The sequence below is a fragment of the Homarus americanus genome, unplaced genomic scaffold (assembly GCF_018991925.1).
Source record: "Homarus americanus isolate GMGI-L3 unplaced genomic scaffold, GMGI_Hamer_2.0 scaffold32413, whole genome shotgun sequence".
NCBI lineage: Eukaryota > Metazoa > Arthropoda > Malacostraca > Decapoda > Nephropidae > Homarus > Homarus americanus.
Genome location: NW_024727110.1, coordinates 150,602 through 212,651, shown reverse-complemented (window position 1 = coordinate 212,651; position 62,050 = coordinate 150,602). Strand labels below are relative to the sequence as shown.

General features: G+C 39.8%; 4 protein-coding genes and 1 non-coding gene across 6 annotated transcripts; 3 read left to right on the top strand and 2 right to left on the bottom strand.

Moving 5' to 3' along the window:
• Nucleotides 1-1,564: 1,564 nt before the first annotated feature.
• Nucleotides 1,565-1,705, bottom strand: LOC121865788. The gene has a single exon (XR_006088821.1). It is a non-coding gene; the product is annotated as a U4 spliceosomal RNA (small nuclear RNA).
• A 6,278-nt stretch (nt 1,706-7,983) lies between these two features.
• Nucleotides 7,984-11,979, top strand: LOC121865785 (leukocyte elastase inhibitor-like; the record flags this gene model as incomplete). Its single annotated transcript, XM_042365346.1, is given in 5 exon segments — nt 7,984-8,310; nt 8,674-8,815; nt 9,815-10,058; nt 10,317-10,561; nt 11,228-11,979. Coding segments are annotated over 5 exon segments (1,246 nt in total), but the record flags the coding sequence as incomplete, so codon positions are not given.
• Nucleotides 11,980-18,427: 6,448 nt separating this feature from the next.
• On the top strand, nt 18,428-23,628 carry LOC121865786 (the record flags this gene model as incomplete). The annotated part of the gene is made up of 2 exons (XM_042365347.1): nt 18,428-18,575; nt 23,206-23,628. Coding segments are annotated over 2 exons (291 nt in total), but the record flags the coding sequence as incomplete, so codon positions are not given.
• Nucleotides 23,629-29,130: 5,502 nt separating this feature from the next.
• LOC121865784 (ATP-dependent RNA helicase eIF4A-like) lies at nt 29,131-31,021 on the bottom strand. The gene has a single exon (XM_042365345.1). The coding sequence runs from the start codon at nt 30,885-30,887 to the stop codon at nt 29,616-29,618; it is 1,272 nt and encodes a 423-aa protein (XP_042221279.1). The 5' UTR covers nt 30,888-31,021; the 3' UTR covers nt 29,131-29,615.
• A 902-nt stretch (nt 31,022-31,923) lies between these two features.
• Nucleotides 31,924-48,971, top strand: LOC121865783 (T-complex protein 1 subunit beta-like). 2 transcript variants are annotated; one of them, XM_042365343.1, is made up of 10 exons: nt 31,924-32,062; nt 35,421-35,592; nt 39,587-39,693; nt 40,826-41,026; nt 42,676-42,841; nt 44,165-44,304; nt 45,295-45,383; nt 46,228-46,402; nt 47,782-47,959; nt 48,459-48,971. In XM_042365343.1, exons 1-10 carry the CDS (start codon nt 32,060-32,062, stop codon nt 48,833-48,835), a joined length of 1,608 nt encoding a protein of 535 aa, XP_042221277.1. In that variant the 5' UTR covers nt 31,924-32,059; the 3' UTR covers nt 48,836-48,971. The 2 variants fall into 2 exon arrangements, with proteins under 2 accessions (XP_042221277.1, XP_042221278.1); XM_042365344.1 differs by lacking the exon at nt 31,924-32,062 and adding an exon at nt 32,096-32,222.
• Nucleotides 48,972-62,050: the final 13,079 nt, after the last annotated feature.

The window sequence follows — 62,050 nt, the reverse complement described above, 5'->3', positions numbered from 1 at the left end:
CATTGGGCGAAGTGGGCAGCTGCCCAGGGGCCTTCACACGTCTAAATCCGGCACTGCTTATAGCCCCTAACATTCTAGTAGAACTCCGTAAGAAGATTGATGAGCTCAAACAAGCAGTATTGGATATCAAGAAATGCATGGTGAATCTTGTGCCATATAGTGATGTTGCTCTTGTTAATAAAGATAGTTTAAATGAAAATGAAACATTAGTAGAGTTGGAATCCGATACGTAATGTTATTGTGGACAGCAATCTAGAGCAAAATGGTAATCATAGTCTGTTAGGAAATAGAGTTGGTTCGGTTTCTAAAGAGAATGTAGTAATCAAGGAAATGCTTGGTGACGTGACGACCATTCTTGACTCTGTTTTGGAATATATGGTTAAATCCAAGGGACGACGTCAAAAAGAATGTTCTTATTTCGGTGAAGAATATGAGGGGGAAAATTTATTCAAATGGATCAAAATGTCAGCTTAATTTCCTGGAATGTTAATAGATTGAAAAAAAAAGTTAACGGATCACTTCATGCATATGTTCATTCTAGTAGTATTGATGTTATAGTTTTGATCCACATCAATAATTTCCCTTTTATTCCTTTACTTACAAGATTTTCTAAGATCACTTCCTTATTTGCCTTTTGAGAGGCACTTTTAAGGTCTACAAACAGTCTACAGTTGACATAGCATTACAAAGATATTTAATCCAATATACTAAGTGCCGGTATAGAAATGATGGTAAGCATTAAGTTGATTTATGACCAAGGGGAGCTCAAGAAGGCTTGTAGAAGCAACAACCTTTGATTTGTATTAACCAAAATTAATCGTTGATGACCAGTTGAAAATGCTAATGAACCGTGAAATTTTCATTAATATCAAACCATCAGTCTGGATGCTCGAGTGAGAAACTCGTTAATCTTCGACCTTCGCCTGTGAACATGTTGCCATTGTTGACCTTGGTATTTGTTCAATGATAATCAAAACTGTTCAGGGCCGAGCTATTATCGAGCAGATCAAATTTCGGCCAATTGTAAGATTGAAACAGTTTATTGAGCCAGAAAAATACTGATAGAAAGTGGATAATAATAACAATGTTGTCATGGCTGAGCCAATTGAGAGCCTGAGCTCACTTTGTGGCACCTGATATATACTGTACATTTTTCTCAAGGAATTATTATATAAAATCTAGTGTCATCTGGATTAGTAAACGTAATATGGTGTTAGTAAATACATATGAGAATATTACTAATTATGGACTCGGGCGTGTGTGAACAAATTAAGAGACAAACTAATGAATCAAATTGATCAATATCTTTGATTTCGCCAGGTTAACAATTAATGGTTTTAATTAATTTCGAGCAACGAGATTATTAATTACATCCACGAAAATGAGCCGATTGGTGGTGGTTTGTTCTGGTTCCCTGAAATCGATTATTACTCAAATTAAGTTAAATAAATCTAGATATTCTCTTACCAGAATACTCTCTGAGAACTTGGCAATCACTCACATGAACCAAATAATACTGTAAGTTCAGTAACTGTGTTTTGTCTTCTAGATTCAGTATATTTAGCCCTGGAACGGGCCAACAAAAATTGTCGTTGCCGTCGGTATTTCACGACGACTAGACGGGGTATTGGGAAAAGTTTTCAAATAGCAATAATCGCACCTCGGATAAACCTCATTGGTTACGATACTACCACTGCGCAAAGCTAATAATATTCTCAATAAATGGGAAAGCTATCTACATTACCTGCAGTCAATTGGCACAGTCAGTTATTTTTATGAAAGTATGAATATTACTTAAAATTTTATGGATATTTATTGATATTTACTAATTTGTATAAATATTTTACAATTATAGCAAGAACTATTTATCATTGTATCTTAAACTAAAATAGTATTAATACAAATAGTTATAACTGTTTAACAGGGGTAGGGCATCTAAAGGTTTTGTAATTGGAAATTGCCAGTTCGTGTATATATTTGTTTTATTTTAAGGATTATAATAATAAATTAAAAACAAAATTGTCTATAATATATGTGAGATAGAGTGGAGAGTATTTCATGGTAATATCATCTCCCATGGTGAGACAGTGGTAACGGTGTATCTCATTAATATGTCATGGGTTCGAGCCTGGGTGGGACACAAAAGGTGTTATCCAGTGTGACTCTACCATATATCACAGGTTTCCTCCGGGTGCTCCGGTTTCCTCCTGTACTAACACTGGATAGATCTACCGCCCAAAGGCTAGTAAGCTGATAACTAGTGAAATGATAACCTCGCCCAGTTTGCCAGACAACTAAGAAATTTTACCAATAGTTTACCCTGAAAGTCATTTCACCATTTACATTTTCTTTAATTATTTATTGAAAAACCTAACAGAAGACAGTAGACTTAAGCAGCAAAGTACAGTATATTCCTTTATACACGGAAGTAAAACTACCAAGAAATAATTCTAATTAGGTCTGAAATATAGCATAAATAATTTTTTTTTCAACTATCAATATAATCACTAAAACTAAGACTGCGAGATAAAACCGAACTGACAATTTATAAAACAGTGTGGGTACGTAATATCTGGTTCACACTGAGGATAGAATGGAGAAAGGAAACTCACAATGTGCTCTCTGTATACATGTTGTATTGGATGTACAATGCAGCTTGGTACTGGGAAGGCAGCATGGTTACAAGCGTTGAGTGGAGAGAGCTGGTTGGTGAGGGTGCTCAGAGGAGGACCAGCTTGTGGGTCGCCATGGTCGCTGGCGGGAGCGAGGGCCGCCAGGCAGGAGGTGGAGGAGGTGTTGTTACTTGCTGGTTGGTGTAGGTAGAAAGAGAGAGCTAGGTCACCACGAGGTCAGGTCTTATATAGCGGAGGTAGGCGTGGCTTAATAGTTGACCTCCGTCATGTAAGGCGGCACTGGTTGACCTAGACCACGAGGCATACACTGGGGAATTCGCGGGGTCGGCTCCTCAGCGACAAGCGTTTGTAGGGGAGGAATCCACTACAATACTCCCCCTTCCCTCCAGGCGGTGTAGGAGACTTGTTGTCTGCAGGGTTGCATGGCACATGTGAGGCAGAACGGGCGGTGCATGCCACATGTGAGACATAATGGCGAGGGCGTGGATGAGCCGGCCGCTAGAGGAGACAACTGTCTAGATACACAATATCTGAATTGAATTGAATTGTAACAGTTTATCTGTGGGAGTAGAGAGGGAGAAAAAGGGTGTGTGGAGGCGATGAATGTTGTGCTTCTCTCACGGCAAGTACTGAGTCGTCAGATGTGCCTGCTGGGGTGTGTGGGCCTGGTTCAGGAGCAGGGCCTGCGTCAGCAGGAGCGGAGGAGAGTCCGTGACAGCAGCTGGGTCCACGACAGCAGCAGGGTGCAGGACAGTCGCAGGGGGTACCTGGGGGAGAAAAGAGGGGTGTGTGGGTCCGCGTCAGGAGCAGGGGCCGCGTCAGGAGGAGCGGCAGGGGGTACTGCTGGGCCGGGGCGGCGTCTGAGGCAGGACGGGTGTGTTGGGGTCGGTAGGACGTTGTGCTTGGGGCAGGAAGAGGAGCGGCTGTCTGCTTAGAGTCGCAGTGCTGCTCTAGGGTGTCTAACCTCCGGTGTAGAGACAGTAGTTGTAGAGGCGATGAGAGCTGTCCTCTGCGTGGGTAAGCCAGTCTTCCATGTTGCTTGAAGACTGGGAGAGTGATCGGGTTCTCCTCCATCCTGTGTGAGTGCGAATCTCCTGGAGTCACCATTTGTGGGGTATGGGTTGTTTAGGTTCACTCAGGATGGGATGGAGAAAGGAAACTCATAATGTGCTCTCTGTATACATGTTGTATTGGATGTACAATGCAGCTTGTTGCTGGGAAGGCAGCATGGTTACAAGCATGATGTAGAGAGAGCTGGTTGGTGAGGGTGCTCAGAGGAGGACCAGCTTGTGGGTCGCCATGCTCGCCGGCGGGAGCGAGGGCCGCCAGGCAGGAGGAGGAGGAGGTGTAGCTTGCTGGTTGGTGTAGGTCGAAAGAGAGTAGGTCACCACGAGGTCAGGTCCTATATAGCGGAGGTAGGCGTGGCTTAATAGTTGACCTCCGTCATGTAAGGCGGCGCTGGTTGACCTAGACCACGAGGCATACACTGGGGAATTCGCGGGGTCGGCTACTCAGCGACAAGCGTTTGTAGGGGAGGAATCCACTACAAGGGTTTCTTACTATAATATTATTATTTAATTTATCACCATTATGGTTAACTTTTACGCCTGTATTATTAAACAACGTTTTCCCTCGAAGAGGGTCGTCGTGTTTTAACCCGGTTGATTGATATATTTATTGAGATTAAAAACAAAGCCAAAAACCATCTCAAAGGGATAAGTGACATAAGTCATCCCCTCCCCAGTCCAGGAATGTCCCTCTCAGGACTCCCATAAATCCCTAATACAGATATATCTCATATAATCAGTTATAGTACAGAGTTATTTTCTAAAAGCAAAATTTCTACATTTCTTTAATATTTCATCTACTTTTCTATTTTTAAACATCCATGCTACTTGCTTGGATACATTATTTGTCTGAGTATTTCTATATACATTAAGCAATGGTCATTCCAGTATATAATGTGGCAGGGTATGGGATCTGGATGTTCTACAAACTCAACATTCTTTATCCTGTTCACTTCTCTCAGCTCCAAGTTCCCAATAATATTTATATCCTAATCTTAACCTCATATACACTCAATCTTTCCACCTGCTCCTATCTTTCCCATATGTAAAATTTGTGTTCATGAGAACATGATGGTAATGTTTCATTGTTTCACTTTTCTCATATATTTCATCTTTTTTAAATTATCTTCTATTGGTTGTATTTTCCGTAATTTGCTCCTTAATTGTTTCAAAGTTTTAATACATATTATGTCGATCTCGGCCTTTTTGCTATTATATCTACTGCTTCGTTAAGACCAATCCCCACATGTGAAGGGACCCATACAAATTGAACACTATGGCCTTTTTCCTTATTGTATTTACTAATTTTCTACATAAACCAATAATGTGTTCAAAGACTGGACTCCCTCTGTTCAAAGAATCCAAAGCTGCCTACTATCAACAAAAATATATGCATATTTATTCCTCATTACAACATTTTCCAATCCTACTAACATTGCATATAACTCAGCTTGTGTTGATGATATAAAATTACTCAGCCAGAGTCCAATTTTGGTGTCATCAGTACCTTGTTCTGTGTACTGTCTTATAAGGATGCCACACTGCCCGCAGTACTGTACTTAACGAGGTGGTGTGGCGGTAAAATTAACTATTTCCAATATTATAAAGTAGTTTTCTCCATTAGTTCTGTCTAGTTATTTCATTTCATAGTTACTTCATATCCTCTGGCCTTTGAAATCCCAAGGTATAAAAATCAACAACATCATTATTCCCTCACGCGACATCGAATTTGAATTCTTTGTCAGTGTTCACCAATGCTACAACTGCTACCATTTCGGACACAACACCAAGCAGTGCAAGAACACACAAACTTGCTCGAACTGCGCCAACAAAGGCCACTCACACCGAACCTACACGGCCACAGAGCGAAAATGATGCAACTGTGGAGGGCGACACCGCCATCAGCACCAAATTTAAAATCAGACCGAACTCTAGCACAACACCTCTACCCCACGCCAGTCGCCACTCCATACAACACCACCACCACCATCTCACCACGACTCACCCCACTACAACCACCCCCACATATAGGACCAACCACTAGACCACCCCATCACCCCCACCGACGATGACGCAAAAATCACAACTATCACACACCTTATGCAACGGAGACAGGATGCACTTCCTACCGCTCCCGAAATCCCACGTGAATCCTTTTATTCTCTACAAATCCCACCTCTCCAGGATCGCCCACTGGTCCCCAGGTAGGGTCGTCCTCTACACTGATGGTTCTGTTGACCCTGCTACAGGTCGGGCCGGGGCTGGTGTCTACATCTCTCGTCCTGATGCCCCTGAGCCTATCAAACTGTCTCTCAGAGTTTCTGACGGGGCATCCTCCACTCACGCTGAACTAATAGCCCTCCTTGCTGCCCTTCTCGCTGAGGAAGAAGCAGATGGTTTCTGCCCCTTGCTTGTCTGCTGCGATTCCAGTTCTGCTCTCGACGGGATCGCATTTGGATCAAGGGAAAATAAGGACCTCATCCTCCGAATACGAGGGTTAACATCCACACCTCAGGATGCAGGCCGTCTTGTGACATTCCTATGGATACCCAGTCATGTCGGTATCTTGGGGAATGAGGCAGCAGATGGCCTTGCCAAGACTGGCTGTAACAAGGCCACACCTGACTACGTTGTTCCTCGAACACTTTTACAGCTTAGGACCCAAATTCGCCGCAAACAGAGAGAAGCTCGGGAAGCAGCCATCCCCCTGGACTCCCCGCCCACCTGGTACGATGTCCTCCGTAAACTTCCTGACCTCTCGTATGTCTATGGGAAAGGGTCGCGGAAAAGGGACGTGATTGCTGCCCGTATCATCATTGGGTATGACTTTGCTCGGGAGATTGGTATCCCCGCATCCCCTGAGCAACGCTCTTGTGCATTATGCAGAAGACCCGACAACAGCACCCTTATCCACTACCTCCGAAGATGTCCCCACACACAACGCTTCCGTGACGCCTGCTGGACCACCACTCCACGACCCCCTGACGGAGACACGATGATCCTCCCCATACTGGCCAGATATTATGTAAATAACATTGATTATGTGTTAAAGGAATATCCTTCCTTCCTTAGGCTTTAGTAAGCCCCTTTATAATATTTACACTGTATATACTTGTCACACTTGCCAGATGCTTCTGGTGTCATTGTACAGGGGTACCTAGTGACAGCACTAGGATCCCGCTTCCTCTATCAAGGAATAAACAATTGAAATTGAAATTGACGCATTTCCTAAGCCTTGTGATTCAGGGACTAAATGCTAACGGCCTCCCGGATGTACACATACCGGAAATTTACAAAACCAAACCTGCCCTCAATTAACCCCACCACATCGGCCACGCCCCACACCTGCCCTCTCCCACACGACCGCCACCACCACACCCAACACCGCCCAGACCACCCATAAACCTGCCCTCGCACCACAGACACCCCAAAACAAAATGGCAGCTCATCCCCACACAAACCAAACATAGAGCCACAAAAAGGGAAAAATAGTTCGCCTTAGTCACTCCCCAACACACCCTCTCACACCCACTCCTACCACTCTTGTCTCACGCCCACTCTTACCACACACCCTCTCACACCCACTCCTACCACTCTTGTCTCACGCCCACTCTTACCACACACCCTCTCACACCCACCCCTACCACTCTTGTCTCACGCCCACTCTTACCACACACCCTCTCACACCCACCCCTACCACTCTTGTCTCACACCCAGTTTACGTCTGCATCGAGAGGGGAGGAAGGAATATGCTTACCATGCACTCACATAGACACTAGGGGTAAATATACTAGCTGTGTTGTTACTCACTGTATCTTATTTTACAACACAAACACATGATAATGATGATATTCTACTCAATGCACGGTTACTTAGTATTTATTAAGCACTTTCTATTAGAGGCTGATAATTATACTTCAAACTCCTAGCTAATCAAAAGAGGACCATGTACATACCGAATACAGACGCACCACCCAAGACTGTTAGGGACGCTACACGCTCACGTCTTCTAGGCTCTTGCTGTTGGCTCAAACCTAAGGCACTCACACTGTCACTGGTCAGCCCTCAACATAAATTCATTACACCAATTTACATTAATTGGGTTCTAATGAATAATAATTTTCTATAATTTTTCAACACTATTATCAGGATATGTTGTACTCCACATTAAACACTATAATTCTTTACGCGGATCATAGCAGGTTAATGCAAGTTTGACTCGTGTGTGTGATATTGGAATCTTCAGATTATTTCACAAAGTTGTTTTTTTAATTGTAAAACAGGAAGATTTGGTGGTTTAATGTGCTGATGGTGATGATGTTGGTGACGATGGTAGAGGGGGATTGCCTCGACGATGACGACGATGACCAGCCCTCATCCTTTGACCTCGACACTTCCTCCAGTCTGGAGTTCTCTGTGGCGCTCTTCAGGGAGGTGTACCGGAGGTCATCGCCTGAGGTTAACGTGGTGTTTTCACCAGCAAGCGTGGGGGGCGGCCTCCTGCTGGCCTACCTGGCCTCTTCAGGCAACACCAAACACCAGCTGGAGGAGGTCCTTGGCCTCGACGACAAACTGTCTGCCCTCAACACCTGGCGCCACCTGCAACTCCTGTGAGTGTTGCAACTTGTAACTCCTCAACACATATTGTATATGTCACTAGTGACGAACACACACATATGGTAAACGAAAATAAAGTCATTGCGATTGCAGTACAAACAAGGAACAGTTGTGCATGAATTGAATCACAACACACACACCCACACTTCATACACCCTCTCTTTGGCTAGCTATAAATATATCTCGATACAGCCAGCTACAGTACTTCATGTTGTCACAGATCTGAGATGTATGCGTAATTTTGTATACACCCATTTGTTCATGATCACTTACACTTACCAAACTTGTTAAAGCTTGCATGGACCAGTCAACTTACTATTATATATATATAATAACCCAATTTGTGTATACTACAGGTGGGGAGCGAGTGAGGGGAAGAAGAACGGAGGAAGTCTGGTGGTAGTAAATAAGGCCTATGTGGACCCCCGTGTACGCCTCAACCAGTGTGTGGCAGACCATCTTTCTCACCATGAGCTTCACCGCCTCAGCTTCCTTCAGGTGTGGTGCTCTTACACGTGTTGTTTACTCTAGTGTGATGGAGGTTTTGGATACAGTTAATCAGCCTACCCTAACTGACTGGTTCACCCATTGAAGAACTGGCAGGCTGCGTTAGTCAGACCACTACCCGAGAATATTGATGGACTTAATGGCAACATGAAAATAAAGGTTTTTTGGCACATGAGAGGTAACTCCTTTTTACACCTAACCATTACCAGCCATATATCTGTCCAACCTGTATGTGAAACTCCCGTAAATATTCTAATTAATGAAATTTGGTAATTTCTTTCACTCATTCACAATCTTATTTCACAACCAATGTTTACTTATTTCCTTCTTAAATTGATTTTGTCTTATCAAACTATATATATATTTTCGTTCCATATTTGGTAGTTAAGTATTGTACCTTATTTATATCACCTCTTGTTATGTACTGTGCCTCGATCATGTCGCCCCTCACTATGTCCCTCTCAAGAGAATGCAAATTCAGTCTTAATGTCGGGAAATAACTAGCGTCGTTTTGTGAATGTATTTAAGGGAATCTATAACACATCTGTACAGCAGCCATCTTGAATTCTGAGTTAAACACAGGGTGATATTTGGGGAGTTTTAGCATCCTGGAAATTTTTTATTTTTTTTTCATAAAATTTGCCTGCAATTTTTGACTTAGAGCGCCTCCCTTGGCCAAAATTAAGTGTGGTCGGTCTGTTCTTTGTTAGCCGGTATTTTGTTCCTTTATAGTCCAGTGTTAGTACAGTAAGAAACAAATGCACCCGGAGAAAACCTGTGACGTTTGGTTGGGTCACTCTGAATACATGATCACAACTTGCCAAGAGTGCGGAACAGAGACGTGACCGACCTCCCAAACCTGGGGCATAGTGATGAGAGACAACAACTGTATCAAGGTGTAAATGATTAAATCGAGTGTATTGAAGGTGTGTTGATGTGTAAGTTGGTGGTGATGACTATGGCTCGACCCTCCTCCCTCTCATCCCACAGCACCAGGACGCCGCCGCCAGGATCAACAGAGAAGTGTCAGAGAGTACGAGGGGACGCGTGGGTCACCTAGTGGACCCCCAGGACCTCATAGGTGCCCTGATGGTCCTTGTCAACGCCGCCGCCTTCAAGGGATCGTGGCTTTACCAGTTTCCACTCAGCAACACCTTCCCTGCCAGGTTCTACACCTCCCCTACCACTTACACCCAAGTGGCCATGATGAAACACTCCGCACAGCTCAGATATGGTAGGTGTGGTCAGCCCCTCAACCTGACACGAGTGAAACATTTATACTGTTTCTGCTTCAATTACTGTAATATATTGTATATATATAAACGGTTGAGCAAATGTAAACTGGTCTCCCCAAACGAGAAAACTGTGGGCCAGCTCAGCTACACAGAGAATAAGGGACAGCATTGTGTAATTAGTACAGTATCATATATTACTCGACTCTGAGTGACAGTGAAGAGAGAAAGCACACATTGTATCGTTAATGTTCCGTCAGGAGTGTCGCCAGCCCTGGGAGCGCGCCTACTGGAGTTACCATACTCTGGTGGCTCCTGGTCCATGTTCCTCCTGCTTCCTTCCCTCACCCACGATCCTAAACATGACCTGGGCCTCGATGACCTCACTACCCGCCTCACCGCCGACTCCCTCCGCTTATCCATTAATAACATGTGGTATCGCCAAGTCAAGGTCGAGATGCCCAAGTTTAAGCTGGATTATGCTATTAAGGATGACCTCAAGCAGGTGAGTGAGTATCACCATGTTGTCAACGGTGATACAAGAAAAATATATAAATAAAAATAATTGTATTTTATTTCTGCAATTTTATCACTGTACGTTACTGCAGCTAATGGTAGAATTCACTAATTAATGTAATAAAGTTCAACTTAATTTTCTTAAGGAAGAAACATTAGTGAAGGTACAAATCACAACAATAATAGTATATATACTGCCTAAGGTATCAATAAAGATTATCAGATCATTTTGCACAGTCAGGGAGTAACATTAGCTTCACTCTTATCAAGTAATTACAGGTAAAGTCTCCAGACAGTTCCTTAAGGTGTTGATTTACTATAACGTTATTACTTCTATTACACACACTATATGCTACCCTCAAGTATACACGATCAGAGACTGTTTACCTGCAGCTTGACCGAGGTTCATGTTTACCTGCAGCTTGACCGAGGTTCATGTTTACCTGCAGCTTGACCGAGGTTCATGTTTACCTGCAGCTTGACCGAGGTTCATGTTTACCTGCAACTTGACCGAGGTTCATGTTTACCTGCAGCTTGACCGAGGTTCATGTTTACCTGCAGCTTGACCGAGGTTCATGTTTACCTGCAGCTTGACTGAGGTTCATGTTTATCTGCAGCTTGACCGAGGTTCATGTCTTTTGTTTTATTACAATAGGCGCTGCATCAACTGGGGATAAGAGATCTGTTTAGCAAGAGAGCTGACCTGACGGCCCTGGCGCCCTTTGGAGGGTTGCTGGTGAGTCGCAGCCTCCACCAGGCCTCCCTGGAGGTTACGGAGGAGGGTACGGAGGCCGCAGCAGCCACAGCCTTCATATCCCACCCAAGGACCAAACTTCCGCCGCCTGTCACCTTCCAGTGTAACCGTCCCTTCCTCTTCTTCATCTACGATAACCTCTCCAACAGTATTATTTTTATCGGCATCTACAGTAAACCCGATAACTGACTCCAACACCCACAGTAGACCCCGGAACTGACCCCACCACCCACAGTAGACCCCCAAAACTAACCCCACCACCCACAGTAGACTCCGAAACTGACCCCACCACCCACAGTAGACCCCCAAAACTGACCCCACCACCCACAGTAGACCCCCAAACTGCGTATTCACCAGCAAGATCCTCCACAACATGATCTACAAGTATATAAAAGCATCTCACACACACACACGTTGAGGTGCTGATCGTCCTCAGAGTAGGAGGTTCACAAGAGAGGTAACTACAGCTGACTAGATTAATGAGGCTGTACATTTGTTTACTATTTGTCATTTTTAAAAATTTGTATTTGAAACGTCACGTATAGAACTCCTGTTAAGAATTATAATTTGTAGGATATTTTCTGCAAGAATTTATGTAAAAAAAAAGTGAATTAATTTAAGAAGAAAAAAATTAATAAAGATTTTGAAATTTACTGTATGTAATGATATGAGTTTACCAGTTGTGTGTGGCGTTATCAGTGCGTACGGGAAGCAGTAATGCAGGTTGGTAACTCGGTGCTACTATAGGTTAAGTTTGGTTAGGTTTAATGGACGCTATAGTGTAAATATCCCGGTAGACCACATACTGTAGTAGCACCAGGTAAGGTAAGGTAATGGCTCCGTAACACATACAGTACTTGGTTGGGTTGATGGTCCAAAAGCAGATTTTTTTAAATACGCTTTCTTACCGAGGGAAGCATACATAGCTCTTAAACCAGATGTAGTATGCAGTGATAAGAGTGCAGCCGTCGAGGGTATAAAGCACTCACCTCCTGGACAAGGGTCATTGGTTCATCTTCAGTTCACCCAGCTGTAAATGGATACCCAATTCTACTGTTAGAAAAAAGGTGGTGGATTACAATGCTGGCCACACTGCCTCCTTATGTACAGTACCAAAGGTTTAATTTATTATTATTTCACCACTTATATACCCATTTATAGTAACTACCGTAGTATTTAATGTGCTACATTACAGGTACAGTATGTTATTGTCATTTGTGGCTCTGCCTGGGTGGGTTGGTGGATGTCCTGTACTCACCAGAACATTTATTGTGTTCTCAGCATTGTCTTAACACTCATCTAAGAAAATAAAACACTTACTGAAAAGTTTACACTAAAACTTATGATGTTGAATATTATGCCACAAATCTAGTAGCGGTGTTATAAATAAACACAGAAGAAAGGTTATTCAAGACAACTTCCAATTTGACAGGAGAACAAGAAAGAAGACCCAAGAAAAATCCCTTAGCGGCCAACAGAACAAGGCAGAAGAAATAACTGCAATGCCTCCTCCCTCTTGGTGGTCTGATATCCAGCTACAATCTATAATTTGCTTGTCCTTCATATTCTTTGTAGGTAAGTTTAAATAATACTCTATACCGTAGTTGTTTTTTGAAATTCCATGAGTCGTGTATTTATTGACTATACAGGTCGATATCAAATATTCTAAATAATATGGCTATGTTGTGATAAGTCTTAATCAATAGTATTACCTTGTGGCCGGAAAGTGAGTTAAGTATCCAACCACATTTAGTTAAGCGACGTAAGTATGAGCGACCAGAGGTGTTTCGAGCACAAGATGAAACATAAGAACCATTAAATATTTCTCTAAATCGTTACATACTCTTAACGTTTCATTTTCCATATTAGTAAACGAAATAACGAGAAAGTTTATTGTGTTTTAAATGGTTTCATGATCGTAATTTAAATGTTAAGATATATTGAATAGTTTACTGTTATTTGTTAATCGTATTTTATTCGGTATAAATAATAAGCTGAATTATATATATATTGAATGTGTATATGTAAGCTAATGTTATTAATGTGATAAAATTATATTTAATTCTAAACATACTCAGTTTTGTAAATTAAACAAGGATATGATTTACTTCATAATTATTAAATGTCTCGAAAACTTGGACCTGATCCTGTTCGAACCCCGGCTACTGGTTCATCTTCCTCACTGTGGTGTGACTGGTGTCTGCAAATACAGTTCCTGTGGTTATCATCGGGCTATCATAAAGTTAATTATTATGGCGCAGGTACCACGATTTCTTCAGGCTCTTAAGGTACGGAAAAAATCAAATTTAGCTGTTTGAATAGAATATATTTTGATTAAGGACATTTTATTTTGTGGTCTAAGATTGGCCCTGGTGAAACCCGGAGTGGGAAGTAGTAGAAGATTCATTAAATTTGATTGATTGATGATTGTACTCATATTAGATAACTTTATCAGTTATTATTAACTCATCTCCCAGGAGGTCCGGTAATGGGTCTAGTGTTAGTATAGGAGGAAGCCTGCCTGGTCGTACCTCACTTCAGAATTAGTTATTTTATTGGTACTGTTGCTCTGGAACATGAACAAGGGTTAACCAGCAACTAGAACTAATTTCTATGGAAAAAAATAACTTTTTACTTTAGGACACAAGTCCCTAGGGGTTGACCAATATGTTTTTCCAGTGTATTTTGGTGTGTTTTAAACGAATCTGACCTTCATTTTGGCGGAACTTTCTCCCCCCCCTCCAATAATAATGGGGGAGATCCTGGGAAGTCGTGATTTTTGGGTGGGGGAGAAAACGAGAACGAGATATCAAACCTAACAAAACCTAACCTAACCTAACCTAACCTAACCCAACCCCTAGCGGACCCCCAGTAGGCCTAGTTTAAGCTAACCTACGGTAAATGTTTCAGTAGTTTAAAACTTTGTGGCACGCCATGTCCGAAAGTACATGGAATACGTAAGAATTGGATAGAATGATCGTCTTTCTCGTAAGACTCAGCAATATACTTAAAATAATCTTAGGAGCACAAATGACAACCAACCTCCACCACGACCATTGTGAGATTGGCCAATGAAATTAAAATCGTACCCAGGATGCTTCCTTTGAAAAAAATCAAATGCGATTGGTTAAAAAAAAATCACATGATGATATGGATACATAATTGGTCGCAACAGGATGATGTCAGTCAATATTGCACATGTGTGATGCGCCGATAACATCTCCTCACAGAGACGAAGACTGAAAACTACGTAAAATTAATCAAATTCAATTGTGTGGCTATTATCCATTTCCCCCTGGTATATATGTGGTTCAAATTGGTCAGAATAAGGAGACCTAAATGTTTCAGTCGTTTATAACTTTTGGGTGCTCTACCCCATAAAGTAAAATACCCCTAATATTCCTTCTTACCTGTAGAATATTCCAGAAGAAAGTAAAGTAAAAAGTTGGAGGAATTAGTTATGTCAATTTGTATGGTAATAATCTACATCATTGAGGAGTAACAAGTTTAGGAAAAATTCTAAAGAAGAAAAGTTTGGTGCTTCTAGAAGATATTTAGGTTAGGTTAGACTTAAGATATCTTTGGAAACTGCACTCTATAGTTGCACCAAGAGTTCTTTCTTACCTCTTGAATGTCAAAAATAAAAATAAAAAAAGGTTAAGATTTGGAAAAGATCGATCATGGAACTCTATATTGATTTGAATATAGATAGATAATGTAAATGAAAATAATGAGTAATGATGAAGATGGTTAACACCATAAAGTCCTTCTGGTGCTGATCGTCTCGTCCGCCATCGCCAAAATAGGAACACTGGCATTTTTGTCGGAAATTTACAGTATATTTTTCACGTTCTTCTGTTTCAATTTTAGGTTTGGTTCTTTAGGTTTCTTTGTTTCTTCTTTTGTCTTGTTGGGTTTGGTCTGGTCCTTCTGGGTACTCTGGTTAGGTTAGGTCAGATCTTTATACAGATACAGTATTTGAGTCATTAGGTTAGATCTCCTCCACCAATTTTGGAATGTTCATGATAAACTGAAGAACTTTTCTTTTATAGCGTAGACAAGTTTCTTAACTACACTCTGTAACCTGGGCACTTGTTCTTAAATATTACGCTTGAAGTTTTGTGTAATAGTTAGGTTACATTAGGCTCCGTTTGATTTGGTTTAGTCAGTTTTTTGTGTGATTTTACCCCACAATTTCCTTCTACTTCAAAGACTATTTTTTTCCTCAATCTCCCTATATACAACTCCATATAATGTAACTCCTTGATTGACCTTTAACTAATCTTTACTGAAAAATAATGGAGGAGTTGCAATTATTCTACCTTTTTCATGATTTTTCCTCCTGAACAGGAATCTATGTCGATGAGCAGCTCCAACCATAGCCATATTCAATTGTTCATGTGAGCACTAAAAGAAACATTTCATAAACATTAATACTTTTGTTTCATATGCATGAAAAAAAAAACAGCAATTTTTGAATATGGAGATAGAGAAGAAATACAGAACTGTACAGTACTTATAGCTTTTTTGCCAGAAATGTACAGTATATATGTACTTGTTTCCATTTAAAATTTGCAATTTTGATCACACAAAGTAGGCAGGGAGTTGAAGTAAAGGGAAATTGTTGGGTAAATGAATATTTGACAGTGAAATTGAGAACATAAAAACGTTAATTTGTGTTTCGTGAATTATAAAGACCCTACTACAGTACTGTACTACATTTGTAATGCAATACAAGATTATGTACAACATTGTCAACCAATATTATAAAAAAAGGTAAAGTACACACCATGCTCCCCAGCCTTTAAAATGAGCTTAACAGAAGAAAAAATATACTGAAATTTATCTGAGTACATTATTTGTCCTATAGCCAATGTTCAGTGTCATAAACTAGTACAGTACTGTAGTGTGCCTCAGATAAGATCATTCCAGAAAATAATTTGTGTCCTCATTACTCTACACAGAACAAATTATAATCAACCCAAAAGCTACACAAATATCAAGAATGTTTTCATTAATCATTTTACAAGGTTGGACCTACAGCCTGCAAGGAAAAATCTGTCAACTATGAGGGCAGAGGCCTAGAGTGCTCTGAACAATGTGGGGTTGGTTGAGTCATTGGTGTATCCTGTTTGAGTCTCTCCTGAGGGTCAGTGTCCTCCAGTTGTTCAGCCTCCTCAATTCTTGAAGGCTCTCTAGGGTTTTTAGTTGACCCTCGTGAAGCAACGTGCTCGAAATCAGTCACGTTTTGGTCTCTGTGTCCATTGGTTTTGTTCCCTTAAGGTGCAAGATGGCCTAGATATACAGTAGTCTCCCTTCCTTCTTGATGTCTACCTTTTGCATATTCTGGATTGACATCAATGAGCTCAACTTCATGTATGAATGATTCATATTAGCTGTTTCATAGTTGGCACTTGAGGAAGACGGAACCTGGGATGGTTAAACAGGAGGGTATGGCTCTCCCACAGGTGGATCTCTGCTGGTAACCAAACACCTATTCATGGTGATAGTGGCAGTTGATAGCACAGATTGAATACAGTGGAGAGCATCTGTGAGAGCTACTTCCCATTGTGTAGTTGGCAGATTTCTTGACTTGAGTTCTAAGGACACAGTTCTCCATGTGATTCCATTACACTAATGTTAATACAGTAATGGTCCAATAAAATCCATAACTCTTAAAATAATGCTATTTTAATCACAGCAAATCCTTGGAGACATCAGTACACACCTACGAATTGCGTAGACCCACCCATCCCCTAATTTTTATCATTATTATTTACAATATCATAATTTTTACGATAACAAACACCCATCATTAATCTCGCATCGTCTGGCAATTCATTATCACTCCGGTTATCATGAAAGGGAAGGGGGTGGTGTTTGGTCACCTGGCAATGACAAGGCCTGTAATGTTTGAAAATTTTGATACTTTATTCCAATTTATTGATATCAGAAGGTGTATAAACTTTCTTTAATAGTCAGACAGTTATTCGAGTTATATTTACAAGGCGGTGATCTTGAGCAAAAGTGTGTGGTGTAAGAGACATCTGTAAGCAGGTAAAAAGATGAGAAGAAATACCTAGGTAAGTCTTAGCAACAAAACTGAAAAAAATACCTTTGCCTGCCATAAGTAATGAACACTATAGAAATACAATATACATCTGATTGCCATTAACAGCAAACACTAAACTGCACTGTACTATGAAAAGAAAGTACCTGTACCTGTATTTGCCAGCCTTTAGAAGTGACCACTGACCATAAAAGAACATGGCATTATGCATTAGTTTGTTTCTCCATTAACCATACAGAGTTCAGTGATATATTATTATTATTACCCTCAAGTGCTAATAAGCACAGAGGTTAAAATGAGTGCTTATTATAATCTTCACTTACTGTAAATTGTAAAATATTCTCAATATAAATATAAATATATATATATATATAGCCTCCTGACTTATGACGGGTTGGGGACCCAAATCCAGGTTGTAAGCCTAAATGGTCATAATTCGAAAATGCTTAAATAATACATAGAAAATCTAAATTGGGTGTCTTTTCTTCTCAGCACCACAAAACTCTCACTTTTAAGCTTGCCAGCCATTTTAAAGTGAATTACAAACAAAAATTTTGTCTAGTACTGATCCTGGGACTCGAAAATACGTAATTTGACAATTTATTATTTTGTTTAAACTTTACATTTTCATCTACTTCTTAGCTTAACTCAGTAACTTGTTTAAAATAATATTCTAGAACATTGGAATAGGACACTAAATTCACTAAATTATGGACAGTGAGTACTGCTATGTGAATTTATAACGTGGTTACACCTAACTTATTTTTGAAGCAAGTTTTCATAATTCTAATTCAACCAAACTTAACACTGGGCCCATGTTGGATGGCCCTCACTGAACCTCTAGGGAGATGAGTTGGTCATAACTTTCATTAACTATCAATTATACTGGGTATATAGCGTAGCTTGTAGGTAGTGCTGACTTTTAGCGGGGGGACATTTTGTTGGCAGGAATATCACAATTTATTTGACTTTCCTCAACTATAAAATAGGATATCCAAACTCAGTCACTTTATTTTTAATTTACAGTTTGAGGCACCTCGGTTTCGTCCAGCTTTCTAGGATTTTGTCTTGAGGCCTCAAAGTCTCCAAAGGCAACAGAATCACCTGCAGTTACACCCGAAAGCACATCGGATATTCCTGAGTACCAGTCTGCAGCCACACCTACCAGTCCTAGTGAACGTAAGTACAGTGTAGAGGGTACAGTAGGTGCTGTGCTCCACATTACTAATCTACAAATTGGTGATGCAGGTCTAGTGTACAGTATGGAGGAGATATGAAATCCAATTTTGTTTTTGACTCAATCTCCTTTGCCTTTATTTCTCCTACTACCCCATCCATAAATATGATGGACCCTTTTTGGACATCAGACATCCTTGCTTCACTGTACTTACTTAAATAACCTCTTCACCTCTTGTCAGTTTACTAGCTGGTCGGGTGGGCAGTCATTTATCTGTTGTGGACTGTTTTTGTACGTATCGGTCTTGTACAGAACTGTATCTAAAAACGGTGCATACAGTTTTTGTTTATTCCAGTTTCTTTTTCTTCAAGCAGTTTTACAGAAAATATATGATATTAACAACCCCTTATTTCAAGAGGGATGTTCCTTTATGGTTGGAGCAATGCATCTGATGGTGTAAAGCATAGAGTTTCATAGAACTTTCTTTAAATTAGTGTTTTTATCTTAACCAGCCTGCATAAGAGTCCAGTGATTGGTGTTCAGTCCAAGAGGTTTAAAGTCCATGTACCTGGGTCTTCTGGCTGATAATGTACCTTAATGACCAGCATAGCTTGAAAGAGTTGCAAGGATCTTAACAAGGGGCTAGTGAAGCTGGTTTTCTTGTATCCCATAAAATATACAGTGAAAACTACAGTACCATGCAAGCTCCTACATCACATTTAGGTAAATAAGGGTACGGTAGTGGTCATATTATTTGGGACATAAGTTTTTCAATCATGGCAGTAGTGTGATGCAATGTGATTTACAATGGAGGCTCCTGAGGGAGTGAGAATAGTCACTCAGTGTTTGGTTTGGTTTAACTTCAAGAAAACTACAAAAATGCTATTTAAAGTTATACACATGTTGGCTTGTAGGAAATTAGATACGGAATTAAAACTTTGGGTAAACAAATGGGAATTAATTATTACAGTACAGTATTTAGATACTGTAGCTGCAAATGTCAGTAAGGAACCATTTTGTGGCCTCTGGTGACTTGATAGACACAGGGGCCTAAGCAAAAATGGCACCAGTTTAGTTTTATATAAATTGGAAAAATGTGGTATTTTTGCTTATTGACCTGTAAAATGTAAAATAAATAGGAGAATAAATACAGTACTGTAGATAACAAAGAATTCAGTATACATTATAACTACTACAAGTGTCAGTACTGTACTGTAATTTAATTTAATTGCTGCTGGCAATGTTTTCAATTTTGTCACATTTAAATCCCTCAGTGAATCAAGGACACTCATGTTTGCTTTCATTCCTCATCCAGGTGTACTAAGGTTATGAGCACATGGACTCTTACACAGACAATTTTACACATAAACGCTCCTAGTCACCCAAATACTTACATGCACACATGCCTCACATAGAAAAACCCACTCATGCTAGACTAACTTACTGTGGTACCTATCTCCCAATTTGGGGTTGATGGGTGTGATTTGGATGATTTTGTGCCCTGGGTTGAATAATTAGGGCTGTGTAAGGACATTGACTGCCCTCAATAGATGACCCGTGTTATGAGGAGCTGTGAGTCAGAAGGTTAGCCAGAAAATTAAGAAATCTTCATAAATTAGGGAATGAAAAATACAATATTTGGTATTCAACTCGGACGGGGGTAGGTAATGCCATGCCAGCTAATACTTGCAGTACTTCTTATACTGTACAGTTACCCATCTGTTGGCAATAGAAAGAGCACCTAGCCATAAAACTTACTTCAAATTTGCTTTATGCCAACCGTTACACCATGCCATCAGGTAATCACTGCTAACTCATGCAAGTGTGGAAAATTATCATAAAATGGTGATGATATTGATGGTATACCATAGCTCTTTTAGGATGAGGCATTCAAATTTGTTCAAATGAAGCTTCTGGAGAATTTTTTTGTAATATTTTATATCTACCAGAGATTGTGACGGCATTGAGAGTGAACTCATTAAAACCAGACTTGACTAACACTGGCACAGGTACAAATACATTCTTGAGCCAGTACATGCCCAATACTGTACAGTACTTGCCAACAGTGCATAACAGAGATGTGACCGACTGCCCAAGCAGCTAACAAGCTGATCAGTGGCGAAGAGGATCAAGTTATCAGAAAACACGGGGCCATTTTAAAAAATATGGCATTTTGCATCCTTGGGGGATATGTACAGTTACACAAATGAAGTCCCTAAGGTCATGTATGGCCTCACTGAGGGGACACAAAGGTTTACATTTGGTAGACACTTGTTGAGAAAAATGTTTTGCCAGATGAGTGATACAGACACTCTTAGTGTGAGATATCTGTCAGTAACATCCTGATTTTTTATTGAAGACTTTTGCTTTATTGTGATTCCCTTAACCCTTCAGTCATATTGATGAATCTTATACAAAGCAGACCAGAGTCCTATGGACATATGAGATAACTAAAGTATTGATTCTTCTGCCTTGTTTCAAATATGTTAAAGCAGCCATGAACCATATGGTGATGCCATGTGTTACCATCAGTAATAATTCAGCTGCTCATGTTGGAACCATGGATGATGTAGTATACTGTAGAGGTGTAAACTGTCTGGTAGCTGTATACTGTAGAGGTGTAAACTGTCTGGTAGCTGTATACTGTAGAGGTGTAAACTGTCTGGTAGCTGTATACTGTAGAGGTGTAAACTGTCTGGTAGCTGTATACTGTAGAGGTGTAAACTGTCTGGTAACTGTATACTGTAGAGGTGTAAACTGTCTGGTAGCTGTATACTGTAGAGGTGTAAACTGTCTGGTAGCTGTATACTGTAGAGGTGTAAACTGTCTGGTAGCTGTATACTGTAGAGGTGTAAACTGTCTGGTAGCTGTATACTGTAGAGGTAAAACTGTCTGGCTGTATACTGTAGAGGTGTAAACTGTCTGGTAGCTGTATACTGTAGAGGTGTAAACTGTCTGGTAGCTGTATACTGTAGAGGTGTAAACTGTCTGGTAGCTGTATACTGTAGAGGTGTAAACTGTCTGGTAACTGTATGCTGTAGAGGTGTAAACTGTCTGGTAGTTGTATACTGTAGAGGTGTAAACTGTCTGTAGCTGTATACTGTAGAGGTGTAAACTGTCTGGTAGCTGTATACTGTGAGGTGTAAACTGTCTGTAGCTGTATACTGTAGAGGTGTAAACTGTCTGGTAACTGTATGCTGTAGAGGTGTAAACTGTCTGGTAGTTGTATACTGTAGAGGTGTAAACTGTCTGGTAGATTCTGTAGATTCTGTTTTTATCTTGCCTTGTCTGTTTCTCCGTTATTCCCTCTGACTTTTGGTTAATTATGTAGGGGAAGTCAAACACTTTGTGTATAAAAATAAGACTCTCCTCTGGGAATTGGTTAAACAAGGTTACAAGCAGGAGAATCATGCTAATCGCCACCTGCTGTTCAAGTCCAATATACACCTTTTTTTAGTTCATGTGGACTTATGTTTAGAATAACGTGACCATCGACAAACATCATCATAGGGCTGGCAGTGGTGTTGTGTTGCCAGCTGGCACGAGAAGCGCATACATACACTTGGTGGGTATACAGTCCTCAATGCATGGATACAGTCTATAGTCACAGGTTACAGTATTTTGTGCTGCAGTATACTCTATATTGCACTTGTTTTGCCCTTTGCATAATGCCACTAAAGTTTCTTCTTAAGTTCTGTTACCAGTGTTGCTCAGAGGTATAATTTCACCATTGGGAATAAGATGGATGTACTCAAACGTTATGAGAGAGGTGAACAAACAGCTGACATTACACGTGTTCTTTAAACTTAGTGAATCTACTTTGCAGATTGCCAAGATTGGAACATTAATCAGTTTATCTAAGACCTCGTATTCTCAAAGTTTTATTATGGAGAGAATAGTATGGAGGTTGGGTACATACTAGATCAAACACCAAACTCATGATAAGGTTCCCATCAGCGTGCTTGTGATACAAATAAAGGCCTGGAGTATTTTATATTTCCTGGTACAGTATTGTTCATGTACTGTATACTGTACTGTAGTTTTTCACTGATATAACATTGGGTACTGTTTTATTAATAACAAAACCCCCTAATCTCCACTGTGTACACGTATTTACATTACTATTTGATTTCATGTTTTTATTTACACGGCCATTTTAAAGAACGGAATTATCGCGTAAATCGAGAGGTTCCTGTCATATTCTAACGGTTCTCTACAGGAAAGTGTTACCAGATAGTTTGACCCACAAGAATATAGGTGTGTATGAATACATGTGAGTGACTGTACCTCTACTGTATTGATATAGAGGAATATGATAAGGTTTAGCTTGAGTATATGACACATACCGTAATGTATAGTACAGTACTGTATTAACAACTTCAGAGCACATTGAGGTACCTGTATTGGGAAGACTTAAAGGTCAAATTGTCTTACTGAGGAAACAAATTGCAGCTACTAAGCTAGATATAAATTTTCTTTCATGACATTTTATGGTTTTTAACATTGTTTAATTAATTTATAAGGCCACTATTTTTCCCCTAAATCTTAGGCAGGGAGGGGAAACAAAAATAGATTGAGGTTAGGATTGAAAGGTTTATTGGCATATGTAACATTATAGTTTCTTTTGTATTGCTGTTGGTCCAGGAGCCTCAAAGAGTGGAGACTACCCAAACACAGAATACTTCTGTTATGATAAGATGAGCTATTTTGACTTGGAAGTGGAGATGGGAAATGACCGACTTGCACAACCATCAGCTGACAATGGAAATTTTTGATGTTGTTGCTAGAGGATTTTAATAAAGAATATTCTCTGAGGAATTGTTCCATTATATTGCTCTTTCTGTAAATAATATATACAGGTAATACACTTGTGGTGTATAAATTGTTTTAATTTATTCATATGAATAACACCTGGATTTAAATTATAAAAGGGATTGACCATCTTTAATGATGATAAGTATACAGTACTGTAAATTGATAGTGTATATGTATGGCACATGTATAGTGGTAATAAAATAATTAGTTTTAAATCACTAAAAGTGTTTTGAAATTATCATAGGCAAATTGTTTTAATTATTCTTGAAAATGGGACCATCATAAATTCTTGCTGTTGATATTAATGAAGTTGTCTGGGCATTAGTATATACTCAGTACAATACTCTACTGTATAGGCAGTCCTCACTGTATGCTCTCCTGCTGTATATGTTTTCACACATACAAAATTTATGAATTAGCTAGTGCATACTTTTCACTATGTGCAATCTTTTAACTGATACATATTTTTTCCTGTTGTTCGTATCTCAAATAAGCTACAGTACTTTCGACTGCACCACTCCACTATAATCTTTGCCACTTTACCCAATAGGGTTCATTGCAAAGTTGGTGCAGAACTATACTGCAGTATTTTGCCAATCCAGGGCATGAGTTCGGGGACCCATCCTTCATACCAAGTGACTTCAGTTGTTGGTAATTATTATCCTGTGCTTTGTTGTCATCATCATCAGAAATGTTTTTGAACCATTTTCCCTCTTTTTTTAATATAAGCAGAAGCTGAGGTGCTAACACACATGTAAGGTGTATCCATGTAAGTCAGTAAGAAGAGACATGGCTGTTATATGCACCATAATACTTCCCTCTGCTTGGAGAACCTACAAGTGTTGTAGGTAGTTTCTGCAATATCAATAATGTACTGTATTTACATTTTCGTATACAGTACATGGCCAGTATTCTTTTAAATTATAAATATAGTGATGTTCTGTACAAGTAGTACTGTATTGATGTAGTGAGATATTAGTATGTCTTTTGCATTTAGTTTGGTTAGTATTGGCTGCATAATATGTCTGACAATAGCTCCCAGGAATGCATTGTCCACTTATGACAATTTTATGGAAAATTTCTTAACCCTTCACTATGGGGCTGCCACTTTTAATATTTTCTTTGGCTTACACCAGATGAATTTATTCAGAACAGATGGGATCCTGTACACAAGTAGTTAAATTAAAAATAAATTTGCATAACATCTGCAGATTGCATCCAACTTTCACATAGTGAGGACTGCCTGTAAAAACTTTATTTTTGGCCTGGGTGGGTTGGGTGATACTGGACACTGATATGCCAAAGGAATACTGTTGACAGGTACAGTGTTCGCCAATCAAGTAGTAATAGGAGTGTAGTACAGGTGCTCTTGGTTCGTGAAGCTATTGTACAGTATAGTATCGTGAAGCCTCTATATAACGGACTACATCGAGAGGAAAATCCGTTATATCGAAGGTCAGTTAGATGTGAAACTTCCATCTAACGAACTACTGTACAGAGATGAAGTCCATTATATCAAGGGTCTGTTAGATATGAAACTCCCTATTTAACGGATTATATGAAGAGAGAAGTCCGTCCGTTATATAGAGGTTTCACTACAGTACAGTATCCACAAACAATATTGACTCCTGTAGCCTTTTTACATGACATATCTAAAATATAAGTTAAGGGTAAATAAAACTGTAAAATGCATACAAACGTTTTCATATATTATTTAGTATTTTAAAATTTTTCCCAGTTTGTAAATAATCACGAACCATCTCCAATGTCCAGGTCCTTGATCTCTTGCAGGTGAGGTAATCATGATGTGTTCCATACTGACAACTTGCCTTTCATTTGACTCCATGCATACTGTATTGGATCCAGTGAATTCCCAGGCCATTCCAGCACTAGAATATTCTTATAGCTTCACAAGGAGTCTTTCTTGTAGTTGTTCTTGATTCATTTGTTCTAAAATATTTTGAAGGAGGTTGTGGTGGTGGTTTTTCATTTTTCCTGTAGAGATTGTAGGATTCTTCATCACTTCTCTCATAAGTATGACAATGGCCTCCCAGGAGACAATTTCTGAGGTAGAACCTCGTTGGTGAGAAGACTGAGTGTCAGTTGCTTCAGTCTTATTGTTGCCGTGTCTCATCTTAGATTTCCCTCACAGGAACTTTTTCACTCAGCAGGGCAAGAATACCAGTTTTTTTGTTCTTGGGACCCATTGTGACTCTTGTGAGAGTAAATGGATAGGCTAATATGGTGATGTGTGTAGTAATAATAATAATAATAATAATAATTAACTGTTTATTGAAAGAGCTTGGCAGCCAGAAGGCTGAAAATATACAGTTACATAATTGGGAATGGGTTTCAATTTACAAATAATATAAAAATAACATAAGTGATACAAATAAGATATATAATAACTACATGAGGAAAAGCTCAAACTACAGGGCATTTCAAGGGCATTTCAACATAGTGACAGTGCAAGGAGTAGTGTTTACTGGGAGTGAATACACTGGTTTATACAAGTTATTGATAATTTTTACAATGGTTGGGACTGGGCTGTTCTTATAGCGATCAGTTCATGCACGTATGGGCTGGATGCGGTTGTGGTGTCGAACAGCAATTCTCGGGCTAGGGATATCAGGTGGTAGTAGGGCGGTGTTGAGGATGGTGTAGAAGCTTCTTACCAAATTTGCAGATTAGGTCGTGGTGATGGTCAATGTGTGTGTGTTTTGTCTTCAGAATTTGACAGAAACCGGTGTACAGTAATTGCACCAGGATACAGCTAAATGCACACACGGTCTTTGTAGAAATATTGTGTAAAGCACCACTCAGTTGACATGAGAATATTCACACCTAATTCAATTTGGCAGGTAATAACCGAGCTCTATTAATTAACATAAAAATGCCTCAACTATGTAACTTGGATTTTACATTATGTGGACACTGTATATTTAATTAAATATGGGTAGTGCATTTCATCACTTAAAAATGCACTTAATGCTGCTCTTAAAAATAAAACTGTACAGTACTGTACTGTACTGTGCCTAATATATACAGTACTGTACCTTACCACAATGTACATTTGTATTGGCAGATATAGAAGATGTTTACTAAAGAGTACCAAATAATAAACTTTTTACTATACAGGGATCCCGTTACTCTGAACGTCTGACTTACAAACACCTGCTGATGCGGACAAGGTCCATAAACTCAATTATTTTAAGAATCCGACATAGGTACAACTGGTTCATAGTGCAATATTAATGTACAAGAACTAGTTTGCATGGCTTGGTGGAGAGGTGGGTGGGGAGTAATGCATCACCCAGCCACGCACCTTGAGGGGGCGTCAGTTCGCCTTACCCTAACCTGTAGTAACGTCTGTGATCAAGTGCAAATTGTTGTTTTTTGCTTATTAATTCTTTTTCGGCCCTCATCATGGCTCTCGAATGCAAACCTGCTGCAAGTGATAGAGCATCCAAGAAAAGGAAAACAATTACGGGTACAATGGAAGTGAAAGTTAATGTAATTAAACGTTCTGAAAAAGGCAAAACACCCTCAGTCACTGGTAAGCGTTGAGCTTCAGTCAGTCAACAATCGGAACAATTTTGAAAGACAAACAGAAAATTCTTGAATATGTAAAAGGATCTACACCAATGCACTCAACTGTGATACCAAAACAAAAGTTGATTGTAATTGAAATGGAAAGATTGTTAGTGATATGGGTGGAAGACCAGCCAGTCCCATGTTTCAATGAAAGTTAAACTTTAATTTTTACTTTCCTTAACTGTATTTTGTCATACTATTTCGTCTTTTCTATTAAATTAAGTGATTTGAGATGTATAAAAGGACTTAGGCTATGATATAGTGCACATAGGGTGTGTGTTCCAACTTACGTACATTTCCGACTTAACGTCCTCAGGAACAGAACTCGTTCATAACCCGGGACCCTTGTACAATATATTTCCCATAACTTTATGCGGGTAACTTGTGAAAATACACAATACAGTACAGTACAGTATATGCCTTTTCATCTGTGGTTCTTCATACATTTAGACAGATTCTTATACCAACTTATCATCCTAATTTTTTTGCCCCCAACACCTAAACCATTTGGGAGGCAGTGTTAACCCCTGCCTTACCATCCACAGTACTGTGCTGTACATATGAAAAGAACAAGTTCAGTATTTTGGTCTAACATTGTTGGTTGAAGGTATAAATGGTTAGTGGGTGGAAAAGACAGAGCCATCTTCCTCTGTCTCCTCATTTAAGGAATCAACTACAAGTGATAAACTCTTCGTCTTGAATGTTGTGACCACTTGTAGATGCCTTTGGGAATCTTGGAGCTGGAGATGTTGAAAAAATACAGGTATCCCCCTATTTACGATCATCTGTTTTACGATAATCCACATAAACATTAATTAGGTTTTAACACCTTAAGATTTAGGCTTAGTAAAATCCATGTTGGGCTTAACTCGCTGACACGGAATGTAAATACCTGGGAAGCGCATCTTTCCTTCCTTCCTTTCCTTCCTTCACTCCCTTCCTTCTTCACTGCTCCACCCTTCTTCACTCTCTCTCATCACAATCACAATTCACACTAAAATATTGTTGCCAACATTAATTTTTTACCCCTTCTCCATCACTTCTTCACCTCCCTCCTTCCCTCCATTCACAATTGCAATTCACACACAAAAGAGTAATTTACAAGGGATAACTAAAGTATATCGTCCCGATTTCTTTTTGCTGGTAATTGTTGGCCAGTGCCTGAGAGAGAGAGAGTTCGGGAGCTAATAGGCAGGGTCGGATCCAGGCTGATGCAACCGTCGCAAAAAAAATTCTGACTGAGGCAAAGGTATCATATGCATTGGTCAAATAACTCACCTATCGGTAACGTGATCTCATTGTCACTGCTGACCTGCATGGCTCACCAGCTTATGACTGTAGCTGTCACTTTCCCTACCTGAATGGCAGGTGGGGTTATTTAATCAAGTATATGATAACCGTAGAGCCTTAATAAACATAACAAAAGTAATTTACTGAACCATCCTATGAAGTTCTTTACAGGAACACCTTGCATACATTCCTTAAGGTTATATCCAACTTGGTTACCTTCACTGCTACTAAAACCAAATACATAGGATTTATTAGTAGATAATTAATGTTGTACAATTCAACATGAATTTTAATATAAAAATTGTCCCACCATTATGACTTTTGATGACACCATGATACAGTACATTACTTTTATCCTCATCACCACTGATCGGCTCGTTAACCGCTTGGGCGATCGGTCACGTCATTATCAAGTACAGTACTGTATTAGATTTTAGGCATCCCGACTTTATCTTAAAAAAATACTTGAGCTACACGTGTTTCCTTTACTACCACACTACCATCTGTCCACTATGAACAATGTTTATACTGTAATTTGTTAACTGCGTCTTTCAATTTGCTAAGATAATGTGTTAACTGTGTCTTCTGATAGAGGTAATTATTGATGACTGACCCGCCTCCGATTTTTAATAGATAATAATTATAAAAACGCCGCATTTCCTCTGTGTTTTAAAGTGGACACTGTCGTAGTTTGTGCAGATGTGTTAAAAAGTGGTTATTTCTAAATTAAACCTGACCTAACCGTAGTTGATATGAAAATCAAGCAGCGGAAGCATTGTGATAAGACTTCACCAAACTAACCAAACAAACCTACCTAACTTCCTAGCCACGGACCCTCGGTGTATTAAACAGAAAAAATTACTGTTATATGAGGTAATTTTATATTTTTTGTGGACATGAAAGCAACCGTCAAGTGGATGTAGTCTTGCCCCTTGTTTCATGGGTCGGTGGTCCTATCCCCAGGCACACTCAGTTCACTCAGCTGTAAATGTAGTTGGAATTTACCTTTAGAGACATGAGAGGGCCGAATTTTTCTCATTGCTGTGTATGATACGCTGTATAACCTGCGCCCAGGTAGTGGGTGAGCACCCAGGAAAATGGTAAGGAAGATAGGCCTGTTATTGGCGGTACCGTACTAGAGTCGCTCAGTGTGGGTGGGGGCCTTTCGATGGCGAGACACACCCAGACAACAGGAGACCATGTCCAACACACCATCACTATCTACAGTTCACACTTTATCTGGGCTGTATGTTTTCCTCTTCCTAATACAACATTTAGTACTTGAGTTCTCGACCGGATACTCGAGTAGCGATATCTGTGGTTTACTTAGCACATTACAGGAACTAAATCAGATCCTCCACATTCGATGGCATCTTCTCAATGGAAGTGCGGTAGTATTTTTCAATGTTCATCAGAGCTCTGGTGTCATCAGCAGTCACAAAGTTGATAACAACTCCCTTTCGGTGGAAGCGTCCACCTGGATCAATCCTGTGGATATAACTTTCCCTGTTAGAAGGAAAGTCGTAGTTGATCACCAGGGACACGTCGATGTCGGGAAGTCGGGCAAACAGGTCAGTGGTGATGAGAACACGAGCTGAACCAGACCGGAACTTGCTCAATATAGCACCTCTTTCCTTTTGGTTCATGCCACCGTGCATGGCCGACACTCTGGGGTTTCTGTGCTGCATCTGAGCCATCAGCCAGTCCACCATCCTGCAGGTGTTGCAGAAAATCACTGCCTGACTGATGATCAGTGTCTTGTACAGATCATTAAGGGTTTTCAACTTATTCCTTTTCGTCACACTAACAAAGAACTGCTTTATACCCTCGAGGGTGAGCTCCTTTCCCTCGACCAAGATAGTAACGGGGTCACGCATAAATTTGGAGGTCACGTCCATCACGTCAGGCGACATGGTGGCTGAGAGTAATACCACCTGTACATCGTTGGGAAGATACCGGAAAACATCGTATGTCTTATCCTTGAACCCACGTGACAGCATCTCATCGGCCTCATCAAGAACGAACATCTTGATCTTGCCGGGGTTAATCACTCTACGTTTGAGCATATCATACACACGACCAAGAGTACCCACAATGATCTGAACACCCTTTTCCAGGTACCGCATATCCTCCCGCAGGTTGGTGCCACCGATGCATGCATGACACGTTATATTCATGTAATCCCCCAGGGCCAACACCTCCTCTTGTATCTGCTGGGCTTGTTCTCGGATCGGCGTAAGAATAAGTGCCTGTGTCTCCTTGGATTTTGGGTCAATTCGCTCGAGGATGGAGATGGAGAAGGTGGCAGTTTTTCCGGTGCCTGACTGGGCCTGGGCAACAATAACATGGTAACCTTTGATACACGGCAGGATAGCACGCTGTTGGATGGCAGATGGCTTCTCAAAACCATAAGCATAAATGCTTCTTAACAAAGGTTCTTTAAGGTTCATGTCATCGAAGCTTGTAGCCACCTCTGTCCACTTTGTCTCGATGACGCCTTCCACGTCCATGCCAGCAGGGTCATGAAAATCTTGCTGCCCGGGTTTGGTGTCACCATTCTTACCCTCCGCCTCCAAGTCCTCTTCCCCTTGTTGTTCGTATGTGTCAAGCATCATGATTGTGGGGCCCGCTTCCTCACTTTGCTCTCCCTTTCTATAGTGTTGTAAGCTTAATGCCACTGGTACTAGTGGCACAGAATGTACAGTATATGTTGGCCGACTAGTCTACAAACATAAGACATTTATAGACAAACGCTTCTACTCTTATACTGTTAGCAAAATTTTCTTTGGTGAGAATCTCGCCGTGAGATGTGTACTCACCAAAGAAAACAGTCATGTGCAACGGATAATTATTACCGTATACAGAATTGGTTGCATAAAGATGTATTTCGCCATCCCTTTTCAACAATTTAATTGAAATTGACGACGACTTACACAATAAGAGCATAAAATCTTGATAAAATGATACAGTATATAGGACAAATGGTAAAATATTAAATTAAGGTTATGCTAGGTTAACTTAATACAGTATTCTGTTAATGTAATAGTTGGTTAAATATCAAGTTAGGAGTATTTTTTAGGTAACATCAGGTTAGGAATGGTTAGGTTAAGGTTGTGTTAGGTTAACATTATAGTATGTTAAGGTTATAATAGGTTACTGTTGTGTTAGGTTAGTATTAAGTTAGGGTAAGGTTGTGTTAGGTTAAGGTTATGTTAGGATACCGTTACTTTAGGTTAATATTAGGCAAGGGCGTCACTGGGCTGGTGGGGAAAGGAAGTTGTATTGGATTACCAGGTGACCTCCCCCCCCATGGTTGGATCAGGACTGAGGAGATAAACGCGGTCATTATTAGGAGGTTAGACAAAAGCAGGTGCGGTATGTGAGGTTTGGGTAGACAAGCAAGTGTCATGACATATTAGGATATGACATAGCCTAAGAAAGCCATTGAAGGCGATGATGGTATTGAAATAAATACACCTAACAAGCCCTACTCAAGCTGGAGCTTATTTACTATAAGGTCCAAACTTTAGTATAAAAACATGCCCAGGTTACACAGCACAATAACAGTGTTCAATAAACTTTAAGAATTTCCTTCTGGTTAGTTGATATATCTGAAGTTAAATAGATAAAAAATAAAAAATATAATAACCCTAAAAGAATGTACTGTATGTGAGAGGGTTTACAGTGTTAGGCGGATCACCCTCAGTCAGTGCTGCCTGAGAACCTTCCTGAAGATTCCAGAGTTAACATCGTCTTAAGGTAGCGCTTACTGATCAACCACAACACAATGGTAAGTAAAATTATAAATTATCTCTATCATATTTGTCAATTATGGTGTTTTAAATGTTGAAGAAATGTATAAAGTTTATTTTTTTTGTGAGGTGAGGCGTCGCGTGAGTCACTGGTAGCACGAGTAGGTCCACGCCGGTCACATTTCTCTCCTCAAAATGGTAGGAAAAGCTCTTAATATTGTTCTGGTTTTGCCTATATGTTATTTATTATAGATGGAATATATTTATGTGAGTAGATCAATGATATAAGACGATAGTTATGTGTAATGTTAGATTATAGTACAGGCTGCGTGGTGCTGGACGCCATGGAGCCAGTGTTGGGTATATAGATAAATCACCAATAGTATAGAATTTCACTATAATTTATCATTTATTGGGTGGCATTGTTGGTTCTTGAAGCTAGAACTTTAATGTCTCTGCAATATCCAACTCTAGAACTCTGAGAGGCTGATCAGTTGATGGTTGAGTGAAGGTGTGTCAGTCATTACAGAATTAACCAAGTTGTAGCGGTAATATTGGAGATAGTTACGAGTTATCACCAGAAGTTTATAAATTAGCTTCATATTTTTATACTAAATTGATATAAAATAATGTAGTTGACGGAATCTAAATATTTATTAATGGTAATTATATAGTATTGTTCCCTTCTCGAGTAGGTAAATTTGTATTAGTGCACCCAACTGTTAGAATGTAAAAAATATATTTTTTCTAGTGTATTTATGTGTGTTTAGATCGGTTATGACCTTCATTTCCGTCAGAAATTGGCCGTTTTTTTTTATCGATTTTTTTTTTGGGTGGGGCGTTTTCTGAAGAAATAATGGCTTTAGCGAATACAAAATGCCCACAAAAACACTAGAAAAACATAAACCTGACCCGACCTAACCTAATCGACTTTCACCATATGATGGAGTCACTTATTTCTTACCTTATTGGCCGTCTTCAGTGTCCTTGGGATAAGGGACGAGTTACCACAATGCCACATATGTTAGTCTTGATGATATTTACATTCAGTCTTGCACTTCGGACTCTTCACTGAGACCGGGAGAACACCATGAGATCGAAAAAATGCTATAGTTTCTTCCTTTTTTTCCCCAAAACTCGCAATCGGCTCCATATGAAGTGACACCCATCGCAGACTTCCATGGTGGGAAATTAATTTGAATTTTGAAGTATGTGTCCCAAAATAAAAATCGAATTTGATTGGGCCAAAAATACAGCGAATTAAACGACAAATTATTTTAATTGGTTGCAAAAAAAAAGCGCTTTTGATTGGCCGTGTGACGTGTACGGAACGCATGCGCGTGATTATTTATGAAGGAGACATGCAGTGTGGGAGGTGAGGTAGGCGATAATGGCGGAAGATTAATGGATTTAAAAAGAATAAAATTTTGGATACGCTATCTCCGTTATTATACATTTGCGACGTAATGTAATTGAAGAAAATTATCTTGTAATTAGACGTCTTATTTGAATATGATAATAGATTAGGGGTGGGAATGTGGGGTGCGGAAATACAATAATACCGTCCTTTATATGACAAAAATAAATTTTCTGGTGTATTTTGGGTATTATCATTTAGCTCATCCAGTGAATTTTTGGATTTTAAGTTACCACTTCGAGAGGTTTAGGTTAGGTTGAAATTATGTTTTTCCCAATGGTTTTTGATGTGTTTTGAATGATTCTGACCTAATTTCAAATGGGGGGATGACCAAAACGATTTTTGCCGTATTTTGGCGCGTTTTCTTAAAAAATGACCTTCATTTCCTCGGGAAAATCGACACTTACTAACCTCACCTAACCTAACCTATCTTAGACCTAGCATTTTGTTGGTGTGCTTGGGTGGCATGGTGTAATGGTCAGCATCCTCGCCTCGCAAGCGAGCAGACCCGAGTTCGATCCCCGGGCTGGGTGAAACTATGGGCAAGTTTCTTTACGCCATTTGCCTCTGTCTACCCAGCAGTAATTGGGAACCTGTATATTAATCGATTTGCAGATCATATTCTGGGGTAAGGGTTAGCCAGTGCAGTTGGTGAGCTGTCCAGTCTTCTCGGACTATTCCGTGACACTGTGTCATGCAGCTCGTTAACTCAGGGTGTGGTTGTTGTGTTGGCGACAGCTTCGACACCTTAACAAATTCATGCCTAGGAGGCCTTTTACAGGTACTTTAATGGGCAATGTTTGGTGGATTTGGCATTCTGTGTACCACTGGCAAGGCCTTGGGCTTGTAACACACGTCTTGCCCACGGTGCCCATCATTTCTCCGTGGATGTCGGTCACACTAGAATAACCCGTTATAGTACTGTACATCCTTCTTTCCTCACACAGCCAAACTGTGGAATGCTCTGCCTTCTTCTCTGTTTCCATACTCATACAATGTCTCGCTTCAAAAAGCTGGTTTTCCGTCATCTTCGTGGTGTAGATTAATATAATCTTTTTCTTTTCTATTTCTAATTTCTTTTTATTCTTATTTTCTTTGGCCCCCTAGGCTCTGTTGTGGGTCGATGACCTGTGCCCGGGTGGGCTATTCCCCAGAAAAAAAAACCTATCCTAACCAAACCTAACCTAATGCACGGCCATAGACTGTTGTAAAATTTTGGAAAAAACTTCAAAATTCATTTCCGAAGTCATTATTCTTTGCCCTCTGGTTGAAATGCCGTTAGAAATACTCCACATAAGGAGATCTAAAGGTTGGGGATGGTTGAAACAGTCGGCTATGTATTGGCCGAAACTGCAATAATACTGAATTTGGCCTTCATTTCCATCGGAAATGAGTTGTTTTGGAGTTAGCAACCCCCACATAGAACCTGACCTAACCAACCAAAGAAACCTACTTAACCTTACCTAACTTCATAGCTGCCCCCGCCATATGAAACAAAGTACTTATTTGGATATCTTGTAACAATGAAAGCAACTTTGTTGAAGCATCATGGTGTAATTTTATATTTTTTGTGGACGTGAGAGTACCCTTGGACTGAGTGGGTCATTTGTAAACAGAACAGACGACATGCGGTGACTGCAGATTTATGTTAATTTCTTACGTGAATTTAGTATCTCTGTTAATATCCATTTACCGTATATTAGAATGATATTAGAATTGTCCCTTAACTTGCATCTTTTACACTTATTCCTATAATATGAGTGGTGGAGTGAGACAGTTCAAGTTTGTGGGGTGTAAAAAGTGTGACTGGATTTGAGCTTTTCATTCACTGTCTATGGTTGACATGTCTTCATTATTGTCTATCATGGCTTTGGAAGTTTCTCTGAGGTACTCTTAGAACACATCATTAAAATATAGACATAAGAATGCTAAGTTTATTTACTGGTATAGGTATATATATATATTTATTTATTTTCCAGGCTGTTGCACTTAATCCAGTCCAGATTATGAAGACGGAGGCTGAGGAGGAGCGATCAGAGACAGCTCGCCTCTCCTCCTTCATCGGTGCTATTGCAGTTGGAGACCTTGTGCGTTCTACCCTTGGTCCTAGAGGCATGGACAAAATTCTTGTGGCCATGGGAAGAAGCGAAGGTATGTTAATCAGTACACCATGGACCAGCAAATCCCTGTTACTGGCACTGTTATAGAAAAAAACATTATCTGGCAAATACTGTATGCCAATTAAATGTGTGTTCAATCACTATGTCATGTAGTTGTCCATTTAGCCCTGACCCAATTCTACCTTTATTTCATGACATTCAAACTACTGTTTAAGCACTACCATAAAACAAAATAATAATAGAGTATCTGAACTGTATTTTGATTCAGAAACAGAAAAGACTTGTACCAACTCCTAAATACTGTACAAACTCTTTGGGTTTTTTATTTACAGTAAACTCTTGTTATTAGTGAGGGATAGGTTCCAAGGAATGGTGTGAATAGGCAGAACCACAAGTAGCAACTTCTACTTCCTTATTGCACTACTGTATACCTGTACCAAACAACCGACCAGCCACGTCAGCACTCATCCCCTCTTTTAACTTATCTAATAATTCAACTTTCTTGTCAAGGTCATCACTGTTTTCTGTCTTTTACATTTCACTCCACTAGCATCACTTGCACTGACACAAGGCAGTCTTTTAGAGGCCATTTCACACAGAAACATTAAAGTTTTCAGAGTACAACACTATATGCTGCATGGGGTGACTCGTTGTGCTGCGGGAAAAGGCTCACAAGCTTGCCACCATCGGCTTACCGCAATTTGTCGAAATTGCGAATCACAAACCCATGAATGGCAAGGGTCTACTGTATTGCTTTCCAAACACATTAATTATAAAGGGCACAATATTTTCAATAAAAGTGGATGAACATGGATATTAAACTTTATGTAAAGATGCTCATGTTGGTTACATTATACAGCTGCAACATGGTGCTGCCAGACATGGCTAAGATATGTATTGTACTGCACTGCAGTTGACAGCAAGACATTTTATTTTAGAATACTATATATAATTTACACTACAGTTCTGTACAATACTAGAAAACTTAATAGCCATTTGGGCAGTTGGTCTGTGCTCAGTTATGATCTTTTTTGGTGAGTGTTAGTACAAGAGAAAACCATAGTACTGTACAGTACCTAGAGAAATTCTTTGGTGTTTGGTAGTCAATAGGTACAAGACTTTATTATTACCATTTTACCTGCAGTTCACAACATGTCTTAGTGAACATAAACTCCCCTCACTGTGGGATGCCACTTTTAATACTTTATTTGGCTAATGCCAGATGATTTTATTCAGCACAGAGGACAGACCCTCCATACACAGGTGGTTAGGTACCATACTCCTGGCTCTAGTTCTTCCTAGATTATAGTGCCCATATTATTAAGCAACAGTTTCCCTTGAAGAGGGTCGTCGTGTTTCAACCCGAGTTCTAAACTAAATGAGTCCTGAGGGACACCGCAGTACAGTAGTTAACGTGGTGGTGTGGCATTAATATTAACTAATTCCAATAAAATTAATTTATAATATTGTAATAAGTTAATTTTAACGCCACATCACCCCGTTAAGTACAGTACTGCGGTGTCCCTCAGGACTCATTTAGTTTAAAACCCGGGTTGAAACACGATGACCCTCTTCAAGGGAAGCTGTTGTTTAATAATACGGGCGTAAGACACGCACTGGCTACCTTAGAGAAAATAGTTACTGAAAAGGTTGGATCATCATACAGTACAGAATTTCTGTTCACAAGCTGTGTGAAATGTATGATGTTGGCTTACAGTACAGGTATATGACTTAAAAGCATAATGAGAAAAATTCATGATTTTTATGCATAAAATTGTCTTCAGATATTATGGTTATACAAAATATAAATATTTGTTCTATTTAAAGATGTAAGGAAAAACTATAACCTTCTAGATGCTTAAGGTGAGTGTCCGGCTGAAGCACAAAATTCATTAATAATTGATCAATCAATTTTGTGTCGGCAATTAAGGACACCAATTAACTTGTTACAGTACTATATCCCTGAATTGATTCTATCTAATCCCTAATATCTATTTTTTCCTTCTATTTTTATAAATGTTCAAAATCCTACTTCATAACTTCTTGCTAAATTATATTGAAATTCATTTGGAGTACAGTACAGTATAGGTAAGTAGCTCCTCTTGACCGTGACATATAGATATTTCTGATTATTGCTTTCGTTTTGGGTGCATGAATTTTTTTCCTAACTTACCATTTTTTCCTCCAAATACTGTACAGTAAAACCTCGATTAACCGACTTTCGGATTAACCGTCAATCCCGAACTCCTAACTTTTTTTTATTATTATTTCCGGGCACAGGTCACTGACCCACATCGGGGCCTGGGGGCGATAATGTAATAATATTGATGATAATAATAATAATAAAGAACCATAAATAAATGCAAAAATGAAAAAAAATCAAGAGTGAGAAACAATATATGTATGTTGTGTTGTCAATAGTAAGAGAAGCAATTGAGACCCTGCAATTGTGTGTAAATGAGGCAGAAAGTCAGATGAGCAACCTGGGACTTGGTCACAATTTTTGTGATGACATATGTTCTTTGACTTTTCAATTTTTTATTCACGGTTTCTGTGCTGGTTCATATTTATTTACTAAAGTGGTTAATGTTTTAAAGCAAATTCTATTGAAATATGAATGGCAAATCAACAAAAATTAATAGAGGGAATTCAATGAGGTAGGTTAGGGAAAGGTACTTTGAAAATGTATGTTTTATTTCTGTAGACTTTATGTACTATTAACCAACCGTTCGGATTATCCGTCGGCCCCTTCCTCCCATATGTGGGCGGTTAATCAAGGTTTTACTGTATTTATAAAGATAAATCAGCAAATAATAAACCCAGCCAAATATAAAGAAATCTGTATGTTCAGCCATACACAATAATGTTATTCTACTACTGTACTTAGTTTTTGTTTTATTAGGATGGGCCCATAAATGGCCGAGCCTTAGGGATTTGAAGGTTAGAAAAACTCGTTCTGAGATACGGGCCGATAAAGTTGGCGTGAAATCAGCTCAGGATCGTTCCTCTCACTCACATACTTGATGGGTCGCTGACTCTCGTGACGATGTTCTCCCGTGGTTAGCTTGCTGAGAAAGTGCCAGATACTTATTTTCACCAAGTGATTGGTATTACTTTACACCAAAATATTATTAGAAATACTTTTCTACAGCTTTTCCTATGTAAGCAGAAGGGCCCTCTAAATGAAATGAGGGTAGAACAGTCATGTATAGCTACATACAGTACTGTAGATATTACAAATTACACAATAGAAATGCGCCGGCAGAAGCCATAGGTAACAGCTTTCCTCGGGAATTTTTCTGAATATTTTCATAATTTTCCAATTTTCATCCTCACATCTGTCCATCTCGTCTGCTCATTCAGCAGCATTATACTATACTCTACTAGCCTATACAGACACTCCTGATTACAAATTTCCAACTTTACGAATACTCTCCCTCAAGTCCATTTTTGGGTTGTGGACGAGTATCCGTTGTTACGGATATCTTGCAGTTGTTAAATGTTTGTTGTTTTAATATCGTGAAGGCTGTAATAGTGGGTGGAGATGATGTGATGGTGGTGGGTGATGAATGGCCGTCAGGTGCAGATTGTGCCCACACTTTTCCTGTGTTATATTTATTGGGTAATTTTAATTAATCTGTACAAGGATCTGTGTGAAAACTGTTCTTTTGGGAAGCGTGGCTCCGAGAATAACACAAAGTTGTTTGAGGACAACTAAGACTGATCATGGAGTGAGATGTGAGAATTGTTCTTACATATAACTTATTATTTTATTTATTATACCATTATTTAAATATTTTCAGTGCTTGTTTATTAATATATTCACTATCGGGTGTCCAGATCATCACGGGGCATTGGGCTAATTGAAGCCGAGGCTAATATATAGTACCATAAATTTTTTACCTACTATTTAATGGATCCTAATGATCCTAAGGTTGCTAAATATACGGTCAATCTGTATAACATGAAATTTAATCATGTAACTTGGCTTCATGTGCATTGTTCAAAAATGATTATGTCAACAGGTCAGATTGAGGTAACAAATGACGGTGCCACCATCTTAAGGAACATCGGTGTGGATAACCCAGCAGCAAAGATCCTGGTAGATATCAGCAAGACACAGGATGATGAGGTGAGGCTTAAAACACCATGTAATTTCATAATCCAAACTCAGAAAATTTAATCAGCTTAATGTGATCAGAGATTATGTGTAATAAAACTGAAATAGCAAAAAGATGTAAAAGGATTTAAACATTTCCTTTGTACACGAGATGTGCTGTAGTTAAGTTGTATAGTTTTATTAATTTATTTATATTTCCGTAAAAATGTATATACTGTACATACAAGTATTATACAGTTGATCCTCTTTCCTTGTGACACCTGAATCATGATACAGTATAGTTGTTTATTCTCTTTAAGGAAGATTTTGATTTTATATTCTCTAAAGCTAAGATGTTCCTAGGGCATTGTCAAGGGTGCTGCCCCAATGATGCAACCAACATCTCTTTTATTTGTGTGTTAAGGTGTTTGGGTATACTGTATGTGTGTATGTACTGTATCACATAACCTGCATCATTTGTGATTTTTTATGCTGCCACCGTCATGTAGTATACACAACCCTTAACTTTTTTTAAATTCATGCTCTTTACTTATATTGCACTAAACATTTACCTGATAATGGCAGCTCAATGGTTCTACTCTGTATCTCCATATTTGCCAGCTGGTACTGTTTCATACTTGTCAATGCACCCATGATACTCTTTGCCTCCACCACTCATTGTTCCTCTCACTGACACATCCTCCACATTCATTCTAACATTTATTTCTACCTGGCTTCCATTATTACTTAGTTTCATTGCTTTGCTTTTGTTTACATGAAATGATAACTTTCTTCATTATTCCAACCTCCAAACTCGTCTGCTTCTTTTCCTTTAATGTATCTGCACTTGGCAGTCGAGCAGTGCCATCTTTAACACCAGCTGACACACTTCCCATTTCGGTTTTCCTGTCCCTGTTTACTTCACACTCCATTACTTTTGCTTTCATTTCTCTTCCAACCCGAGAAAATCTTAAATAATCTTAGCAGTCAATAATTTGCACTTGTAGTATGTTATCAGTTTGGTATGTGAAGAGTCAACACTGTTCATTATTCTGCAGTTGTGTTATAGTAGTGGGGGTGTTCTTTCATAACATTTATTAATTATTATAATTCCTCTTATGTTAATAAAATTACATTTTGTAATGCCAAAGAGTGACTATTTCAGGTAGGAGATGGCACAACCTCTGTAGTTGTTCTAGCTTCAGAGCTGCTTCGTGAAGCAGAGAAGTTGGTCTCCATGCGACTCCACCCACAGACAATTATATCTGGATATCGCAGAGCCACAGATGTTGCCCGTGAAGCTTTAGAAAACTCAGCGGAAGACAATTCTGCCAATCCTGCCAAATTCCGAGAAGATCTATTTAAGGTTTGTTAATCTAATTAATGACATAGATTCTATAGAATGTTGTAAGTGAAGGAATAAAGGAAACAAAATCTTTTATGGTAGGTAAAAATTGTGGACATGTCATTGACTGATAAGTTTTGTTCCTTTTTAACCCTTCCTCCACCAGGCAGGGTGTATATAACAATTGTCCATGTAATCCTAAATTTGTGAAATATTTTCCTCATCGACATTAAAGAAATTGGAAATGTGTTCCTAAAGTTGTTACACTTACTTATGGGCGATATAAATGACTCATTTGGGTACTGGTAAACAGAGTTACTACACATTATTGACTCTATTCTGGGCAAGATATATCTATCTCTTTGTCACTGAAAGGAATAGAGAAGGCAGCCTGTAGTGATGAATGAGATGGTAACAAGAGGTGGGGAGGTAATGAGCTAGTGTCTTTAAGTGGCTGCTGCTCTGCTACAGAACAGCTGATAGCAACAGTCTCAAATTTGTCATTATCAACTCTTTTTTTTTCCCCACACTGGATAAATATAGGCTTACATCATAATATTACAATGAAGATGTTTGAACAGTTAAAACATGCAGAAACAAAGCAGAGAAATGGGCGTTTCAATTGTAGCAGCCTGGCACTACCACACAAGCATAAGAACCCACGATTTAGGCTTTAACTTTCCCCACATTCATGTCAGTCGCCTCATGGAGCATTTTATATAGTTTTATATCATTATCAGCTGTTTTCTTTTCGCCACCAATAACCTTTTATGGCCATTTTCCACACTTGCCTGAGTTAGCTGCAATTACTTGATTGTAGTTGGGTAAAACCAGATGGAATATCTCTCACCTGCTCATCACCACAAAGTTCCCAAACCCAGGGCACCAGCCTAGATAATACGGCGGAGACCAAGTGATGAACACGGCTCTTTTGTGATCTTGGTGGCTGTAGTGACGTACCCACACCTCAATATTCCTTTCTGGATGTTTTCATTGTCAAATTCTTTTATTGTAACAGCGTGTTGTAGAGCTACTTTTAATTATCAAAGGTAAAAGAAGACAAAACGGTTGATAATGGCTAATTTGAGGAGACACATCAGATGATCAATTGTGCCTGGCAATGCAGAAACCAGCACATCCTCTCACTCATGACCGCCACCTCTCATCATAAAAGACTTACCTTCATCTGTTATTATCATGACATTTACGTTGTTGAGGTACAGTTGGGGAAAAATATTCTGCCCCCACGTTGTTGTGGCCAGTGGAGACCATCTTAGAGTGTAGTAGTAAGCAAAGCACATAGTAAACCTTTATGAATGAACCAGCAATTTGGGGAAGAATAGTTTTCCCCAACTGTACATTTAATTATTGTAAGCATCAGGAAGGGCATCCAACTGTAAAACTTTGGTCCAATATTCCTGATGGTAATGAGGTGGGTGTTGCTCTTCTCTGGTTCACTTATTTGTAAGTGCCACTGGAGCATAATGCTTGTACATGATCAAGATAGTACTTCAATTGTTCACATACATGAATACTACTTGGCATTTTTACTCACATGAAGAACAATAAAGATATTGTCTTTATTTTCTGACACCCTTGTATGTCCGATTTTGCAGTGAATGATTTAGGTAAACCATTAATGATTGTTTTTTGTTATTTCCACCATGCAGATAGCCAAAACTACCCTAAGTTCCAAGATTCTTGCACAGCATAAGGAATTCTTTTCCAACCTGGCCGTAGATGCTGTGTTGAGGCTGAAGGGTTCTGGCAACCTTGATGCCATCCAGATCATTAAGAAGCAGGGTGGTACTTTAGGAGACTCTTTCCTTGATGAAGGTACGGTTATTTTGATGTTACAAATATATTAAAAATAACATATTTGCACAAAAGTGTTTAGTAAGTGATGCAGTAAGTTGCATATTAACCAAACTCTGTATATCCTAAAATCTTGGACAACTGTTTTCTTTTCAGATTAATTTTTTTTACCCATTATACTACTACATATAGTATATCATTAGTTTTGTCTTTTATGCCTGTATGTGGTAAACTACAGTACGTACTGTTCTTCCCCATTACATAAATCGGTATTTATGATGTGTACAGTAACGTATTCACTGATTTATTATGTTATTTGTTGTGAATATGTCTGTATTGGTTCAGTCTAGGGCAGTCATGTTTTGTACTGGTGATAGTTGAGGGGTTTCATTCAGTAGGGTTTTATAGGAATACTGTATATTACTGTTACCATAAATGTTATGGGGTGTGATGGTTGAGTTGATACAGGACTTGGCTCCTGTCGTAAAGGGTCACTTAGGGCATTCCCAGTCCACTGAACTGTAAATGGGTACTGTACCTAACTGTACAGTTTGGGAAGTGACGGTAGTGAAATACAGTGCTGACCATGCTGCCTCCTTGTGTACCAAAGGCTTGGTATTCAGTAGCTTAAATCCACTTTACCCCTTATGGGTTGTTAGCCACAAGGTTGGTTTATCACTCATTGTGGTATTATGATTGACTGTCTTGTTCGTGTGGTTATGACATGTTATGAGGGCTCAAGAACTGCTGTAACAATAAGTGATGAGGAATGTGAGGTTAAATTAGGGGTTCATCAAGGGTCTTTCTTGAGTCTCCTTCTCTTCCTCTTGGTGTTGGAGGTACCATGATAAAGGCTGGTTTGCCCTGGCAGTTGTTGTATATGAGGAACTTGGTGTTGATAGAAGATAATAGTTCAGAAATTAAAGAAATGGAAGGGCATCAGAGGGTATAAGAGTGAAAGTAGTAAAACAAAAGTAATGGTTAGTCTCACCTTTACAGAGTAGAAACTGGGCATTACATGTAGTACTGTACTGCCAGTTCCCTAGTAATATTTCTTGTGGTCAAGGTATAAGGATTTTACATCTTTTTGTGACTTTTGATTATGTGAGATGTTTCTGAACGGCAATTTGTCTGGGGATTTGTTTAAGTTGCTGCTATATTATTATTTTTTCTTTCCATATCCAATCCATCTTTTTTTAGTCTTGTGTTTTCTGTTCCATATTGTCTTTTCCATTTAATTTCCTCTTTGCTTTTCTCTTGTAATTTTTTTTTATATAGGTATTAATAAATGTGAAGCTAATATCAAGGCTTTCAATTATGTTAACTGGTGAATTTTTCTTGTAGGATTTATCTTGGAAAAAAAGATTGGAGTTAACCAGCCAAAACGTATTGAAAATGCCAAGCTATTGGTTGCCAACACTCCAATGGACACAGACAAAATCAAAGTTTTTGGTTCAAAGATCTCTGTAGAGTCCACAGCAAAGGTGTGTACCACTGTGTTAGTTTGAGTTATTTCTTCATAGTGTGTGTAAGAGTGTGGCATTGTGTAAATGTTTAGGGTGAGTGAGTTGTGTGTTAGTCTCCTGTTGTGAATGTGTAATACTAATGTGTAGCAAACGGGTAATACTAGTGCTGCAGTATACATATTGTTCTAGTTATAAACAAGTGGTGAATAAGTATTAGTAGTCTTGTAGTAAACTTTTAGTGCTAGTGTTGGAGTGAATATTCAACATGTTGATGCTGTTATGGTAAGTATGCACCAGTTTTGTAGGGAATGTGTGTTAGTGTACAGTGAGAATGTACAGTTAGTGCATCAGTGTGCATGTTATAATGGTGGTGGTGGTGTTATGAAGATGCCTGTTGACTTTCAGGTTTGTAAACAGTGGCAAAATATGTGGTTAAGTGAGAAATTACAAATGTATGGTAACTGGTTTCCTCTTAAAAGATATTTGTGGAAAAAAAGACGACTTTTAAGGTGAAACAAAGAAAACCATCTGGAAGTGGCCGTACGGTATACAGCACAGTACTGAGAACTCTTTTTCTGGCAGTTCTGTATTTTGTAACCGTTAATAAGATTTATAGCAAATTTTATTTTAAAGAGAGTTGACATTATTCTCTTGGCTGTTGCAAGTGTGATGTGTATGAACTGAGATATTCCTGTTAACCGTGTGCAATATATCTATTTTAGGAAGGATTTATAGTTGTAAGTTTGAATAGTTTTCCAAGTACGTATTGTCATTTTCACTTAACCAGTTGTAAGCAATTGTTTATGAACTTATTTCACCTCGAGACTTTATTATTATTATTTTTATTATTAAATATAAGATGAAACTTAAAATTTCATGGTCCAGAAACAAGAGGCTCTAACATAACCTGTACACTCTTACGAACCTTTATAAATTACATTAACGTGCTACATGATGTTGGTGTCTTGTGTTACAAAGTATTGTATTCTTTTAATTTTTCTTCTATAGGTTGCTGAACTTGAATTAGCGGAGAAGGAGAAGATGAAGGCAAAGGTTCAGAAAATCCTGAAGCACGATATTAATGTCTTTATTAACAGGTAAAAATAATGAGTCCATGAAGATTACTTGGTTTGTAAGTAACAATTTGTCATGGGTGTAGAAGACTTGTTTAATATAGCTGAGGGTTTAAATAAATTTCATAGTGTAATGTTGGTATTAGAACTGTAAAGGTCATTGTGAGAAAGAGTAAGATGATGTTTGAAATAGGTCAATGACATCTATTGTATTGTAAAATTAGGAGTGGTGGTGCACTAGTGTTGGACAATGAGGAATTTGGGTACCTAAAAATCTCTATTTTGCAAATGAGGCATAGCAACAGATGGGAAAATGAGTAACCCATAGTTGAGAAGATTGTGAGTGGTGACAGTAAAGCTTTAGCCTACCAAAATTAATTAAGAGAGCAGATAGTTGTAGAATTTGAGCTGATGAAGTAACCCAAAGTGTGGTGTTTGTGGTTTTTGTAAGGTAATGTGAGAGACAGTTTAAAGTACTCAAGACATTTTTTGTGATATCAACTTAAAATACTCAGTAATTCTCTGACATTGAGACCCAAATCTCCAAATTACGTACACCAAAGTTGTTGAATTTACCCTCGCGTCTAACAAGTTGAAACTTTAGTCCAGAGCAGAACACTACTGCCTTAGTAGGATGGTTTGTCAGTGTGTTCTTGTGCTAAAAATATTTTTATTTATGGAAATGCAAATATAAGGTAGAGCATTAAAGGTAAATTGGGTGCCAAGCACTCGCACCATACATGCACTTATGTACATACCATTCATCATGGTATATTGACTCTTACTACTGTGGAGGTGAAGGGATGAGAGGAATATTTGAGTAGATGCCAAAAAAAAAAATGTATTTTAACAAGATTTCACTTTTCAGACAGTTGATATACAACTACCCTGAGCAGCTATTTGCTGATGCTGGTGTGATGGCTATTGAACATGCAGACTTTGATGGTATTGAGCGTCTGGCACTGGTTACTGGTGGTGAAATTGTATCAACTTTCGATAATCCAGATCTTGTCAAACTTGGTCGTTGTGATTTAATTGAAGAGGTCAGTACAGTACATTGAAAACTTTGTGTTGCATATGATTCTTAGTTACCTGTGGGTTTCTTGTGGAAATGATGAATGAATATACAAATTGTGACACCTCCTCTCTAATACAGTGACACCTCCCCTCTAATAAATGAAAATACAATATACATTTATAAAGAATCTGCAGTGGGTGTATTAATCCTTGAGTACTTTTGGAAAAGTAAAAAATAACAATACTCATATTTCAGTGAAACATATTTTAAGGAATAAATCTGAATAAAGTGTATTACTGTAAATGTAAAATCAAGGGGGGTAGAAGCTTGTACAGTAAGTAGTGTGAAGCAACATAACAGGGATGAACCAGGTAGCTTGGGGACTTGTGTTGTACATTACTATGGTGTTTCCCTTTCAGAATGTGTGTTTGCAGTAAGTGTGAATCTCTGTTTAATCTTGGTTCTGGTCGCCCTTCAGTATCATCATCATATAACATTTTATGGTCAATTTCCACTCTTGTGTTGGTTTAGCTGCCATTAACAGAAGGCAACAATCCATGATGCATGGTCTTTTGCAGTTACCAAAATATAATGACACATCTTACAACCCTTTCCCCATATCATTCTTGGCCTACTCATGGCACTCCATTCTCTCCACATGCCCAAACCATCTCAGCTTGCCTCAACACAGAACTTCACCAATACTTTCAGTACCCAGCCACCCTCTAAACTCTGAACAGTCTCCTGTCTTTCAGAGTCACATTACACATTCCCCTCACCAGTCTCATTTCAGCTTGCTCGAGCCTGCTTATGCCATCCTCTTTAACTGCCCATGTTTGACAGCCATACAACATCGTACTTCTCACACCAGCCACATACATTCTTCCATTCATGCTGATGGAAGGTTTTTTGTCATCATTAAAGGCAGCCACTTCTTAAACTTCCTCCAGCTACTTCTGACTCTTGCAGTTGAGTAGGCTTCATTTTCCCCCACTGGCACAGGTCTTATTACTTAGGTAACAGAATTTATCGACACAGTCCAGGGATATATCCCCAATTTTGAGTTTGCTCAGCCTTGATGTGTGCATACAAAACAGTCAGCCACCTTCTCCAGTGCATCACTTTTGTAACCATCTTCCACACACACACATTATTGGGTTGCCGTGAACACCTTCCTTACAGATTGCACGTGGCCAATTTTTACTTTCCACCATGAATCCCCCCCATTCACACCTCTTATTACTTTTGCCTTATTCGCTCTCGGTATAGCATTGCACAAGAAAACTTTGCTACAAAGTTGATGAAGGAATTATGTGAGAGAGAAAATGTGTGTATGCCTACTTGTAATTCAACACAAGCATTTGTTGTTGATCCACATTAATATAAATATACTTTTGCCCTCAGTGCATTATTGGCGAAGATCGCATGATTCGCCTAAGTGGTGTTGCTTTGGGTGAGGCCTGTACCATTGTATTGCGTGGAGCCACAAACCAGATTCTTGAAGAAGCAGAACGCTCCATGCATGATGCCTTGTGTGTTCTTACACAGACTGTCAAGGAAACGCGAACAGTGTTTGGAGGAGGTAAGGAAGGATATGATTATAAATGCTTATTCATAACTTTTTTAATTGGTAGGAACTTCCTACAGCAAGCACAGAAACTTTTAGATGAATGCAAATGATAAATGGTAGGTACCTTGAAAGCTTGAAGTGCACCTGCAGAATATTTTTGATTCTGGTTTAAATATTTCATCAGTAAAGCAGTTGCTACTTGAATACACTGATAAACAAGTTTGTTTAAGAGGTTTACCAAAGTGCTTGAATAAATGGAAAACTAAAATATAAAAGAATGGCACATTGTAGGGAAAACAATAGTTCATGTATGAGAAATTAGTTGTCCATAGTTCTAGACTTTGGAAAGAATGGACATGGGAAGATGGAGAAAATACTGCACACAAGCAATAGATTATCCAGTAAGCTGTATTTGTGGTATCCATGAAAAACACTAAAGCTTCACTCCATAAACTATAACTCCTAGGTAAGATTATACAAGCTTCATTACTGATTATTTTCTTCACAACAGGTTGTAGTGAGACCTTAATGGCCCGTGCAGTAATGGAAGCTGCTGTCCTTATCCCTGGAAAAGAAGCTCTTGCAATGGACGCTTTTGCTCGAGCTCTGCTAATGATCCCCACAATTATCGCTGACAATGCAGGCTATGATTCAGCACAGCTAGTAGCTGAATTGCGGGCAGCTCACGCAGAAGGCAAATCAACAGTGGGTCTCGATATGGACGGTGCTGCTGTGAACTGCATGAATTTGGTCGGTATTACCGAGAGTTTCAAGGTTAAGAGGCAAGTATTGATGTCGGCATCTGAGGCAGCAGAGATGATTCTCCGAGTCGACGATATCATTAAATCCGCACCAAGGAAACGCACTGCAGATCAGGGACAATGTTAAGATAACGACTAATGATTAAGTTTTGCCTTGCACACTAGTGGTGAAATGTTATTAACACCATGCTTTTTGCTCCTAACTATACACTTGAAGTCTTAACATCTTTATTTCTACTGTCACAAAATAAAACTTAAATTTTGCTGGAGTTTGAAGATGCCTTTCAAACTGTATGGTACTCTATACAGTACACTTATGAGCTTGTTATAGCCAAGACTAAGTATTTTACCCAAGATTCATGGTTCCTACATTTTTAACAAAGCCCTGAACCATCCACTGGTGTGTGCTGAAATGGATGAAACAGTTGAATCTAGCCACATATTGTCCACCCAAGCTCAGTTACAGTGGATCAAGACAGACTTTCACATTATTTGAATGCATCGCAAATATATAATTGTTCACTAAATTTTGATGAATAAATATTCTAATCCTTCAAAACTTGGTAATCAGAAAAAAAAGAGACTAATACGATTGGGTTAATCAACTTATTTTTAATAAGTTAAGTTTATTGAAACATGAATACATATTTTATGCTTAAGACTTGGTTGTAAAACAAAAAGAAGTGAGATGCACAACCGTTTAGTCTGAAATTTGGTGTTAAGGTTCTCACATGTATAGAGTAGAACAAGGAAACTTTTGAGATGCACCTGAAGTATATCCTGTACTACAATTTCTAAATCACTTGTACCTATGGTGAAAAATAGGGTTATGTTCCAGGATCACACAATACAGGCAAATCCCGATAACCGATGTGAAAAATCGTCGGTTCGTGAATCAAAGGTTATTGAAGCAATTAATCCCATAAGAATACTGTTTAACAAGATTGGGGTTTGGGACCGGCCATCCCACTCTACCTTTTATATCTGTAGTGCACACTTTCCAATAAGAAAATAAAGCAGACGTATAAAGCAAGCCTAATAAACATTAAATAAGGAATGTAAAGTATAAATTGAGACTTATTTACCTGTGTTGAGGATGGTAGAGACAGTGTAGAGTGGCAAGTTTAAGTCTCTACCAATCTATTCTGGTCCATCACTCTTTATCATGTCTTATCACATCACTTCAAGCTGTGCAACTATTACCGGGGCATTTAAGAAAGATTGCATAACATGAAATCAAGAGATACATGGTAAGTGTAAACAAGTGCAGAGAGGCAGGAAGGAGTCAAGAGGCAGCATGCAGATCCCTCTAGTGGCACGAATTTGCACCACTCCACTGCCTGCCAAATTTAAAACAGCTCTGCTACTTTTCCCTCTATCGTCAGATCTCCGGGGTGTCAACGAAGCTTTCAGGATATTTCCCCCAAATGTAATTACAGGGTATGCGATTCAGCGGTTAATGGGACGCTGGTTTTTGGGGTACTGTAGCTGTATTATTTTATATGGTAATGTTCCCAGTTCTCATGGGTTACACTCTTAGTGAAGCCAATTTTTGAAGGCATATCACATAACTGGGGTCTTCAGCTTTCTTCATTAAAATGGAGTCTAATTAAGACACGGGGCTCCAAGTCCTACTGGGCCTCAAACTTATGGCAGGTTGAAACCAATGATTGAGACGAGAGCAATTGCAATTTTACTTATTTATTTACATGCTTTTACATAAGCGAGTTTTTATTTAATTGTTTTATTTTTTTTAAGGACAAATTTGGATTTTTTCATTCAAGTACATTTTGGCTCACCCAAAGATTAAGGCCCCTGGATTATTTCACTAGATGATTGAACACCCTAATGTTACTGGAAGTTTGATTAGAAATAGGAAGTTTAATTTACTTGAAGTAAACTGGGGTGTCTTAATCTGCAGGAGATCCAATATTGATGAGGGGTTAAAATTCATTGGATAATGGAGGATCATTTATCTTAAAATATTTACCAATTACTGTAGTATATATCTCCTTGCTGTTCTCTCTATCCCTTCCCCTATTTGCTTCTTCATGTGTTGTTCCAACTTTCCGTCTCATAATCTGGGTGTTGTCCACCTATCAGTACAGCTGCTATGTTGCCCTTGTGCACATTATTCACTATTGTTTTGTATTTTACTCTGTCTCTCCTTATCCATTCCACCACTTAACAATTTACACTCTGTCTTCTGTCATTCCAAACACCTTGTACTGTTCAACGAATCCAAAAAGTATCGAGACCCCAGGCATCTGAAATATCGGATGAAAACGTAAAACATAAATAGGTCTCCCTTGCTTAGCATTAATTTGGTTTAGTGATAAATTTTTGACACCCTTTTTTACTTAACATTTCAGGTGTAGGTCAAAATTCGGTTTAGGATAGCTTGACTCACTGGCAAGGGGAAAAACTAGGGTGGGGTGGCCTGAGATATGTCACTGTTACATGTAATGAAAACTATAATAGTGGAAAAATCATTACAATTCTTCCATGTGGTTTAGAAATAAATTAATTAAAGAACAATAATATAAGAAAAATGAAGAGCATGGGTATTTGTGTGGAGGCAGTGGGCCGCGCTCTCCCCATGGTGTGATATCATGGTATGCACACACGTCTCAAGTCAGCTGGGTGACTGCCCGGGTGAATTGTGTCATGTGCTGTTTTTATATGCTATGTATCACGTTGTTTATCAATAGCTATTTTTTACTTGTGCAATTTGAATTTTTTTATATTAAGGTAGGTTCACCTCGTACTCACTAAATACAGTAGTTTAACTCTGAACCACATAGTTTATATAAAATTTTTGGTGTTAAATCAATCACTAAACTTTGAATAATTTTAACGAACTTGTTTAAAAGAGGGAGTTTATTCTTCCTTAGGCTGCTAAAAGAACAAAACCGCTGTTAAAGCCAATAATGGTGTATTGAAGGTGAAGCTTAATCACGTGGGCTGACATATTCAGTCAAAGTTACCAGATGGTGTTCACTACATAACCTGTGGTTTATGTAGAAAGTTCTTCCAAGATTTACCAGATTTCACTTACTGAAACGGGAGAAGCACATACAGGTAATGCTTTCTAATAAAGAGAATGATATATTGAATGCAGAATTCTCTTTTGGCCAAAGGATTACAGAATGGATGGATTAGCTCTTCAGTTGCGTATTTGCCTCGGTAACTTTAAGCCAGACTGTTGCTTGAGACAACAACTTGAACAGTTGGGATTAATTTTGTATCTGTATCTGACTTGACGAGAAGGCTGCAATGTAGTAAAAGCTTTACCCTCAGAATATCCTGCCATTAAACATGTAAAGCTCTCTTAGACAAATATGGTCGGTGAGTCATAAAGTGTAACTACAGCTGTTTGTTTTAACTAGTATGTACTAGAAAATATGACCAATTATTACATGTTTGCTGGAGACGGTGAAATACAATTGACTTCTGAGATGCGGAACTGTAGAATGATGATCAAGTAGGTGGCCACGAAGCTCCCGACCTGTTGGGAAAAGGACAGTTGAGTGCAGCCTTCTGACTCCCTGTGAAATCTAAACAGCTGTTAGTTGAGGTGAAAGTTATAGTGGTTAAACTGTGCCTCAAAGAATGTGGTTAAATAAAGTTAGTTGTTAGGACCTGCATGAGTACAGTAAGTGGGTAGTCAAGGAAAAGAAAGAAATTTACTTTGAGTCAAAATTTTACTGATTAAGGTTTGTAGGGTTTTAAAGGTAGCAGAGAACAGTAGAGAGTATCATATGAACATGGGGATGAGACCGCTAGGTGGATCAGACTACTATAAAAAAAAGAGTGCAATATATTAAACTACTCAAGTTAGGCAGTACACTATGGCTTATTCCCACCAAAATCTGACATAATTCAATGATAATTTGATTTCCTTCACATTTATCTCTGAAGAATGGCTCCCGAAATCCACACTTGCTGCTGTAATCTTGTGCAAGGTAATAAGTAAATATATTGATAAAGCAAAACACTGCACAGTATTTTAATTTTTACACAAGTTCGTGATGTTTTTGATGTAGGAAAAGCGATAAATGTTCGCAGGTATATTTTTGGTGTTCACTTCTAACTGGGCCAATGAGCACAAGTCTCGATGTGACGTAATGCTTGTTCGCCTGTGGTTAATTGTTACTCGTCCAATTAGAGCAGTCTTGAGTTAGGCCAGTGAAGGGTGCACGTTGGACGACTGGGCTGCAGTGGTGTGTTATTGGAAAAGCCTTTGTTCTGAGGTGTGTGATCATTACAGGAAGACCAGGAACTTATAGGACCATTAGGGGGGGCCTGTTGTAGTTAAGTGGACGAAAACAAGTTTGGAAACTCTAAATATTCATGATTGTAAAGTGACAGAGTGTGGTTGTTGGGGACATACAGTTAGAAACTGTTTCTTTTGCCTTTTTTTTAACGTAAATTCATCATACCTGTGACTGACTGCAGTGCTGATACTCACACTGCTAGTTCAGCATTTTGTAAAAGTGGTTAGTATTAATAATGACCTATGGGCGGCTTACAGTACCCTCGGCAAAATTGATTATACCGACAGAACTGTAAACCACAGTGAGAAATTTGTGGCTCCAAATACTGACGTTTATACCCAACATATATAACATCATAACGTGTGTGGAAGCTGAAATACTGTATAAGGTCAGGCGTCAAAGAAAACGTAACCTCCCGGAGCACGTGACTTATGAGGAGACGGGAAGACTCAGGCAGTCACATGTACGGAAAGATGTCACTAGTGCCTCGTCTGCTGGTTTACACATTGAATATGCTAATCGGGATCCGCACACAAGCGCAATATACAAATGAATGGTCTTATTAAATCTTATTAAAGTGACAGATAAAGGACACCAGTGTATAATAATCTACAAACGGAGAAGGACTCACATCCCGGTTTCGTATTTCATTGATTCCCTAAAGATAAAGAAAAGTAAGTACTGTACTGTAAATATATTTAAAAAATAGACTGAGAGTAAGATTGTATTAGCCCTATTTATTATCGATGTATAATTTGTTGAACGTTAAACAATTTCCATGGAAGATGATAGGGGCAGGTATTATCCTTTGTATAATTTTAGTAACTAAGTAATTCTGGATAAATTTCTTTAGATGTAGTAGATGGCAGAGGATACTAGAAGAAAAAGGCATATCTTTAAAGGGGAAAACACCTGAAGAGCTAAATAAAAGCCATTATGTATGCAGTCACCATTTATCTGAAGAAATTATTTGGCATCTGTACAGTCAAGACAATGCTTTAATACAGACCTTGACCAAACTTTAGAAGGCAAGATGTAATATAAAACTAAAGTTGACTTAATTTTCTGAGAAATTATGAATTAGGTACAGTAACTTCATATTACATATTGATGAGTTATGGAATACTATGGTTACTTGTCCTTTTATTAAGTAGTACCTGTAATATTTTATTTGTCTTGATTTTATTTTTTATTGATAACTTTTGCAATTTTTATTTTTCTAGATTTTTCTTGTTTGTCTTCTTAAGGATAAAGAACTGAGGAGAAGATGGATTCACTTATACAAGAGGAAAGACTTTATAAATGCTGAAAATGACCAAATATGCAGCTTGTAAGGATTAAGAATGGAACAATACCAACATTGCATCTGTCATGTTCAAAAGGTAAGCCAATATTATTTCGGATAAATCGTAAAAATAGGGGTCCGACTAATTACCCAAATGTAGCCGCAATTAAGTCAAATAATGGTCCTACAAGAATAAATAGGACTGCCAATCACTTCTCGACTAGTATTTGGTGTCATAAAGTCACAAAAAATTGGTAAACTTAATTTAATCTGAGTTAATAGATCGAGTGCATGTACCTAACCTAACCTAACCTAACACAACTCAGATTAAATTAAGTTTACCAATTTTTTGTGACTATAACACCAAATAATAATCGAGAAGTGATTAGCAGTCCGATTTATTCATGTAGGACCATTATTTGACTTAATTGCGGCTACATTTGGGTAATTAGTCGGACCGTAATTAAACACACCCCAAAACTATTTAGAATAGCTTTTATGTACTTCAAAGCAGCAGCAAAATTCTATACACAGCTTCTTTTAAGGAATGATAGTTTTACTTTATTGGTTAAAGATAGGAACACTTTGTGGTTAAATGTCGGAAACAACAAATATCATTAATTTTCACAGTCATAATTAGGCTATTCTACTACCAAGGTTCTACAGCATGTGTGTTCTCCTAGACCTTGGCTAGTATGTTATAAGTAGAGTATTAAAGACGAGGATGTCATTCATATTTTATCAGTATTTTGGGGGTTAGTTAGTTAAGTATTTTTTTTAATCATATGTTTAGCTAGAAAAAAAATTAGGATATGGATTTCAAAGGGAGCTGAAAATAATTATTGTAGGTTTTATGAGAAAAACCTACTAGATGATCTCGGTGACTTTATTAAACCTTGTGTCTTGTGGTAGTGGTAGAGGAGTGTAATACAACCACTTGACTTGGGACATAGTGTGGGGGGGGGGGTCCAGGAGCAGAGGTTAGGTTAGGTTAGGTTCTTCTGGTTTGTGGTTAGGTTAAGTTAGACATGTATACTGATATTTGAGAGGTGTTTTGCGTGTTTTTACCCAACAGTGTCGGTGAGGGGTGGGGTGGGGGGGGGAGGGTCATATCTCCAAAAGTGCTCATTTCGGCCAGGTAAGTTAGGTTGGTTAGGTTAGATTTTTATTGGATATCTAAATACAGGGATGATCCGGAATTAAAATTTTAATCCCATTACTGCCGGAAATGAAGGTCGTATTCTTGTGAAACAGAGTAAAGCATTAATTTCCGTGAATGACCACTACGGAATACCTGGTGCTTGATTTGGCTGGTAATTGGTAATTTTTAGTCCCCGAGAGTCTCGTTGACCAGTAAGAATCAAGTTTGTATGGGTGATGCTATATTTTATCATTCATTACGATCTCATAAATTTTAGTTAGTGCTTCCGTATAAACGATCTGTGACATCACCGAGTTATTATCACGCTCCATCCGAGGGATTTATAGATAATTGGTTTTACATAACGAGTGATACAAATAACAGCACAGCAGCAATATGTGTAGCCACTTGTTTATTCCTTAAGCCCAGAGGATATTGAAAGTAGTTTTAAATTTACGTTCACTTCGCGTAGTGTGGGGGCCTAAATACGTCGTCATAATACCATTGAATAAGTACATATAATCCTGACGATGTTTTCAATAAGATGGCGAAAGAAACAATTAACCAGGAGGACTGTGTCAGATTGTGTTGTGGGAGCACTGTACACGAATCAATGTTGTACATAGCTTGAACACTTTAGGGGAACCATGTCTCTATACAATATCAACACACTTACTACTGTGCAAAGTGTGCAATCAACATACATGCACATAAGTGAGAAATTGATAAAAGGAGAATAGACAAAAACAAAATACAACTTGGGTTCATGTCAGGTAGGGGGACTACAGAAAAATGTCCCTGCCTCCTTCCCTCCTTGCCTTCTCCCTGCCTCCCTCCCTCCTTGCCTGCTCCCTCCCTGCCTCCTTCCCTCCCTCCCTCTAACTCACAGTGTCTCAGAGAACAGGAAGGGAGGGAGGGAGGCAGGCAGGTAGCAGGGAGGGACATTTTTCTGACTATTTATCTCAGGAAAGAGACAAATTATGCAACACACTTGTAGACTTAGAGAATTCATTTGATAGATACGGTACCACGTGGAGTAGTTTAGTAGGCAATGAGAGAGCTAGGAGTAGTGGTGTAGTTACCTTTGTTTGAGTTGTTAGCACTAGGTAGGGCATCAGAAGGTATTAAAGAACACTAGAGGGCATCAAAGGACACTAGAGGGCATCAGAGGGTATTAAAGAAAACTAGAGGGCATGAAAGAACACTACAGGGCATTAAAGAACACTAGAGGGCATAAAAGAACACTAGATAGGGCATCAGAAGGCATCAAAGAACACTAGAGAGGGCATCAGAAGGCATCAGAGAACACTAGAGGGCAGGAAAGAACACTAGAAGGCATCAAAGGGAACAAAGAACACTAGAGGGCATTAAAGAACACTAGAGAGGGCATCAGAAGGCATCAAAGAACACTAGAGGGCATCAAAGAACACTAGAAGGCATTAGAGGGCCCCACTAAAGGAGGTAGAGAACAAGAGGGGAAGTACTGTACTCACGGAAATAAGGCAGTGGCGTCCCAGCGTGAATAGACCGAGGAGGGTGAAGGAAGGCGCCCCATCTAACACGGTGATAAAGTGACCCAGCTCCTGCAACACACCCCGGGAGAGATGGGGAGGTTAGGGGGTAGAGAGAGATGGGGAGGTTATGGGGTAGAGGGGGGATGGGGAGGTTATGAGGTAGGAGAGATGGGGAGGTTATGGTGAGAGAGATAGAGCATAGAGAGAGATGGGGAGGTTATAGAGGAGATGGGGTAGAGGGGAGGTTATGGGTAGAGAGATGGGGAGGTTAGGGGTAGAGAGATGGGGAGGTTATAGGTAGAGATGGGAGGTTATAGTAGAGAGATGGGGAGGTTATGAGGTAGAGAGATGGGAGGTTATGGGGTAGGGAGAGATGGGAGGTTATGGGGGTAGAGGGGAGGTTATAGGAGGGGGAAATGGGAGAGGTTATGGGGTAGGGAGAGATGGGGAGGTTATGAGTAGGGAGAGATGGGGGAGGTTATGGGGTAGAGAGATAGAGGTTATGGGCAGAGAGATGGGAGGTTAAGAGGTAGGGAGAGATGGGGAGGTTAGGGAGATGGGGAGGTTATGGAGCAGGGAGAGATGTGAGGTTATAGGTAGGAGAGATGGGAGGTTATGGAGTAGGAGAGAGATGGGGAGGTTATGGGGTAGAGAGAGATGGGGAGGTTATGAGGTAGGGAGAGATGGGGAGGTTATAGGGTAGGGAGAGATGGGGAGGTTATGGGGTAGGGAGATGTGATGAGTATTTTTATTCCTTAATATTCAACTTACAATTAATATCTCTTAGAGTCATGTATAGACCGAACTAACCTGTTGTTCTGGCTGACGGTGCTCCTCCATCAGCTGCTGACGGATGTAGCTGACACACTCCTGCCGCTGTCAACCATAAAACATTTGTGAGTTATTAATGACTTCTCCATTTAACACAATGTCTGTCTGTGATATGTAACCTAACCTAACCTAACCTAACCTGATATAACCTAACTTAACCTAACCTAACCTAATCTAACCTAACCTAACCTGATATAACCTAACCTAACCTAACCTGATATAACCTAACCTAACTAACCTAACCTAACCTGATATAACCTAACCTAACCTAACCTGATATAACTAACCTAACCTTCAGAAACATAACAAACATTACCACGCCTTCTACACGCCTTCAGATAGATAAACAAACATTACCACGCCTTCTACACGCCTTCAGATAGATAAACAAACATTACCACGCCTTCTACACGCCTTCAGATAGATAAACAAACATTACCACGCCTTCTACACCTTCAGATAGATAAACAAACATTACCACGCCTTCTACACGCCTTCAGATAGATAAACAAACATTACCACGCCTTCCGCCTTCAAATGAATAAACAAACATTACCGCCTTCTACGCCTTCAGACGGATAACAAACATTACCGCCTTCTACACGCCTTCAGACGGAGTAAACAAACATTACCACGCCTTCTACACGCCTTCAGACGGGTAAACAAACATTACCACGCCTTCTACACGCCTTCAGACGGATAACAAACATTACCACGCCTTCTACACGCCTTCAGACGGATAAACAAACATTACCGCCTTCTACACGCCTTCAGACGGATAACAAACATTACCACGCCTTCTACACGCCTTCAGACGGATAAACAAACATTACCACGCCTTTACACGCCTTCAGACGGATAACAAACATTACCACGCCTTCTACACGCCTTCAGACGGATAAACAAACATTACACGCCTTCTACACGCCTTCAGATGGTAAACAAACATTACCACGCCTTCTACACGCCTTCAGATAGATAAACAAACATTACCACGCCTTCTACACGCCTTCAGACAGGTAAACAAACATTACCACGCCTCGTCCTTCCACACACACAAACACACGCAACCTAAACTAATATCAAGGCATCAAGGGGACTCGACCTTCTCAACCTATGAATATTTAAAGCCTTTAATCTTCGTGTGGAGAGTCTTGCCTTTTACATCGTCACCACTGTTGTCTTGTGTGTGTGTGTGTGTGTGTGTGTGTCTGTCTATGTCTTGTGTACGTTTTTTTGCAGTGTCTTGTTGTTTGATATCTGTCTGTCTGTCTGTCTGTCTGTCTTAAACGGTAATTTGTTCAGGGGGGGGAGGTTGACGGTCAAGTGGGTAGGGGGATGTGTGTTAGTGGGTTGAGGTGCGGGTTGGTGGGTTGATGTGTGGGTTGGTGGGTTGAGGTGTGGGTTAGTGGGTTGTGTGGATTGGTGGGTTGAGGTGTGGATTGAGTGGTTGAGGTGTGGGTTAGTGGGTTGAGGTGTGGATTGGAGTGCGTGATGGTGGTTATTGTGCGCGTTAGGGAGTGGGTTGGTGGGCTGGGGTATGGGTTGATGGGTAACCTGAGCCACATTGTTGACGAAGCCATAACCCCCCTCCTCCCCCCTCGACATTGCTCGTTTATCCACGGTGCGGCTCTCTAGTAATTTGTTCTATAACCAAATAGGAAGGTTAGGTCGAGGAAACGGGTCAGTCGCCATCGCTTATAAACAGCTGCTAAATTACTCTGTTGTTGCTGGGATGAATGATGAGTGGATATGAAGGGCACCTTAGTATGGAGAGCGTCCGGCATGAAGACAATGATGAGTAGTTTGGCCACGGCAGAAATCACCACGGAGTAGTTGATGACCACGGACACGTTCCTCAGGGTGACGTTGGTGAGGAAGTACATCTGCAGCGTGAGGGTAAAGACGACGTGGCCGATGATGACGAGGAGAGGCAGAGCGAAGTACTGCACTGTTTGAGAGGTGATGACGTTGATTTCTCGCAGCTCTCTCTTGACGTGGGGGCCGATTGTGTTTCCTTCCATTTTGCTTAACCTTCACCCTTATGGTACCATTATCTCCGTCACTCACAGTTGTAATGCCGTCCATCCTGGGTTTATCAGGGTTAAGTGAGGTCATTTGGCTGTGGTCGTGGTCAGGTAGCGGTTGATGGGCTGGACCGGGAGGGAGGCACACCGTGACTATATCATCTACTCTCACTATCAGGTGTTTCATGACGAAGAAGACGAGGAGGACGATGGCAGATGAGCTCACTTCATACACACACTCGACCAGGGACCAGGTCAGCAGTTGTTGTAGAGGGAAGGATCGTGCGGTTGCAATGATCCACATGTCGTTAAATAATGTTTGTGCACAGCTGAGGAGCATAATGACGACACACAACACCACAGGCAGATTGTTCTTATAAAACATCTTGGAGAGTGAAGTGTGCAGCGTGTTGTTCATGAGGCACAACATCCGGGTGACCTGGGTTAGTCTCTGGCTGTTGAGGAGCGTTACACCCAGCAGGATCACAGGGGCCCAGATGTTGACAAAGATCTGGAGATATTCTGTTACATCTGTGGCTCGCTCTTCCCCTGGTTGTGTCTTCATCGCCCTAATGAACGTCATGTCCTCAACAGCTGCGGTAATCAACATGGCCGTAAAGGCGACACTCCATAGCACCCAGGGGACACTACACTTAACCAATGGCCGGCTGCCGTCCCTCCTCCAGGTGTAAGGGAAGGCTGCCAGGGCTCGTAGTGTCAACAGAGGTACACTTATCTCTAGCTTCAACATCATCTCCCTCACAGGTCTCAGAACACCACGGAAACAACTCGGGGAATACCAAACCAAAAGCTTCTGAAGTGTGGTGATTCTTGGAGCAGAAGCCAGCGAACAGACACCTCCACCTCAGTCCAACTAATGAAGTCACCCTTAATGTTGTTGTGTGTTGGTGGAGATAACGCATAATAGTGTAAACAAACTCCCGATCAATAAAGAATGCATCAGTTATCCCCCACCCCACCCCCCACCCCACCCTGCTGTAGCGTCAGGGAATTATTATTAACACCATCGATTGCTGAAGGTAAACAAAGTGGGTGGGCGTCACTTTGATAATGACACTTGGGTAATTATCCTCCGTAACAACACCCCTTGACCTCGTAAGCCACATCCAACAACCACACCTCATAACAGTACCCTATAACCCACACCTCCTAACCAGTACCCTATAACCCCACCCATAACCAGTACCCTATAACCCACACCCCTAACTACCCCTATAACCCACCCCCATAACCAGTACCCTATAACCCACCTCACAACCAGTACCCTATAACCCACACCTAACCAGTACCCTATAACCCCACACCCCACAACCAGTACCCTACAACCCACACCCCACAACCAGTACCCTACAACCCACACCTCACAACCAGTACCCTATAACCCACACCCCACAACCAGTACCTACAACCCCACACCCCACAACCAGTACCCTATAACCCCTCCCCCACAACCAGTACCCTATAACCCACACCCCACAACCAGTACCCACCACCCACACCCCTGTAGTGCCCTACAACCCACACCCCCAACCAGTACCCTATAACCCCTCCCCTGACAGTACCCTACAACCCCACCCCACAACCAGTGCCCACCACAACCCACACCCCTGACCAGTGCCCTACCCCACACCCCACAACCAGTTTCCCTGCCCTCCCACAACCAGTGCCCTACAACCCACACCCCCACAACCAGTACCCTATAACCCACACCCCACAACCAGTACCCTATAACCCCACACACCCCACAACCAGTACCCTATAACCCACACCCCATAACCAGTACCCTACAACCCCACACCCCACAACCAGTACCTACAACCCCACCCCCCAGCCAGTGCCTACAACCCACACCCCACAACCAGTGCCCTACCCACACCCCCTGTGAGTACCCTACAACCCACACCCCACAACCAGTACCCTACAACCCACACCCCTGACCAGTACCCTATAACCCCACCCCCCAACCAGTACCCTATAACCCACACCCCCACAACCAGTACCCTACAACCCACACCCCTAGCCAGTACCCTATACTCCCCACAACCAGTACCCTATAACCCACACCCCACCCAGTCCCTATAACCCACCCCATAACCAGTACCCTATAACCCACACCCTCACAACCAGTACCCTATAACCCACACCCCATGGTACCCTATAACCCCACACACCCCACAACCAGTACCCTACAACCCCCACAACCAGTACCCTATAACCCCACCCCCACCAGCAATTACCTAACCCAC

What these genes read in the sequence shown, in the direction of transcription:
- LOC121865784 (XM_042365345.1), bottom strand. Translation starts at nt 30,887, where the DNA reads ATGATGCTTGACACATACGAACAACAAGGGGAAGAGGACTTGGAGGCG.
- LOC121865783 (XM_042365343.1), top strand. An exon ending in TCCGAGAAGATCTATTTAAG is followed by an intron (nt 41,027 to 42,675) that starts GTTTGTTAATCT and finishes TCCACCATGCAG; the next exon opens with ATAGCCAAAACTACCCTAAG. An exon ending in GTTGTGATTTAATTGAAGAG is followed by an intron (nt 46,403 to 47,781) that starts GTCAGTACAGTA and finishes TTTTGCCCTCAG; the next exon opens with TGCATTATTGGCGAAGATCG.